Source organism: Pongo abelii, chromosome 9, assembly GCF_028885655.2.
Source record: "Pongo abelii isolate AG06213 chromosome 9, NHGRI_mPonAbe1-v2.0_pri, whole genome shotgun sequence".
Classification (NCBI taxonomy): domain Eukaryota; kingdom Metazoa; phylum Chordata; class Mammalia; order Primates; family Hominidae; genus Pongo; species Pongo abelii.
Window position 1 is genome coordinate 111,025,936 of NC_071994.2, and position 72,089 is coordinate 111,098,024.

At 43.3% G+C, this 72,089-nt stretch overlaps 1 protein-coding gene across 1 annotated transcript; it reads left to right on the forward strand.

Annotated features, from left to right (window-relative positions):
- Positions 1-15,932: 15,932 nt before the first annotated feature.
- Positions 15,933-56,941, forward strand: RAB39A (RAB39A, member RAS oncogene family). The gene is made up of 2 exons (XM_002822431.5): positions 15,933-16,297; positions 50,589-56,941. The coding sequence occupies exons 1-2, from the start codon at positions 16,071-16,073 to the stop codon at positions 51,013-51,015; spliced, it is 654 nt and encodes a 217-aa protein (XP_002822477.1). The 5' UTR covers positions 15,933-16,070; the 3' UTR covers positions 51,016-56,941.
- Positions 56,942-72,089: the final 15,148 nt, after the last annotated feature.

Sequence of the window (72,089 nt, forward strand, 5' to 3'; positions counted from 1 at the left end):
ATGTTGGCCAGGTTGGTCTTGAACTCCTGACCTCAAGTAATCTGTCCACCTCAGCCTCCCAAAGTGCTGGGATTACAGGTGTGAGTCACCGCACCAGGCCACTAACTATTTTTTTTGGTTTCCATTAACCATCTCCACCTCCCCACCATCGCTGCCCCCTTACTACACTTCCAGCCTCTGGTAACCATCCTTCTATTCTCTATCTCCATGACTTCAATTGTTTTGATTTTTAGATCCCACAAATAAGTGAGAACATGTGATATTTGCCTTTCTGTGTCAAGGCTTCAATTTATAATCACTCATGTAATTTTAAAAATCCAACAGTACTTTTTGCTTTGGCTATAGTTTGATTCAGGGGATGAAATGATGTCACAATAACCCAGTTTTTTTCCTGGGTTTAAGAGCATTGGGCTGGGCACGGTGGCTCACGCCTGTAATCCAAGCACTTTGGGAGGCCGAGACGGGCGGATCACGAGGTCAGGAGATCGAGACCATCCTGGCTAACATGGTGAAACCGTGTCTCTACTAAAAATAAAAAAAATTAGCTGGGTGTGGTGGCAGGCGCCTGTAGAACCAGCTACTCGGGAGGCTGAGGCAGGAGAATGGCGTGAACCCGGGAGGCGGAGCTTGCAGTGAGCCGAGATCGTGCCACTGCACTCCAGCCTAGGTGACGGAGAGAGACTCTGTCTCAAAAAAAAAAAAAAAAAAAAAGCACTGCTTCCTCTAGGTTGTTTCCATTCTCAGGCAGGCTTTCTTCCCGCCATGTCGAGGAGGTTGCATTCATTAGCCTCACAACCCTAGATCCAACCACAAGAGAGATTCCCCTTTTTAAGAGTTTTTATAAAAGTCCTGAGATTCACTAAGAATCACTAAGAGGATGTGCATGTCATCCCCTCCTTCCCTGTTTTGCCTGAATGTGGATATGATGGCTGATGTTTAAGCAGCAGTTTTGAGGTAAAAGCCACTTGTAGAACACGGCAGAGCAGCAATATAGACAGAGTCTAGCAATATAGACAGCTGCTCTATTAGTCCTGGCAGGCTCAACTTTATACATCTTTTTACATGAAAGAGAAAAAAATTTTCCACCTTGTTTAAGCCACTGTTATTTTTGTTTTTTTCTGTCACTCACAGCCTAATCTAATCCTGATGAATACCAAGTTCATGTATCAAGATAGACGATGGCATCTTAGGAGCCACATACTGTGTAATAATGTAAGAGCAAACTTTAACAAGTAGAAGATGAAAGCAAGTTTAATGGTGACCAAACCATCTTTTACACCATCTTAATCAATTTTATTCTTTAAGCAATATGTGTGTACGTACAAGGGATGGGAGGGTTGAAATATTTTGAGCTAGGAGTTAATGATTAGATTATTTATGTGTTAGAAAGATTCTTCATGTGCTTTGATGGATATTTTGGAAGTGGGCAAGACCAGGGAACTGAGTTTGCAACAATTCTAGCAAGAGACGATAAAGATCAAAATCAGGGCAACAGTACTGGAGAAGGCAAAAAGGAGACAGATTTGAAAGATATATACGAGGTAGAATTGGCCAAAATGTGGCCAGTCTGAATGACTTCTGAAGTGACAGAGGCAGATAGATCCTATTATAAGAATACAACAGCTGATATTAGAAGTAGCATTCCAGAGAGATTTTTTTTAAATGCAGATATCTATGCTGTAGAATTTTTTTTTCACTATTTTCATATATAGTTCTCACAAAAGTTCTGAGATTCACATGCATGTTATGTCTGAATGAATGGGCATAGTTTATTGGAGTGTACATATATTTAAATCACTATTACATGTCAGTTATCATTTGGATCAGTTCTTCCTCTTGTAGCAAGCAAGATAGCTTCAATCTACTGCCTCAGGCATGCAACTGAACTGTAACTTTATCTTTCTACAACTCAACTTTGTCTTTACCTAGAGCCTCCATTCCACTTGATGACATAAGTGGTTATAGTTATTTAAGACATTTAGCTATTTAAGATATTTTTTCCAGTCATTATAGATTTAAACTCTGTCAATTCAAGATATTTTTTCCCTCTTTCCAAATTCAGGTCATTTAAACACCTGGATGTTTATATGAGCTCATTGTGTAGCTGCACCAGACCAATCTAGTTCAGCCACTTTTTTTTTTTTTTTTTTTTTTGAGACAGCGTTTCGCTCTCGTTGCCCAGGCTGGAGTGCAATGGCACAATCTTGGCTCACTGCGGCCTCTGACTCCCAGGTTCAAGCAATTCTCCTGCTTCAGCCTCCCGAGTAGCTGGGATTACAGGCACCCGCCATCATCTTCTGCTAATTTTTTGTATTTTTAGTAGAGACAGGGTTTCATCATGTTGGCCAGTCTAGTCTCAAACTCCTGGTCTCAGGTGATCCACCCACCTTGGCCTCCCAAAGTGCTGGGATTACAGGCATAAGCCACTGTGCCCTGCCCTTTTTATTATTATTATTATTATTTTTTTTTGAGACAGAGTCTCACTCTGTCACCCAGGCTGGAATGCAGTGGCAGGATCTCGGCTCACAGCAACCTCTGCCTCCTGGGTTCAAGTGATTCTCCCACCTCAGACCCCCAAGTAGGTGGGACCTCAGGAGCCCACACCACAGCTGGCTAATTTTTTGTATTTTTAGTAGAGACAGGGTTTCTCTATGTTGCCCAGGCTGGTCTCCAACTCCTGGGCTCGAGGAATCTGCCTGCCTCGACCTCCCAAAGTTCTGGGATTACAGGTGTGAGCCACCCTGCCAGGCCTGGTTCAAAGTTGTGATTGTTTTTCAGTTGCCATGGACCCTCACGTCACTATAACCTGAGCATGCCCAGATGAACAAAGCATGCAACCACATGGAGAACCTAAGTGCTCAGACCAAGGAGCAGGGACTGAATTAAGAACTGGAAACCACATGGCAGGATCCAATCAGATCAAGCCCTGGTGTCACCCTATGGCAGGATCTAGTCCGTTCATGCCTCCCAGCATCACCTTATTGCCAGATTCAGTCAGATCCCATGTCCTTACCTTATGCCTGTAAAACCTGTCCCAGCCCCCAGCCTGGAGAGGCACTGCTTTGGGAGCTATCCCCAGTGTTTTCCTTACTTATTGCAAGTAAGAAAATCCCCTTGCTAAATCCTCCTTGGTTGTGGTCATTGGGCTATCACTCACCAAGCATCCAAACTCACCTATTGTGGGGGTAACAACTGGATTGGAGATAGAGAGTGAAATTGACCATTGGCCCAATTGAGAGATGACAAAGGCCTTCACTAACACAATAGCCATAGGGTCTTTTTTTTTTTTTTCTTTTTTAAAGGGAAGGTCTTATTATGATGCCCAGGTTGGTCTCAAGCTGTCCTCCCTCCTTGGCCTCTCAGAGTGCTGGGATTACAGGCGTGACCCACCATGCCCATCCTGGGTCTTATGTTTTAAGTATAGAGGAGTATATAGAGAAAATACTACCACCTAGCTACCCCTCACTGCAAATACGACAAAATAAAATAATGGCTATACAAGTTAGAAAATTATTATTACATTTTAAAAATGTAAATTGACTTCTGATTCACTCTACCCCTTCTGATTCACTTCTGATAGCCTGTCCTATTCAGAAAACAATTGTGAAGACATAAATGGTGATATTTTAAAGTATTAAGAATGGCATGGCCAGGCAAGGTGGTTCACACCTATAATCCCAGCACTTTGGGAGGCCGAGGTGATACAGGAGGGGGGCAGGGAAGTGCTGGGTAGAGAAAGGCGGGGTCCCTGGCAAGGGCTCCACCCTCGGGCCTGTGCCTACAGACCTAAGTGAGAACAGGTACTCCTGTTTTCATGCTCAGATGTTGAATTTTCCAAGACCACTCTGGCCCACCATGCCCCTCATCCTGTGCCCATAAAAACCCAAGACCATAGCAGGCACACACACAAGGGGCTGGACGTCGAGAGGAGCAGAGGAGCGGAAGAACACACCAACAGACACCAGCAGACACTGACAGGCCATCGACAACAGGACAACGTGGAATTCGGTCGGGGGTGGTCCGAGGAGAGCCCAGCCGCCAGGTGGCGCAACTCCAGGGGAAGACCACCTTCCCACTCCATCCTCCTTCTGGCTCCACATCCATCTCACTGAGAGCTACTTCCCCCACTCAGTAAAACCTTGCACCCGTCCTCCAAGCCCACATGTGATCTGATTTTTCCAGTACACTAGGGCAAGAACCCGGGATACAGAAAGCCCTTGTGATAAGGCAGAGAGTCTAATTGAGCTGCTTAACACGAGCCACCTGCAGAGAGCAAAACTGCACGAGCACACTATAACACACGCCCACTGGGGCTTCAGGAGCTGTAAACACTTAACCCTAGATGCTGCTGTGGGGTCGGAGCCCAAAAACACTCCCCAGTACCTGCATGCGCTACATGCTCCCCCTAGAGGTTTGAGTAGCCGAGCACTGAAGAAGCGAGCCACATCCCTGTTGCATGCCCTGTGAGGGGGATAAGGGAACTCCTCCAGTTTCAGAGGCAGGCGGATCGCTTGAGCCCAGGAGTTCGAGACTAGCCTGGGCAACATGGCGACATCCTGTCTGTATCAAAGGTACAAAAAAATTAGCCAGGCGTGGTGGTGTGTACCTGTGGTACCAGCTACTCAGGAGGCTGAGGTGGGAGAATCATCTGAGCCTGGGGAGGTCGAGGCTGCAGCGAGCCATGATCTCACCACTGCACTCTAGCCTGTGCCACAGAGTGAGAACCCGTCTCAAAAAAAAAAAAAGAACGGCATGAACATATATTCCAACATCATGACATCTAATTTTATGAAATTACATATCAGTTCACTCTATCCATAAACTCTGGAAAATTTTCCTTCTCAAGCCGTCCCATTAGATAGATGAGACTAGCTTATCAGTTCAAATCGCAACTTTGGTTCCAGTTTAATCAGCCCCGGATTGTGAGAATAGAGGGATTAAGGATAGTGAGGATATTAATCACTCCATATGGACCCTCAATAGTTTAGCTCATGATTCTCAGGTAGAGCCACTAGGAAAATATCCAGTTCTGACATCAAATATATTATCAAAAGTAACCCTTGGTAGAAAAAAAAGTTATAAAACATTCAGTTCATAAACGGTGTACAAAATTGTAGCTGATAACACCCATTCTTCACTCTCCATAAATCAGACATTTTTATATTTATTTTATTTTATTTTATTTTTTGGGTGCAGGGACAGAGTCTTTCTCTGTGACCCAGGCTGCAGTGCAGTGGCACAATCTCGGCTCACTGCAAACTCTGCCTTCTGGATTCAAGTGAGTTTTGTGCCTCAGCCTCCCAAGTAGCTGGGACTACAGGTGCACACAACCAGGCCCAGCTAATTTTTGTATTTTTAGCAGAGGTGCAGTTTTGTCATGTTGGCCAGGCTGGTCTTGAACTTCTGGCTTCAAATGATCCACCTGCTTCAGCCTCCTAAAGTGCTGGGATTACAGGCCTAAGCCACCGCACCCCAACCTAAATTTTTTTTCTTTAATTGTCATCCAAAATCTTCAATCTTCATGTCCGAAATAAAATATTATTATCTTTTTTATTTAAAGGTCAGTTATCCTGATTTTGTCTTCTAGAAGGAAACTTATGGATACTTTAAATTTATTTTCAACAAATATTTATTGAATGTCTACTATATTCCAGGTGGATACATTTGTGAATAAAACAAACCAAAATAAAAATTAGACTCATGGAGCTCACAGTATCTTGGCGGAGGCAGACAGTGAACAAAATTAATAAGTAAAATACATATTACATGATGATAAGTGCTAAGGAGAAAAATAAAGCATAGAAGGGCATGAAGGTGCAATTTTTTTTTTTTTTTTGAGACGGAGTTTCGCTCTTGTTTCCCAGGCTGGAATGCAGTGACGCCATCTTGGCTCACTGCAACCTCCACTTCCCAGGTTCAAGCGATTCTCCTGCCTCAGCCTCTGAATTAGCGGGGACTACAGGTGTGTGCCACCACACCCAGCTAATTTTGTATTTTTAGTATAGACAGGGTTTCACTATGTTGGCCAGGCTGGTCTTGAAATCCTGACCTTAGATGATCCACCCACCTGGACCTCCCAAAGTTCTGGGATTACAGGCGTGAACCACCACGCCCAGCCATGAAGGTGCAATTTTACATGGAATAGGAAGGGAGGGCTTCATGGAGATATTTGAGTGCAGGGTGAATCAGGTAAGGGAGCAAGCCATGTAAAGATGAAGGGGAGGAGCTGCTCCAGAGGGAAAAGCAAGTGCAAAGGCTCGGAAGTGGCAGTCTTCCTAGATGCTTGAGGACCATCAAGGAAGCCAGTATGGTTATTGAGGAGACACGAAAGGGAAGGTAGAAGATGAGACTCAAGAGGTAATGAGTGTCAGCAATCAGAGAGCACATGGAGAATTTCTGAGCATTTTAAGGGAATCTCAGAACCAGAAGATGCATTCGAGATCATCTAGCTCACTGGGTTTTGACATTTGTTTATTTTGATCCAAAATAAATCTATTTTATTTCTTGACATGGCACACACGTGTATATACATACACACACATTCACACATACACACATACTAATGAAACAAAAATTTTATGAAACAGGCCAAGCACGGTGACTTATGCCCGTAAACCCAGCACTTTGAGAGGCTGAGTCAGGAGAATTGCTTGAAGCCAGGAGTTGAGACAAGACTGCACGACAAAGGGAGACCCTTTCTCTACAAAAAATAATAATAATAAGCCAGGCTCAGCAGCGTGCATCTATAGTCCCAGCTACTTGGGAGGTTGAGGTGGGAAGAGCACTTGAACCCAGGAGTTCAAGGCTGCAGTGAGCTGTGATCCTGCCACCGCACTCCTGCCTGGGCAACAGAGAAAGGCTCTGTCTCAAACAAACAAACAAACAAAATCTATGAAACATATTTATCATGATGTATGATGCACCCTGACGTTTTGTTTTGAATTCTGGTGGTTACTCACCAAATTGATTTTACAATTCCCCTTTCTTATTTTGTTTGTTTGTTTGTTTGTTTGATTTTATGGGCTTTCTTTCTTTTTTTTTTTGCAGAATTTTGCTCTTGTTGCCCAGGCTGGAGTGCAATGGCACAATCCTGGCTTACCACAACCTCTGCCTCCCGGGTTCAAGCGATTCTCCTGCCTCAGCCTCCCAAGTAGCTGGGATTACAGGCGCACACCGCCATGGCTGGCTAATTTTGTATTTTGGGGGCTTTCTTTAGCCTTCAGAAAGCATAACAGAAATAAACAACTCTCATTTTGAAAAACACTCAACCCTTTCAGTTGTAGCTCAATCTTTTTAGTTTCCAGATAAGGAAACAGAGACCCAGAGAGAGTAAGTGATTTGTCAAAATTTTCCCAAAGGTAGTGGCAATGCTGGGACAAGAACCCAGGTCTCCCGACTCCTGGTCAAGGGCTTTGTACAACAAAAAGAAGCCAGATCCTCCTCTCCAGCACTTTTCATGTTTCACTTTAGTTTTCTGAGTTTTTATTTGTTGGGTCGGTTTTTTTTTTGTCTTTTTTTTTTTTTTTTTTTTTTTTTTGAGACAGAGTCTCACTCTGTCTCTCAGGCTGGAGCGTAGTGGCGCGATCTCGGCTCACTGCAACCTCCGCCTCCTGGGTTCAAGCAATTCTCCTGCCTCAGCCTCTGGAGTAGCTGGGACTACAGGCGTGTGCCACCACACCTGGCTAATTTTTTTGTATTTTTAGTAGAGACAGGGTTTCACCGTGTTAGCCAGGATGGTCTTGATCTCCTGACCTCATGATCTGCCTGCCTTGGCCACCCAAAGTGCTGGGATTATAGGCGTGAGCCACCTGCCTGGCTTGGGTTTTTGTTTGTTTTTGGTTTTTTGTCTATTTCATTTTTGTTTTTGTCTTTGAGACAGGATATTGTTTGTTACCCAGGATGGAGTGCAGTTGTACAATCACAGCTCACTACAATCTCAATCTCTCAGGCTCAAGTGATCATCTGCCTCAGCCTCCTGAGTAGTAGGGACTATGGGCTTGCACTACCATGCCTGGCTAATTTTTTTTTAAGTTTTTTGTTTGTTTGTTTTTTTGAGACAGAGTCTTGCTCTGTCACTCAGGCTGGAGTGCAGTGGAATAATCTTGGCTCACTGCAACCTCTGCCTCCTGGGTTCAAACAATTCTCCTGCCTCAGCCTTCCAAGTGGCTGGGATTACAGGTGCCTATCACCACACCCAGCTAATTTTTGTATTTTTAGTAGAGAAGGAGTTTCACTATGTTGGCCAGGCTGGTCTTGAACTCCTGATCTCAAGTGATCCACCCACCTTGGCCTCCCAAGTGCTGAGATCATAGGCGTGAGCCACCACACCCAGCCTTTTTTAGGTTTTTATGGTCTCCCTATGTTGCCTAGGCTGGTCTCAAACTCCTGTGCTCAAGGAATCCTCCTGCCTTGGCCCATCAGAATGTTGGGATTACGAGCATGGGCCACCACACCCAGCCATTTTCACTTTCTTCTTAAAAAAACATATTAAAGCAGAATTGCCTGACTAATGGCTTAACTAGCTTTCTTAAATGTGCCCTACTTGCCTTATATTTTAAGCTTAAACTTTTATAAACACAAATATAACATAATATTTTTAATTAAAATATTAAATTATTTATACCCAGCATGCATAATACAAATATACTTAAAATTAAATTCTTCCATGGATTATTCAAAGGCACATTTTCATAATCAAAACATTAATCAAATGAGTCATCATAAAGCTCATGAGGTTGTGTGCAGATGGCACATATAAACGTTCAAGGTCATACACAACTATGGTTAACATAGTTCATTTCAACTCAATGGGCATTTAAATAACATCTACTGGCCAGGCGTGGTGGCTCATGCCTATAATCCCAACACTTTGGGAGGCCAAGGTGGGAGGATCACTTGAGGCCAGGCATTTGAGACTAGCCTGGGCAACATAGGAGACCCTATCCCTACAAAAAAAATTTTTTAATTAGCTAGGCATGGTGGTGCGCACCTATGGTCCCAGCTACTCAGGAGGCTGAGACGTAAGGATTGCTTGAACCCAAGAATTTGAGGCTGGACTGAGCCATGATTGTGCCACTGTGCTCCAGCCTGGGAGACAAAGTGAGATCCTGTCTCAAAAAAATAAAAAATTTAAAAAAAAGAACATCTGCTATTTGCTAATTGTGCATGTTGGGAAAATAACTATCAATTAATAAGTCCTTCTGGCCTTCAGGTACTTACAATCTAGTAGGAGAGATAGCCAAGCCAATAGCCATAATTCAATATGAGAAGATATATGAGATATATATGAGAAGATATATATCTGATATCTGAGATATCAGAGAAGTACAGAATACTCGTTCCTTAACTACTATAGGAACACAGATGAGGGTTAAGTTAATTTTCCTTAGGGGTAGAGATGGTTCAGAAAGACTAAAAAGAGGAGAAAATATTTGTTCTGGGCCTTAAAAGATGAGTAGAAATTTGCTGACCAGATGAATAGTGAAACAGGTGTAAGGAGAGGAGGGAATAGTACGAATAAAAAGAAAAAGTATAGCATGAAAAGCATGTCACGTAGAAGAATCATCTGACTAGACTGTGGGTGCCCTCTTGTGATGGGTCAGACGTGACATGATTAGGTATTTAGACTTTATTCTAGAGCAAATGAAGAATCATCAAAGATGTTTAATAAAGTAACTCTGGAAGCAAAGTAGAAACTAAACGTGAGGCTGTTATGGGTTGAATTGAGTCCCCTAAAAAAGATATGTTGAAGTCCTAGCCCCCAGTACCTCAGAATGTGACCTTATTTGGGGCCGGGCACAGTGGCTCACGCCTGTAATCCCAGCACATTTGGAGGCCGAGGCGGGCAGATCACTTGAGGTCAGAAGTTTGATACCAGCCTGGCCAACATGGCAAAAACCCATCTCTACAAAAATACAAAAATTGGCTGGGGATGGTGGTGCATGCCTGTAATTCCAGCTACTGGGGAGGCTGAGACAGGAGAATCAATTGGACCCGGGAGGCGGAGGTTGCAGTGAGCTGAGATCATGCCACTGCACTCCAACCTGGGTGCCTGGGTGACAGAGTGAGACCCTGTCTCAAAAAGAAAAGAGAATGTGACCTTATTTGGAAACAGTCTTCACAGATGAAGTCAAGTAGTTAAGATAAGGTTATTAGGGTGGGCCATAATCCAATATAATTGATGTCCTTATAAAAAGGGGACATTTGGACACAGACACAGACATGCTCAGAGGGAAGACTGCATGAAGAGACTGGGAAAATGCCATTTGGAGGTAGAGGATTGAGTGATACATCTACAAGCCAAGTGTTGCCAAGATTGCCAGCAAACCACCAGAAGCCAGGCAAGGGGCATGGAACAGATATCCTCCTTCACAGCCCTCACAAAGAACCAACCCCGCTGACACCTGGATTTTGGACATCTAGCCTCCCAAACTGTGAGACAATAAATGTCTGCTATTTTAAGCTGCTCCATTTGTGGCTTTGTTATATACTTTGTTATGGGAGCCCTAGGAACTAATACAGAGGCTACTAAACAGTGCAGTCTAAAGCGATGAGAGATTGAACAAAAACACTGACAGTGGGGAGTTGAGAAAAAGTCACAAATACGAAAAATATCACTGAGGTAAAAGCAGCAATGTTTAGTGATTGGCTGAATACGGCAAAGGAGAAAAAGGAGTCCAAGATGGATGAAGCTCTTATTCTACCTTAATCCACCAATGTGGTGTCAAAACTATCTTGGTGTCCTCATTAGATTGTTCTTGAGGCCAGGGACCTTATAAAAATTCCCATGCTTTCTCCCCTGGCTAAATTTAAAACTTTCTTTGGACTGGAGTCCTCAGTTTTCATTCTATTGGCTTATAACTTCCTTCTCCTTCCTCTTCCCCTCGTCCTCCTCCTCTTCTTCCTCCTCCTCCTCCGTTGCCCACGCTGGAGTGCAGTGGTGCGATCTCTGCCGGGTTCAAGCGATTCTCCTGTCTCAGCCTCCTGAGTAGCTTGGATTACAGGCACATGCTACCACACCTGGCTCATTTCTGTATTTTTAGTAGAGACAGTGATTCACCATGTTGGCCAGGCTGGTCTCAAACTCCTGACCTCAAGTGATCTGCCCACCTCCCAAAGTGCTGGGATTACGCATGTGAACCATGGCACCCAGACTCTTCTTCTTCTTCTTCTTCTTCTTCCTCTTCCTCTTCCTCTTCCTCTCCTTCTCCTTCTCCTTCTCCTTCCTCTTCCTTTTCCTCTTCCTCTTCCTCCTCCTCCTCCTCTTCCTCTTCTTCTTCTTCTTCTCCTTCTTCTTCTTCCTCTTCTTCTTCTTTTCTTCTTCTTCTTCTTTTTTAATAGAGATTGAGGTCTCACTATGTTGCCTAGGCTGGTCTCAAACTCCTGGGCTCAAGTGATCTTCCTGCCTCAGCCTCTGAAAGTTCTAAGATTACAGGCATGAGCCACCACACCTGGCCATTATAGCTATATTCCGCTCCTTCTACCCAGTCCCTTTAAGAGGTTTCAGCTGACCTGCCAGCTTTCCTTTCCATTTTATTAGTTTTGCCTTGGATGCTATCTACGAAATTATCTTTAGCTCTACGCACATCCACCTTTAATCCATTCCGTCTCTCTGCTGTACACAACAAAAACCCCCACCCTCCAGCTCAGATTCAGCACAAGCCCTCACTTGTCTAGGGAGCTAGCATAGATACTAAAAGCCATTAACCAACCTATAAAATATAGCAAAAGAAGACATGGCAAGAAAGCTACTAAGTTCATTTTCTGACATTCTAGAAAATATATTTTTGATCCAAAGAGAAGCCATTGATCCACCCTTTCTCTAGGACTGCAAATATTCCATATATCCCATCAAAACAGATTGACCTACAGCACATGCCTGTCCCACTGTATCTCTTTGGTACAAACACCTGTTCCAAACTGAGACAACTAGGTTGTCCTTACAGAGAAGTGAAAATAAGTGTCTGTGTATGTCTAGATACCTAACAGGAAACTGCAGCAGCTAGTCTTCCACATGGATTAAGCAGCAGAGAAAGTGGGCCTGCAGAAAGTCAAGAATTAGCAGATGTCAGAAGGAAGTGGAGATGAAAGAGACAGAGAGACATTCTCCCTTGCAGCTTTCTCTTTTTTTTTTTTTTTTTTTTTTGAGATAGAGTCTTGCTCTGTCACTCAGGCTGGAGTGCAGTGGCACAATCTCCGCTCACTGCAACCTCCGTCACCCGGGTTCAAGCAATTCTCCTGTCTCAGCCTCCCAAGTAGCTGGGACTACAGGCACATGCCACTGCACCTAGCTTATTTTTGTATTTTTAGTAGAGGCAGGGATTCACCATATTGGTCAGGCTGGTCTCGAACTCCTGACCTCAGGTGATCCACCTGTCTTGGACTCCCAAAGTGCTGGGATTAGAGATGTGAGCCACTGCGCCCGGCAGCAGCTTTCTCTTTCCCGGTTCAAATACCTTTCTGATGCCAACATCACTCCTGCCTGTGGATTCTGGAAAAACACTCTGTATCTTTAGAATAAGTGCTCTCATCTTTTAATATCACCCTAACTGAAGTTTTTTTCAAAGAATCCTAACCCACACAGATACGTAGAGTCTGAAATGCATATCCAACATCTAAGAGAAGTAGTTGGAAATGGGGGTCCTGAATACAGAGCAGAGATTGGGGGAAGACATTTGATATGGGTAAGGGGGTAACGGAAGTCACTGGAGTACATGAGGTTGCCAGAAAAAGCCCAAAGTGAAGGTAAAAGTGGGGAGAGGAAGAAGAGATGAAGGAAGGATCTATTAAGATCTTCAGTGTTGAAGAAATGAATCCTAGAAAGAGGAGTCACTGAAGAAGTTAAAAAGAACAGAAAATTAGGAGAGAATGCTTTTGTGGAAACCAAGGAATAAGGGTGTTCAGGTTGTGCTTACAGAAAATTCAGTCACGGCCAGGTGCAGTGGCTCATGCCTGTAATCCCAGCACTTTGGGAGGCCAAGGGGGGCGGATCACTTGAGGTCAGGAGTTCGAGATCAGTCTAGCCAACATGGTGAAACCTCGTCTCTACTAAAAATACAAAGATTAGCTGGCTGTGGTGGCATGTGCCTGTAATCCCAGCTGCTCAGGAGGCTGAGACAGGAGAATCGCTTGAACCCAGGAGGCGGAGGCTGCAGTGAGCCGAGATCACGACAGAGTGAGACTCCATCTCAAAAAAAAAGGAGAATGACAACTAAAGCTAGATGACAGTGCAGTGGGGTGGTGGTGAGGATGGTGGCAGTGGGGGCTTGGATTTAATAATTAGGAAGTCCCTGACAGCCTTATCAAAAGCAGTGGTATATTAGGCACAGAGAGTATGTTAGGGGATATAAGCCTCCTTGAAGACTAACTGGTAGACGAGAAATGATAATAGATCATCATTTCTGATATTTGAAAAGGAGAATGATGCAGGAGTCAACAATCTGAAGGGGAGGAATAATGAAGAGGTGTTTTGCTCAGTTTTAGAATTGTAGATAATTGAGCATGTTTATAGGCTGAGGAGCAGAAGCCACCGGACAAGGGGAGATTCAAGGTATAAAAGATATGAAATAAAAGTCAACTGTTGGGAAAAGCCCCAAAAAGATAAGTGAAAGGGGATTAAACACAGCAACACCAATTCCTCCAAAACAGGAAAGGAAATAGGGATGAATACCGATATCAGAATTCGGGATGTGCACAAGAAAAAAGTGGAATTGTTGAAAATTTTGTTTTGGTAAACACACACTTTTTTTTTTTTTTTTTTGAGATGGACTTTCGCTCTTGTTGCCCAGGCTGGAGTGCAATGGCACAATCTCGGCTCACTGCAGCCTCCACTTCCCGGGTTCAAGCGATTATACTGCCTCAGCCTCCCAAGTACCTGGGGTTACAGGCATGTGCCACCATGCTTGGCTAATTTTTGTAACTTTTTTTTTTTTGAGACGAAGAGTCTTGCTTTGTCATCTAGGCTGGAGTGCAGTGGCACCATCTCGGCTCACTGCAACCTCTGCCCCCCACGTTCAAGTGATTCTCCTGCCTCAGCCTCCTGAGTAGCTGGGATTACAGGCGCCTGCCACTGCGCCTGGCTAATTTTTGTATTTTTAGTAGAGAGGAGGTTTCACCATCTTGGCCAGGCTGGTCTTGAACTCCTGACCTCGTGATCCACACACCTCGGCCTCCCAAAGCGCTGGGATTACAGGCATGAACCACTGCACCCAGCCATTTTTGTAGTTTTAATAAAGACGAAGTTTCGCCATGTTGGCCAGGCTGGTCTCGAACTCCTGACCTCAGGCGATCTGCCCGCCTCGTCCTCCCAAAGTGCTGGGATTACAGGCGTGAGCCACTGCGCCCGACCTAAACACACACTTTTATTTATTTATTTATTTTCTTTGAGATGGAGTTTGCTCTTGTTGCCCAGGCTGGAGTGCAATGGCATGATCTCAGCTCATCGCAACCTCTGCCTCCCGGGTTCAAGCAATTCTCCTGCCTCAGCCTCCCGAGTAGCTGAGATTACAGGCATGCACCACTACGCCCGGCTAATTTTGTATTTTTAGTAGAGACGGGGTTTCTCCATGTTGAGGCTGGTCTCGAACTCCTGACCTCAGGTGATCCGCCCGCCTCAGCCTCCCAAAGTGCTGGGATTACAGGCGTGAGCCACCGCGTCCGGCCTAACACACACTTTTAAACTGTTTAACTTTTTAAAGATAAACCTTGACGTCACTATTACTCAATTTGAGGAAAGGCACAAGAAAGTAGTAAGATCTCACCAGAATTTAAGTTCTGCTTTGTTTACTTACATCATTAATCAGACATGAGCTAAGAGACTACCTGTTCGCTTTTTTCTGACTTAAACAATGGAGATCAAGGAGAGCTGAAAATTTCATGAGCTTCTCAACATTTCCCCGGCTTTTTTTTTCTTGCCACTCTCCCCAGGGTTGGAGGGCCCCAGAGGGTATGGGGATGATACTTGGCGTTTCTCACTCTTCTGTGGTACCCATAGCAGTGAAGAACAGACAGCGGGTGCACGCAGCAACAGCCAGAGCCCTTGCTAGAAGCACCCAGAACTGGCTGTGCAAATTTATTTCAATCCTGCCCAAAACTCCTTCACCTTAAAATGCCTTGGAGGTGGCTCTCATCAAACAAGAAAGCAGGGTGTGGTGGCTCACACTTGTAATCCCAGCACTGGGAGGCTGAGCCTGGAGGATCACTTGAGATCAGGAGTTCGAGACCAGCCTGGGCAACACAGCAAGACCTCATCTCTACAAAAAGTTAGAAAATTAGTGGGATGTGGTGGCCCCCGCCTGTAGTCCCAGCTACTCAGGAGGCTGAGGTGGATGGATCGCTTGAACCCAGGAGTTTGAGACCAGCCTAAGCAACATAGCGAGACCACACCTCTAAAAAAAAAATTTTTTTTTAACCCAGAAGAAAATTAGCCAGGTGTGGTGGCGCACACCCATGGTCCCCGCGGCTTGGGAGGCTGAGGTGGGCAGATCGCTTGAGGCTGCAATGAGCCAAGATCTCACCACTGCAATCCAGCCTGGGGGACAAAAAATAAATAAAAAATAAAAAAAAAAAGGAAGCAAAACAATGAGGCAAGTTGTGGCCTCAGGGACTTCCAAAATCAGAGCCCTAATCTGACCAACCCGCCCTGACGCCTGTAAGAAAACGACTCTCACTTTTCATTGGCTGACCCTCCCGGAGTTGAGACCTTGCTTCATTTTCCTTGGTTGTTGCTGCTGTCACGTCTTCTCGCCACGCCCACTTTCCTGCCGGCGCCCAGTGAGCATTGAGGGAGAGTGATTTGCAGCCGGTCAGGGGCGGGAGTTCGCGGCAGCAAACCTGCTTCCCCCTCCCACGCGCCACCGCCCCCGCCCCGCCCCCGTCCCGAGGCCCCGCCCCTAGCCGGGCCTGGCCCCGCCTCTCTCTCCCGAGAGGGCGGGCACCAGGCGGCGGCCGCAGCCGCAGGAATATGCTGGAAGGCGGCGGGCGGGCGCCCGCGAGGTGCTGAAAGGACAGTTCCCGCCGCCGAACTTAGCCCGCGGGTGGGGCGGCCCGGGAGCCAGCGGGGCACGTGAGCGATGGAGACCATCTGGATCTACCAGTTCCGCCTCATCGTGATCGGGGACTCCACCGTGGGCAAGTCCTGCCTCCTGCACCGCTTCACCCAGGGCCGCTTCCCCGGGCTGCGCTCCCCCGCCTGCGACCCCACCGTCGGCGTGGACTTCTTCTCCCGCCTGCTGGAGATCGAGCCGGGCAAGAGGATCAAGCTACAGCTCTGGGACACGGCGGGACAGGAGCGGTTCAGGTAGGGACCCAGGGGACATTGGGCACCGCGCCGCCCCCTCAGCCCGCCCGGACGCCCCTTCCCCAGGCACCCGCCCCGCCGGCCCTGGTCGGGAGAGGCTCTGGCCCTTCCCTCTCGAAAGTGCAAACACTCCATTCTCGCTTCCCCTTTGCCCCTCCTCTTCCAGGGACGACTTCCTCCTCCGCAATTTCTCACTTCTTTCTTTGGCGCCCATTTCCTGCGCCCCCTTTCCATCTTTCCTTTCCCGCCTGAACCGGGGTCGTCCTCGCCGCCCCCTCTTCCTCAACTCTTTCAGCCCCTGTGGGTATTTTTATCCCCTCCGGCTCCCCGGCTGCCTTCTTCCCAAACTCGGCTTCCCTGGCTGCGCACAGCATGACCCGACCACCCTCCTCCAAGCAGGCGCCCCTTTTCCTGCCCTAACCCAGCGGCTCCCACGCTGTGTGGCCGGGGAAAACCGCGAGGGAGGATTCCCAGATTCGTGATGGATCCTTTAGCTTCACAGCAAGGAGCGCTCCAACCCAGGTTCCTGCATGAGCTCACTGGGCATGGTTCACAGAGAGGTGGATGCGGTAATGGTTTGGGCACCTCACAGCACTGAATGTGGTCATCAGAAGTACTGGGTCATGACCCGTGGGAATGGGTCTTGTAGGTTAACTAGATGCAACATCAGGGACACTGGCACAGCTGAGGGTGTGTGTGTGTGTGTGTGTGTGTGTGTGTGTGTGTGTGTGAAGGGTTGAGTTGTCTTTAGAAGTTTGTCATGTTTGGTGGGAAAAAGACATATATTGAGATTTGCCAGGAACTTTTATTTTGCTTATGATCAGTACTTCACGTTCCAGGGTGATAATATTTCTAAAGACAGAAGGAGGGATCCAAATGAATAGTCTCCTCCTAAATATCCGCTGGGGACATGAAAGGGTTTCACAACGGCGACTTGTGTAAATAAAAAGTAAATGAAATTATATGCATTTCCTGAATATTTGAGATGGAAGCAGGTTTAAAGCAAATTTTAAATGTCTAGGATTCAAAGGCACTTCGTTATAGAGGAAGATGGTGAAACTGATATATTGTACTGTTTTGTTTCTTAAAGACTGCATTATCCATTGGAACTCATTTAAGGAGGCATTTTGCGTTAGTCAGCAAGTACTCTGCTTGTCAAATGCAGTGTTCCATGAGGGGACTTCCCAAACATGGCTTCCCCTCGCCCCCAGCCAGCATCACTGCGAATGAGATCAGCCTACATCTGTGAGAATGGTCCAACATTCAAAGTTTTGGCTTCCGTTCCTAGCAATGATGCTGATTCATAGAGATAATGAGTGAACTGCTTAGCTTGCTTATACCTTAGTTTTCCTGTGTGTGAAGTGGAAAGATGGTAAGGCCAGCCCTTCAGAGAGGTGTTAAAAGATTATTGATTGGATTTGTACAACACTTAGAATTCCATGAAAAATGTTTTTCCTTTTCAAGAAGCCTCCTTTTATTAAAATAATTTTTCAAACGTTTGATTCCTCATCTGTAAAATGAAAGTCGTTGTGATCTCTAACATTCCTTCCAGTTTTACCATTCTAAGTTGATTGCAAATTCCTTCACATGTGATCTCAATCAGAGGTAAACTTTGCGATATATCAAGCTCAGAAAAAAAGCATTTGCTGTTAGCTCTTGACCCCCCTCTGAAGTGAATACAATAAAAACCTTTGTGTCTTAAACTTCTAACAGCTACTTCGAGTTGCAACTACAAGACACATGGGTAATAAAATCTTATTGTGTTTAATTAATTCCTTAAAAGTAGCTCAACTTGGCTGGGCAGGGTGGCTCACGCCTGTAATTCCTGCACTTTGGGATACTGAGGCAGGTGGATCACGAGGTCAAGAGTTCAAGACCAGCCTGGCCAATAAGGTGAAACCCCGTCTCTACCAAAAATACAAAAATTAGCTGGGCATGGTGGTGCGTGCCCGTAGTCCCAGCTACTCAGGAGGCTGAGGCAGGAGAATCGCTTGAACCTGGGAGGCGGAGTTTGCAGTGAGCTGAGATCACGCCACTGCACTCCAGCCTGGGCGACAGAGCCAGACTCGGTCTCAAAAAAAAAAAAAAAAAAAAAAAGTAGCTCAACTTATTGACAAGAAATTAAATGAAAATTAATTTGCTAGACTTTAAGGACCTTTCTGCTAAATAGATGATATAGATGATTGTTTTTTAACTTGTTTTTTTTTTTTTTTTTTGAGACGGAGTTTCGCTCTTGTTGCCCAGGCTGGAGTGCAATGGCGCGATCTCGGCTCATTGCAAACTCTGCCTCACAGGTTCCAGCAATTCTGCAGCCTCAGCCTCCCAAGTAGCTGGGATTACAGGCAGGCACCACTACACCTGGCTAATTTTGTATTTTTAGTAGAGACGGGGGTTTCCCCATGTTGGTCAGGCTGGTCTTGAATTCCTGACCTCAGGTGATCCACCTGCCTCAGCCTCCCAAAGTGCTGAGATTACAGGCGCTTGAGCCACTGCGCCTGGCCTAGATGATTGTTTTTTAATGCCTTGAAGAAGAATGTAAATAATAATTCATTTTATATACATTATTAAAACCAAACAGTAACTCTTGCATTATAATGCAAGGACATTTAGGGAATGTTTACTGACAGTGAGTCATAATTTATTTTGTTTGGCTCTTTACCAAAGTTCTGTTTGTAAATACATACATATTTCAGTAGCTACCTCCAAATACGTGCTTTTCTCTCATTTACCAGAATGTTTTACCTTAAGATTGCATTTAAAACAATTACTATTAAATCATTCTGTATCTTTCATCAAGAAATTACAGATTCTAATTTTGAATAATAGATATCGTTGCATATTTTATTTTATAGAAAGGTACTGTAGGTCATGAAAATGTATTCCTGTCATTAGTCATAATCATATCATGAAGAATTTGTGGGAAATGTCATGTTTGAAGGTTTATTGGAGATTGGATATAAACTGACAAAAAGGAACCTACTTAGCTCATGAGGTAGCTTGAAAGCATAATAAATGTATTACTGAACAATAGGATAGTGAGTTGATAATTATGATCATGATTAGCCTTCGTTTTCTTTCTTTCCTTCTCTTTTTTTTTTGAGGCAGGGTCTGTCACTCAGGCTGGAATGCAGTGGCACAATGTTGGCTGACTGCAACCTCCACCTCCCAGGCTCAAGCAATTCTCCTGCCTCAGCCTCTCAAGTGGCTGAGACTACAGGCGCACACCACCACACCTAGCTAATTTTTTATCTTTTTTTGTAAAGACAGGGTATGGCCATGTTGCCCAGGTTGGTCTGAAACTCCTGGGCTGAAGCAATCCACCCACCTCGGCCTCCCAAAATACTGGGATTTCAAGGCTGAACCACCGTGCCTGGCCAGCCTTAGTTTTCAATGTTCAGACTAACATGCTAATAGAGGCTAACTACTTGCCTGAAATATAAAGGGACAAAATCCAAGTGAAAAAGGTTTAGAAAAATAATGTATATGTGAGCATAACTGTAGATTTGTATATTAAGGAAATTTAGAATTACAGTGCCTTCATTAAAGATGAAAGTTTATTTCTCTCTTGTGTATAGAGTGGTCCAAGTTGGTGGAGTGGTTCTGCACCAGACCATCATTCAGGTTCCTTCTCCCTTAATTTTCTGCCATGCCTAGGATGTTACCATCATCTACGTGAGCAAAGCTGGGTAATAAGCACACTGTGTGTCAGTTCAGGGGAAGGAGAAAGAGCAGCTCTATACCAAGCAAAGTTTCTTTTAAGCAAGTGAGGCCAACGTGGTATAGATTCTTTCGGCTCTCAATTCATTGGGGAGATCTTAGTTACAAGGAGACACTTAGACTGGGCCATTATGTGCCTATAGGATGTAGGAAAGACGCCTTTGGCACTGTAGGTGTTGGGGGACGCTAGTAATCACTTTTTTATAATTTTTTGTTTTGTTTTGTTTTTTGAGACAATCTCGCTCTCTCATCCAGGCTGGGTGCAGTGGCCAGATCTCAGCTCACTGCAACCTATGCCTCCCAGGTTCAAGCAATTATTATGCCTCAGCCTCCCAAGTAGCTGGGACTACAGGTGTGTGCCGCCATGCCCAGCTAATTTTTGTATTTTTAGTAGAAATGGGGTTTCACCATGGTGGCTGGGCTGGTCTCGAGCTCCTGGGCACGTGTAATCTGCCTACCTCAGCCTCCTAAAGTGCTGGGATTAGTTTAGCAGTAAAGGAAACAAGAATATTGTTTAATACAGTGTTAATAAGGATAACTATATTGGAAGAGCTAGGTGTATGGAGAGCATTAAATGTAAGAATAGAAATTTTGAACTTTTCCCATAAAAAGCATTTAAAGTTATATGAATATAATATGAGATAAATACATAGCAATGTTAGCTATAGAATAGGAAACCTCTAGGCTTTGAGCCAGGTTTGGCCTTTTATCTGACGTTGCCTGGCCTTTGGGGTGTTAATGTCCTCCTCGTGCAGTGCTCTCAAGGAGTGCTCTGCAGAACACTCGTTCCTGTGATTCTTTATATATATATATTTTTTTCTTTCTTTCTTTTTTTTTTTTGAGTCAGAGTCTCACTCTGTCACCTGGGGCTGGAGTGCAGTGGAACGATCGGCTCACTGCAACCCCTACCTCCCAGGTTCAAGCGATTCTCCTCCCTCAGCCTCCCAAGTAGCTAGGACCACAGGCATGCGCCACAGCACCTGGCCAATTTTTATATTTTTAATAGAGGTGGGGGTTTCATCAAGCTGGTCTCGAACTCCTGATCTCAAGTGATCTGCCCACCTCAGCCTCCCAAAGTGCTGGGATTACAGGCATGAGCTACTGTGCCTCACCTGTGATTCTTTTTTTTTTTTTTTTTTTTGAGATGGAGTCTTGCTCTTGTGCAATGGCGCAATCTCGGCTCACTGCAACTCTGCCTTCCAGGTTCAAGCGATTCTCCTGCCTCAGCCTCCTGAGTAGCTGTGATTACAGGCGCCCCACGCTCAACTAATTTTTTTTTTTTTTTTTTTTTGAGACGGAGTCTCCCTCTCACCCAGGCTGGAGTGCAGTGGCGCGATCTCAGCTCACTGCAAGCTCCGCCTCCCAGGTTCACGCCATTCTCCTGCCTCGGCCTCCCGAGTAGCTGGGACTACAGGCACCCGCTACCATGCCCGGCTCATTTTTTTGTATTTTTAGTAGAGACAGGGTTTCACCATGTTAGCCAGGATGGTCTCAATCTCCTGACCTCGTGATCCGCCCACCTCGGCCTCCCAAAGTGCTGGGATTACAGGCATGAGCCACCGCGACCGGCCTAATTTTTGTACTTTTAGTAGAGACGAGGTTTCGCCATATCGGCCAGGCTGGTCTCGAACTCCTGACCTCAAGTGATCCACCGGCCTCAGCCTCCCAAAATGCTGGGATTACAAGTGTAAGCCACCATGCCCGGCCTGTGATTCTTTTTGAAAGATGCATTCTGTGATCAAGTAAGTTTGGAAATCCCTGTATTCCATATGGCACTCTCTTAAAAATTCATATCAAAGGCTGGAAGAAGTATTGCAGCAAAGAAACCTGTTTAACTTTGATTAACCTAGTATTTCCCAATTTATTTTAGGGGCTACTTTTAAAATATGAAAATCTAGGCTGGATGCGGTGACTCACGTCTGTAATCCTAACACTTTGGGAAGCTGAGGCAGGAGGATTACTTGAGGCCAGGAGTTCAAGACCAGCCTAGACAACATATCAAGACCCTGTCTCTAACAAAAAAAAAATTTTTTTAATTAGCTGGGCATGGTGACGTGGACCTGCATCCCCAGCTGCTCAGGAGGCTGAAGCAGGAAGGTGGTTTGAGCCCAGGAGGTCAAGGCTTCAGTGAGCTATGATCATGCCACTGCACTCCAGCCTGGGTGACAGAGCTAGACCCTGTCTCTAAAAAGAAGAAAAAGAAAATCTATGGTAACTGGTGCTCTAAGGAGTATAATTTGGGAATAGCTCCCTTGATAAGTTGCCTTAGCGTATTCTTTGAGCAGAACCACTAAATACTTGAGGTTTGTAGCAATGGAAGACCTGCAGACAAACTTAACCAATTAATTAACTTAGTTAAGGGCTGTAAGCAGTAAGTGCTATAAGAGACAGCCTCAGGCCGGGCGCAGTGGCTCACGCCTGGAATCCCAGCACTTTGGGAGGCCGAGCCGAGTTCGAGACCAGCCTGGCCAACATGGTGAAACCCCATCTCTACTAAAAACACAAAAATTAGCCAGGCGTGGTGGCAAGCGCCTGTAATCCCAGCTACTCGGGAGGCTGAGGCAGGAGAATCGCTTGAACCCGGGAGGCGGAGGTTGCACTGAGCCGAGATTACGCCGTTGCACTCCAGCCTAGGGGACAAGAGCGAGACTTTGTCTCAAAAAAAAAAAAAAAAAAAAAAATAGAGACAGCCTCCCTCCTCTCCCTTCCCCACAAAATCTGGGAGCGGCCCCTAACTATTACCACTAAATCTACCCGGCCTTTGCCTGCCTCTCCATGTTTTTTTCCCCTAGCTCCTCTTCTGCTATGTATCTTTCTCCTTGCCGGGTGTCTTACTGTTACAGGAAAGAGGTCCCGATCCAGACCGCAAGAGAGGGTTCTTGGATCTCACACAAGAAAGAATTCAGGGCAAGTCTGCAGTGCAAAATAAAAGCAAGTTTATTAAGAAAGTAAAGTGGTGAAAGAACAGCTACTACATAGACAGAGTAGGACGTGCCTGAAAGTAGGAGGAGGAATGGATCCGCCCTAGGTACAATGCTTGTAAGTATATGAGGAGATGAGCTCTCTGCCACAGGGGTTTGTGATAAAGGATTAATTTTCTTCTTTTTTTTTTTGGAGACAGAGTCTGGCTCTGTCGCCTAGGCTGCAGTGCAGTGGTACAATCTTGGCTCACTGCAAGCTCCACTTCCCAGGTTCACACCATTCTCCTGCCTCAGCCTCCCGAGTAGCTGGGACTACAGGCGCCCGCCAACACGCCCGGCTAATTTTTTGTATTTTCAGTAGGGACGGGGTTTCACTGTGATAGCCAGGCCTGTCTCCAACTCCTGACCTCAGGTGATCCGCCCGCCTCGGCCTCCCAAAGTGCTGGGATTACAGGTGTGAGCCACTGCACCCGGCCGATAAAGGATTAATTTTCTTAATTACCATATTTTGCAAGAATCGATATTATTATCTTTAAAACAAAATTAGGAATGCCTTTGTTCTCCAGATATTGGAATATCTGGACACTCCCAAGTCTGGGTCTGTTTAGTAAACATTATTAATTTGTTCCCTTAGCCATAAACATCTAGAGGCTAGGAATGCCTAACTTTCTGGGAATGCAGCCCAGCAAGTCCTGGCCACTTTTTTTTTTTTTTTTTTTGAGACAGTTTTGCTCTGTCACCCAGGCTGGAGGGCAGTGGTGTCATGCTGGCTTACTGCAACCTCTGCCTCCTGGATTCAAGCAATTCTCCAGCCTCCCAAGTAGCTGGGATTACAAGTGTGTGCCACCATGCTCAGCTAGTTTTTGTATTTTTAGTAGAGACGGGGTTTCAGCATGTTGGCCAGGCTGGTCTCGAATTCCTGACCTCAAGTGATCCGCCCACCTCGGCCTCCCAAAGTGCTGGGATTACAGGCGTGAGCCACTGCACCTGGCCACGGTGTCATTTTCCTAGCCCTGGCTCAAAATGGAGTCACTCTGGTTTGAATGCCTCTGACATTAGTCCCCCTTTAGCTTATTTTTATTTTTTCTTTACCCTTTTCCTCTGTCTATCCATACAGATAAGTTTACTTTCATCCTCTTTTCTTCCCCCTCATTTTTATTTTGATGTGTCTCTTACTCTTCCATTTCCTTTTAGCTTATCTTCCCTTATCCCACTGGCTTATCTTCTTTTCTCCCACTGGCTCCCGCATGTGTCTGTTTTCTCTTCTGCCTCTTCAAAACATCCATATAAAGTTAATGTTTCAAAGTGATTTAATTTATGTACTCTGTTCTTAATTTTAAAAGCAAGCAATATTAACATTTTAAATTTCTTCTTAAGAGACTTTTTAAAATCTCTAAACTAAATTAGTTGTTTTTGGTTTTGTTTCTTTTTAAAAAGGCCCTCATTTGATTCTCAGCTGCCTCACTGTGGTTCATGGCCTTCAACAGAAAACGATTTTTTGTTCCTTCAGTAGAAAACGATTGCTACCAGTCTGGCAAACATGGTGAAACCCCATCTCTACTAAAAATACAAAAAAAATTAGCTGTGCATGGTGGCGCACACCTATAATCCCAGCTACTTGGGAGGCTGAGGCAGGAAAATCCCTTGAACCCAGAAGGTGGAGGTTGCAAGGTTGCAGTGAGCCGAGATAGCACCCCTGCTCTCCAGCCTGGGTGACAGAGCAAGACTCCACCTCAAACAAAAAAAATGAAGAAAACAATTGGTGGGTCCATAACTGCATAGGTAACAGAGCAGAGATTACCATAATCACTGCAGTCTACTGTAGTTCCAAGTTATTGTAATAGAAAGGTAAGCTATAGTTGTATTATCAGGTAATATAATGTCTTAGTTAAAAGTGTGTTGTAAGTAGTAGAAATCTAGCCAAATTCATTTATTTATTTATTTTTTAGAGACAGAGTTTTGCTGTGTGGCCCAGGTTGAAGTGCAGTGGCACAATCATAGCTCACTGCAGCCCAAACTCTTGGGCTCCAGTGATCCTCTTACCTTAGCCTCCTGAGTAGCTAGGACTACAAGAACATGCTATGGCACCCAGCTAATTAAAAAAAAAAAAAAAAATTTGTAGAGACAGGGTCTCACTATATTGCCCAGGCTGGTTTTGAACTTCTTGCTTCAAGTGATCCTCTCTCCTTGGCCTCCCAAAGTGTTGGGATTACAGCCATGAGCCACTGCACCAGGCCCAAATTAGTTTAATAGGGAATAAATTATAAATGATACAGATTTCATGAAAGCAAAAGCTCACTGAACATCCAGGTGTTTGGAAGTACGTAATTATTACTATTTTTTTTTTGAGATGGAGTCTTGCTCTGTCACCCAGGCTGGAGTGCAGTGGCACAATCTCGGCTCACTGCAAGCTCCACCTCCTGGGTTCAAGTGATTCTCCTGCCTCAGCCTCCCAAGTAGCTGGGATTACAGGTACCTGCCACCATGCCCAGCTAGGAAGTATGAAAAATTTTAAAACAAGAGTTTGTGGACTTCCCCTCTAGTCTATTTCCATTCTCCAACTCTGTTGGCTCCTAGCTCTCAGTCTCTGAGCTTCTTATTCAAACTCTTGAAAGAAAAAATATCTCATTGACTACTTAACTATCCAGTGAATCAGCTCCCCTGCAGTCAGGTTATTGAGTTACACAGACATATAATACAAATGTATTATAACATAAATATACTAAGTAGGTATTATGGGTCAGATAATGTAAATGTATCTGTAAAGGTCCACTTTTTTGGAAAGAGAAATTCACAGACAAGGGAAATGAGCAGTCACTCCCAAAGTGTCTATTTTATGGTGTTTGAGAGTAAAATGGTATATAAGAATGAGATGGCCAGGCGCAGTGGCTCACGCTTGTAATCCCAGCACTTTGGGAGGCCGAGCCGGGTGGATCACCTGAGGTCAGGAGTTCGAGACCAGCCTGGCCAACATGGTGAAACCCACTCTCTACTAAAAATACAAAAATTAGCCGGGTATGGTGCACACCTGTAATCCCAGCTACTCGAGAGGCGGAGGCAGGAGAATTGCTTGAACCCAGGAAGGGGAGGTTGCAGTGAGCCGAGATTACACCACTGCACTCCAGTCTGGGCAATAAAGCAAGACTCCGTCTCAAAAAAAAAAAAAGAATGAGACAGCATCATTTCTAACAAGTGCACCAGAGTGCCAAAAGATGATCTGTGTAGCCAGACATTTTTAGGCACAGTGGCTCATGCCTGTAATCCCAACACTTTGAGAGGCCAAAGCGAGTGGATCTCTTGAGCCGAGGAGTTCGAGACCAGTCTGGGCAACATAGTGAGACCTCGTCTATTAAAAAAAAAAAAAAAAATTAGGTGGGCATGGTGGTGTGTCCCTGTAGTCCCAGCTACTTGGAGACTGAGGTAAGACTATCACTTGAGTCCCAAAGGTCGAGGCTGCAGTAAGCCATGACTGCGCCACTACACTCCAGCCTGGGCAACAGAGAGAGGCCCTGTCTCAAAAAAAAAAAGAAAAGAAAAAGATTATTTTCAGTGTCTACTCAGAGCATTCAGAACATTTTGTGTGGTTGTATAATCAGTATAGTCTAGAAGCTAGCTAGACATTTGAAAACCTGTGATTATTTTTCTTTCTTTTCTTCTCCAATAAATTAATTGATTTAGCAGTATATAGCCACAACCTCAGTGTCGCATTAGTCTGTGTAGGTGATTAATACACCCTGAAGTAAACTAAATATTGTACGCCAAATGTCTGAAGGCTCTGGGCCAGCCACAGGCAAAATTGTAAAATAGGTAAAGCTCACTCTTGGGGCATGTGGGACCTTCACATCTTTCTTTATGTTTTTGGATAGTAAAACCTTGATTTATCCTCCCCTTTTATTCTCCCTACATCTCAATCAAAAAGCCATTTCTTAACGTTCTTTCCTCCATCCCCCAACATACTGCAGCCTCTGCCTCCCGGGCTCAACCGCTTCTCCCACCTCAGCCTCCCAAGTAGCTGGGACCACAGGTATACACCACCACACTTGGCTATTTTTTTTTTTTTTTTGTATTTCTGGTAGAGATGGGGTCTCGCTATGTTGCCCAGGCTGATCTCAAACACCTGAGCTCAAGCAATCCGCCCACCTCGGCCTCCCAAAGTGCTGGGATTACAGGCATGAGCCACCAAGCCCAGCCCCATTCCTTAATGTTCTATCTTAGCTTAAGAGAGAGAAGTGGCTGGACATGGGTGGTTCACGCCTGTAATCCCAGCACTTTGGGAGGCCGAGGTAGGCCGATTGCCTGTGGTCAGGAGTTCAAGACCAGTCTGGCCAAGATGGTGAAACCCTGTCCCTACTAAAAATAGAAAAAAATTAGCCAGGCATGGTGGCATCCACCTGTAATCCCAGCTACTTGGGAGGCTAATGCAGGGGAATCACTTGAACCCGGGAGGTGGAGGTTGCAGTAAGCCAAGATGGTGCCACTGCACTCCAGCCTGGGCGGCAGAGTGAGACTCTGTCTCAAAAAAAAAAAAAGAAAGAGAAGTAGTTGAACAACCAAGACACACAAAATGATTAATAGTTGAAAATAACGTGGCTGGGCGTGGTGGCTCACGCCTGTAATCCCAGCACTTTGGGAGGCCAAGGTGGGCGGATCACAAGGTCAGGAGATTGAGACCATCCCGGCTAACACGGTGAAACGCCGTCTCTACTAAAAATACAAAAAAAAAAAAAAAATTAGCCGGGCATGGTGGCAGGCGCCTGTAGTCCCAGCTGGAGGCTGAGGCAGGAGAATGGCGTGAACCCGGGAGGCAAAGCTTGCAGTGAGCCGAGATTGTGCCACTGCACTCCAGCCTGGGCGATAGAGCCAGACTCCGTCTCAAAAAAACAAAAAAAAAAAAGAAAAGAAAATAACGTAACGAGAGACCTGCCTGGAGTATTTATATTTTAAAGAGAAGGAACACCAAAAGAGATAGCACCTCACCTTGAAATGTTATTTCATCTTGAAATAACATTTCCCTGTTGCAGAAGTATTGATATGTGGCTGATGGGTGTTGGAATTTTCTCTCATCATGCCACAGCAGTGACCACCTATTCTGACTCACTGGCTTCATGTTGAGCTTTCAAACAACACAAGGGCTAGAAAAAGTTAGAGATATGGCTGTGAGTCCACGGATCACCGCAGTGAAGTTGTGTGAAGAAAAGTGCTTTACTCAGTCCGAGAGATGAAATTTCCAGGCATTGTCAGTCAATTTGGCCAGCATGCAATGATTTTTTGATAATTTACCTTCCATAGCAATGTGACTTAAAAGTTTGAAGAGGAATTTCTTGGAATTGTCTGAAAATATTTATTTTAATATATAAAGAACCAGTTATTTGTGTCCTGACTGATTTGGAGGGAATTTCCTTTCTTCTGGCCTGCTCTGTCAAGCAGTGGCAAAGAAAGGTAACCCCTTAAGTGATACTGAGGTACACACACAGACACACACCAGGGAATATCATCAAATATAATTTAAGCAATATTATTATTATTATTATTATTAATTGATTTTTTTAGATGAGTCACACTCCGTCACCTAGGTTCTAGTACAGTGGCACGATCTCGGCTTTCTGCAACCTCTGTCTCCCGGTTCAAGCAATCCTACCACCTCAGCCTCCCGAGTAGCTGGGACTACAGGCGCATGCCACCACGCCTGGCTAATTTTTGTATTTTTAATAGAGATGGGGTTTCGCTATGTTGGCCTGGCTGGTCTTAAACTCCTGACCTCAAATGATCCGTCCACCTCAGCCTCCCAAAGTACTGGGATTACAGGCGTGAGCCACCGTGCCCCGCCTATTTTAATTATTTCTAAAGCAAAATTCCTACAAGCTTATACTTCATGATTTTAATAAATCTGCCTCTAAATGTCAGTAACTGTTAATCAATTCTGATAATATATGATTCAGGGAAGTTTGCTTTAAAAATGACCACCTCGGCCGGGTGTGGTGGCTCATGCCTATAATCCCAGCACTTTGGGAGGCCAAGGTGGTTGGATCATGAGGTCAGGAGATTGAGACCATCCTGGCCAACGTGGTGAAGCCCCATCTCTACTAAAATACAAAAAATTAGCTGGGTGTGGTGGCATGCACCTGTAGTCCCAGCTACTCGGGAGGCTGAGGAAGGAGAATCACTTGAACCTGGGAGGCAGAGGTTGCAGTGAGCCGAGATTGTGCCACTGCCTTCCAGCCAGGCGACAGAGCAAGACTCCATCTCAGAAAAAAAAAAAAAAAAATCCACTTCATACAATCTACCTGGCCTGTTATAAGTTAGGTAGATACTAGGAAGTTCCTAGCTATAAGAGAAGACATTATGAAGAAAGATTATACGTTCTCAAATTATAGGCATTGCATATCATTTTTCTTTACAGTAGCATTTTCAACATGATATTAATAGATGTAATTTGAGAAAAGGGTTTCATGATCAAATAGTTTTGAAAATGCTGGGTCATTGCAGGACTTCTCAGATGACTTTTAATATACTAATACACATTGTGAACCCCCAAGGCAGATATGGTGTTTCCCAACCCAGAGTCCTATTACACAGTGTTTTGCAGTACTAGTGTTCTACAAAACATACTTTAGGAACTGATACTTTAAAGAAAAAGTGTAGGCAATTCCTTAAATTTTAGGAATATATTTGAGGACCTCTTGCAGTTTATTCTCTCATATGATTCTCTATGTCTTGCTGATGCTTCTGGATGATTTCCTCAACTGTCCCTTTTTAAATACTTGATTACTATATTTTAGGTAAAGATCTAATAGCTCTTGACAGTCCCTAATTTTTGTCCCCTCATTCAAAATTCAAAGATTTATCTTCTTGCCTGACCTCTAGTCACTTGTCATATTTTTACACAGATCATATAAACTATTAGCACTTGTTTTAAGCACAAAGCCTTCCGATGAGAATCACTAGTAAATCTGGATGAAAGATAAAGGAGCAAATGGACAAATGATCATAATTTTAGATTTCTTAGATATAAAAAGGCTGTAAAAAGGCTATGGGATTACGAAAGCAAAATTTAATGAAGCTAATAGGAGGGGAAATTTAAGACAGATTTGGATCAGTAGCAGTGACTCACGCCTGTCATCCCAGCACTTTGGGAGGCTGAGGCTAAGGCTGAGGCGGGTGGAACACTTGTGGTCAGGAGTTGGAGACCAGCCTGGCCAACATGGTGAAACCTTGTCTCTACTGAAAATACAAAAAGTAGCTCAGTGTGATGGCAGACACCTGTAATCCCAGCTACTGAGGAGGCTGAGGCAGGAGAATCACTTGAACCTGGGAGGGGGAGGTTGCAGTGAGCCAAGATCGTGCCACTGCTCTGCAGCCTGGGCAACAGAGAGAGATTCCATCTCAAAAAAAAAAAAAAAAAAGGACTGACATTTGATAGAACAGATGGGTAGATGCTAAAAAGATAATCAAAAATGGAATAGAAAGTATAATTATTGTATAGCAGAGAACTTTTGGAAGAGAGGAAAAAGAGTAAGAGGTAAATTGAAAACAAAGTCCAAGTGAAGAAGGAAGGACACATGAGAAAACTACAGAGGTCAACCACACTGTGGTCAACATTTTGGCCATTTTGATAGGTAAGTTAACTACAGCCATCGGACTGGGAAGGAGCAGAGAGACAATCTAAAACAACAGTCTCTTGGTTTATTTGTTTTTTGAGATGGGGTCTTGCTCTGTCACTCAGGCTGAAGTGCAGTGGTGTGATCATAACTCACTGCAGCCTGGAACTCCTGGGCTAATTTTTGTTTGTTTGTTTAGAGATGGTATCTTGCTTTGTTGTTTAGGCTGGAACTCTTGGCTTCAAGTGATCCTCGTGCCTCAGCCTTCCAAAGTGCTGTGATTACAAGCATGAGCCACCAACACTCACCCTCATTTCTTATATAATATAATTAATGCCCATAGAGGCTGTTACTTGCCCAAGGCCTTATAGTTTATTAGTGGTTTGCACAAGAACCCAGTTCTCTGAACGTTTTCAGTGCTCTTTCAGCTATGCCCATCCTCTTGGGATCGTTGAAACAAGTTTTAATGGCATGTTGTATGGGGGGTGTGTGTGTGTATGTGTGTGTGTGTGTGTGTATGTCTCCAGAGGGCAAGCTAGAATTTTGTATGATTTCTGTCCTGAAAAGTATTTTGGTTTGCATACAACTCAACTTCCCATCCCTGTAGACCCAAGTTAATTATTATGTTCACCCAAACCATTATTTTATTGCTATATTCTGAAAACAAAAGGAGAAATAGCTTTACACAATAGTAGTAATACAGGTAACTGTCAGCAAACACCTGTGGCATCAGTAACAAATAACCCTCCCCTCTGTGCAATACTCAGTGACTACACTGCTACACTTAGTAACAGTAATGAACTTTAACACTGAAGTGGAGAAACTTCTGTGAAATGGTTAGCCTTGTTAGATAAGAAGTGTTGGGTATTGCGCAAAGCTGGGCACATACTGAATGTGATGTCCTAAAGCTTCATAAGTACTGTGAAATAGCTTTCCAGTCCTTAAATGCTGTCCCATTTTTTTTGTTTTCTGGAGAAGATGAAATTAATCAGGACAAGGATTTACTTGTGGAAATCCATGCATTTATTTACCTTAAATATATGCCAGGCACTAAAGATAAAATAAATAAGTTATAGTCTCACATTCAAGGTCCATACAATCTCTGTACTGGGTAAAATCCAGGCTACACTGCTGTAATAGACTGCTAAGATATGGCAACTTAAATAATGTAGAGCTTTATTTCTCTCTTATAATAGTAGTCCAGAGGCTGGGTGCGGTGGCTCATGCCTGTAATCCCAGCCCTTTGGGAGGCTGAGGCGGGTGGATTACTTGAGGTCAGGAGTTCAAGACCAGCCTGGCCAACATGGTGAAACCCCATCACTACTAAAAATACAAAAATTAGCTGGATAGTGGCAGTTGCCTGTAGTCCCAGCTACTCAGGAGGCTGAGGCAGGAGAATTGCTTGAACTCAGGAGGCAGAGGTTGCAGTGAGCTGAGATCGTGCTACTGCACTCCATCCTGGGTGACAGAGTGAGACTCCATCTCAAAAAAAAAAAAAAAAAATGTAGTCCAGAATGAGCAGTCCTGGGTAATCAGGGGGCTCTGCCTCAACATCGGTTTCTAGGGTTCTCCAGTCATTTTCATTTCTTAGCAAGCAGGAAGGAAAAAGAGGAAGCGTAGGCAATTGACTTCTTCACGTAGATGAATGTCAGACTGTACACGATCCTTCTTATATCCCATTGATCCAAATTTAGTGTCATGGCCACAACTAGCTGCAAGAGAAGCTGGGGAATATAGTCTCTCGATGGGTTGCTATGTGTCAGCTAAAACTCCTGGAGTTCTGTTAATAGATACTGGAGGCTAGTCAGTGGTCTTTCTCACAGACTTATAGCAAAGAAAGAAAATAATCTTGGCTCAAGGCAACCTCCACCTCCCGGATTCTCCTGTCTCAGCCTCCCAAGAAGGTGGGATTACAGGCGCATGCCACCACGCCCGGCTAATTTTTGTATTTTTGGTAGAGACAGGGTTTCACCGTGTTAGCCAGGCTGGTCTCGAACTCCTGACCTCGTGATCTACCCGCCTCAGCCTCCCAACATGCTGGGATTACAGGCGTGAGCCACTGCGCCAGGCCAGAAAGAAAATAATCAAACAATTGCAGAAAGAGCTGGTAAGTACTTAAATAAGTTTCAGTGACAGAACAGGAGGAGGAATTGTCATCTGTGCCTAGGGTGATGACCATTTTCAGGGGATGTATCCCAAAGGAGGTGATGCTTGATTCTGGGACGTGCTGGATATATCAGTAGTAAGAAGACAGTAGGAAACATTAACAATAGAAAAAGAAGCCAGCCAGGCCAGGCACGGTGGCTCACACCTGTAATCCCAGCACTTTGCGAGGCTGAGGTGGGTGGATCATGAGGTAAGGAGTTCAAGACCAGTCTTGCCAAGATGGTGAAACGCCGTCTCTACTAAAGATACAAAAATTAGCCAGGCATGGTGGCAGGCACCTATAATCCCAGCTACTGGGGAGGCTGAGGCAGGAGAATCGCTTGAACCCCAGGGGGCGGAGGTTGCAGTGAGCCAAGATTGTGCCACTACATTCCAGCCTGGGTGACAGAGTGAGACTCCGTCTCAAAAAAAAAAAAAAAAGAAGCCGGCCAGCCATGGTGGCTCATGCCTGTAATCCCAGCGCTCTGGGAGGCTAAGGTCGGCAGATCGCCTGAGCTCATGAGTTCAAGACCAGCCTGGCAACATGGCAAAACCCTGTCTCTACAAAAAAAAAAAAAAAAAAAAAAAAAAAGAAGTGGTTTCTTGTGAAGATAGCAGATTGAACATCTGTGTCTATTTTAGCTTTTTTTTTCCCCTGAAACCTTACTACAATGACAATAGCATTTTTTCCACCCATAAATCCCTGAACAAGGAAAACAGGTAGGAGCCAAGAGCAACAAAATTTTGGAAGCAGGAAAGCAAATGGGGAATGGTAAACTAATTCGCAGATTCAAGAAAACTGATTGCTGAGCTAATGGTAAAAAAAATATCTAAAACCCAACCCAATGTATACTGTTGAATCCCCCCCTCCAAAGACTTGGGAAATGGTGGCACCAGTTACTTCTGGAAGTGGGAGTACTAAAATAAGGATCATTGAGTGTGAGTCTGTTTAAGAAGGATGGGATTCTGCCATTCCTTCCCCCATTCCATATATCAAACAATTTTCTCTCCCCCGCCAACCACATTGGCAAAAAACTGGAAACTTATTCTTTGAAAAGAATCAAAAATAGGGTCTTTGGCTGGAAGCACCAGGCATTTTGAGGTTGGGGTTCCTTATTGAAAGTAAGGGCTTTAAGTGAATGTTGTCATGTTGGATGCTAAAACTGTCTAGCCCCCTTTCTCCACTCAGCTCCTCAGAGTGCTGGCAGTCAAGCCTTCACCCTTCAAGAAATACACTGGTAAAATTATTTCTGGGGATTCTGACCAAGCCAAGAGGAAAGAATTAAATATACCAACATTTGAGTTTGCTGAATTAAATGGTCCAGCATGATCATCTTACAGTGAGGCATTTAGTCTTCACGAAAGATTACAAGAAATATTAGGAAATTTGTCATGTGAAACCTAGGGACCAAAACAAACAAACAAACAAACAGGAAACAGCAACTGGAGAAACAGAAACTTAATAAGGGAAAAAGAGAATGTTAAAAAACAAAAACAAAACCTGTCCTTAATTCTCTCTGAGAGATAAGGAAAACATTGCAACCGTAAAGGAACAGGACACTACATATATATATATACACACACACATATATATATATATATATACACACACACATATATATACACACATATGTATATATATACATACACATATATATGTATATATATACACACATATATGTATATATATATATATATATATTTTTTTTTTTTTTTTTTTTTGAGACAGAGTCTCGCTCTGTTGTCCAGGCTGGAGTGCAGTGGCGCCGTCTCGGCTCACTGCAAGCTCCGCCTCCTGGGTTCACGCCATTCTCCTGCCTCAGCCTCCCGAGTAGCTGGGACTACAGGCGCCTGCCACCACGCCCAGCTAATTTTTTGTATTTTTTTAGTAGAGATGGGGTTTCACCATGTTAGCCAGGATGGTCTCGATCTCCTGACCTCATGATCCGCCCACCTCGGCCTCCCAAAGTGCTGGGATTACAGGCGTGAGCCACCGCACCTGGCCGATACTATATTTTTTTAAAAAAAGAATATTCTGGCTGGGCAAGGTGGCTCACACCTTTAATCCTAGCACTTTGGGAGGCTGAGGCAGGCAGATCACTTGAGGTCTGGAGTTTGAGACCAGCCTGGCCAACATGGTTAAACACATCTCTACCAAAAATACAAAAATTAGCCAGACGTGCTCGTTTGAACCCAGGAGGCGGAGGTTGCTGTGTGCACTCTGGCCTGGGAGACTTTGCAAAACACAATAGCAAAACTAAAACACTCAATATAAAGTTGAAAAAAGAAATCTCAAAAGGTAGGACAAAAAGACAGTGACTTAGAAAATAGAAAAAGATGATTTTTTTTTTTGAGACAGAGTCTCACTCTGTCACCCAGGCTGGAGTGCAGTGGCGTGATCTTGGCTCACTGCAAGCTCCGCCTCCCAGGTTCACACCATTCTCCTGCCTCAGCCTCCCGAGTAGCTGGGACTACAGGCCTCCGCCACCACACCCGGCTAATTTTGTTTTTCTGTATTTTTAGTAGAGACGGAGTTTCACCGTGTTAGCCAGGATGGTCTTGATCTCCTGACCTCGTGATTCACCCACCTCGGCCTCCCAATGTGCTGGGATTACAGGTGTGAGCCACCGCGCCCAGCCAAGATGATTTTTTTTTTTTTTTGAGACAGAGTTTTGCTCTGTCGCCCAGGCAGACAGAGTGCAGTGGCGCGATCTTGGCTCACTGCAAGTTCCGCTTCCCAGGTTCACACCATTCTCCTGCCTCAGCCTCCCGAGTAGCTGGGACTATAGGCGCCTGCCATGGCGCCCGGCTAATTTTTTGTATATTTAGTAGTGGCGGGGTTTCACCGTGTTAGCCAGGATAGTCTCGATCTCCTGACCTCTTGATCCACCCACCTCAGCCTCCCAAAGTGCTGGGATTACAGGCGTGAGCCACCGTGCCCAGCCTGATTTTTTTTTAAACAATAAAGGACTCTAGTCCAAAAAGTTCAATATACAAATATTAGGCATTCCAGAAAGATAGAAGAGAAAAAACAGAGGAGAGAAATAATTAGTAAAGCAATTCAAGAAAGTTTTCTAAAATTTAGGGACTAGAGTTTTCATATTAGAATGGCCCACCACAATAGATGAAAGTAGAAACACCAAGGCAGTCATTATGAAATTTCGGAGCACTGGAACCACAGAGAAGTTCCTACAAACTTCCAGAGTGAAAAAACAGGACACATTATAAAAAAGATCAATCAGGAATCAGATTGGCTTGAGACTTTCCAGAAACAACAGTGGAAACTGAAAGGCAGTGGAGAAATGACTTCAAATTTCTGAGAAAGGAACAGCATCAACCGGCAAAAAAAAAAAAAAAAAAAAAAAAAGAATAAAAATCTGAGCGAATTCTCTGTCTTGCCATGTTATCACTCAACTGTGAGAGCAGATTAAATCAATATGCAAAATTTCAAAATATTACCTCATGTAGCTTTTTTTAAGGGAGCTACTTGAAGATGTCATGTACACACACACACACAAGTAAACCAGGGTGAAGAGGACATAGGGTACAAGGAACAGCTCTACCTCTGAAAAAGGCAAGGGAACCTCCCAGGAAGATGGTGAAGGGAGATCTTAGGATCACGTGTGTGCTGAAGGGAGATCTTAGGATCACGTGTGTACTGAAGGGAGATCTTAGGATCACGTGTGTGCTGAAGGGAGATCTTAGGATCACGTGTGTGCTGAAGGGAGATCTTAGGATCACGTGTGTGCTGCAGATACCAAGGACAGCCATGCCAGATTGGAGCAGGGCAGGTTGTAGGAGAGACCTCAGGAAGATGAAATTGACAGAAAGCTAATGGAAATAAACTTCTTACAATAAGGCAACTGGCAGAGAGTTTGAGATTGAATTATTGAGAAGTACATGGAAAATTTAGCAAAAAGGAGAAAACGAGAAAAAGACGATGTGGTAGGGATATTTAGTGTTCATATCTAATGCTTCTTTTTTTTTGGACACACGGGAGGATTATATTTCCCTTCCCTATTGTGCTTAGGTAGAGTCATGTGAGTAGTTCTGGCCAGGGGATTTGAGCAGAAGTTGCATGTGGTGATTTTAAAGCACAGCCTTCACCCCGCACCCCTCCCCCGACCGCCCCCAGCCGAGAGGGATTCTGTCTGTCGCCCATCCCCCAGGCTGGAGTGCAGTGATGTGATCTCAGCTCACTGCAGCCTCAACCTTTCTGGGCTCAGGTGATTCTCCCACCTCAGCCTCCCAAGTAGCTGGGACTACAGGTAGCTAGGACTACATGTTAGCCAGGATGGTCTCGATCTCTTGACCTCGTGATCCGCCTGCCTCAGCCTCCCAAAGTGCTGGGATTACAGGCGTGAGCCACCGCACCCAGCTAAAGTTTGCGTTTTTATAAGTTATCTGTACACTTACCACACATCCTCACTTTTCCCGTTCCCCCAACTTGTCAATATCATTCACCTTAATTTTAGTAAGGTCATTTCTTAGCACTTAGGTTACTCTGACCATGTAGATACTTTTCATTGTTGAGCCCTGGAGTACACTGTGACTTTCTTTTCCTTTCCTGCACAACTTTTCCTTCCAGTTAATTATCTTGCATATTAGTCAAGATGGGCCAGGTTATGCTACAGTAACAAACAACCCAACTCTCAATAGGAAGAACATTAAAGAATTTGGGGCCAGGCCAATGGCTCACACCTGTAATCCTAGCACTTTGGGAGGCCGAGGCAGGGCAATTGCTTGAGCCCAGGAGTTTGAGACTAGCCTGGGCAACATGGAGAAACCCCATCTCTACAAAAAAATACAAAAATTAGCTGGGTGTGGTGGCACGTGCCTGTAATCCCAGCTACTCAGGAGGCTGAGGCAGGAGAATTGCTTGAACCTGGGAGGTGGAGGTTGCAGTGGGCTGAGATTGCGCCACTGTACTCCAGCCTGGTGACAGAGTGAGACTCCATCTAAAAAAAAAAAAAAATAGAGAAAAGAACAAAAAGAATGATGTTTAAATGACTTGAAAATAAAAGCTGAATAATTTCAGAAATAAAATGAAATGAGAAAAGGATTCACATCAGTTACAAACTCCAGGATGTGGAAAGATACATGAAATCATATGAAACAAAGCCACGTAGAAAAAGCCATATGAGAAAAGGATTCACTTCAGTTACAAACTCCAGGATGTGGAAAGATACATGAAATCATATGAAACAAAGCCACGTAGAAAAAGCCATATGGAAGCAAGCAGCAGTCACAGACGTGGTGGGAGAATTATAACCCAAGAAAACATGTCCTTTCATTGTGTTAGATCACATAATCCACTGTGTTATATGGAATGGAAAATAATCTTGAGAAGCTGGTCATTGTCTCACTATTGTTCTGCAAAAGGATACCAGAAAGCACTGGAATAAGTGCCGAAGTCTTTTATACACTTTCTGATACCATATCAAATAAAAAATAAGCATCCTTTCATTATCACCTTGAAAACAATTAGTGAAGCTAGAAACATTTCTCATTAATTTCCAAATAAATTATTTCCATTTTCACACATAACTTGTTCTGCCTTCCAGAGTCCACTGCAAAGTACGATTTGAATTACTACCCATTTAAATGCAGTAGTTCTTTAGAAAATGTGGATGATTTTGGCCGGGCGTGGTGGCTCACACCTGTAATCCCAGCACCTTGGGAGGCCGAGGCAGGCGGATTACAAGGTCAGGAGATCGAGACCATCCTGGCTAACACGGTGAAACCCTGTCTCTACTAAAAATACAAAAAAAAGAAAAAATTAGCCGGGCATGGTGGCCGGCGCCTGTAGTCCCAGCTACTCGGGAGGCTGAGGTAGGAGAATGGCATGAACCCAGGAGGCAGACCTTGCAGTGAGCTGAGATGGTGCCACTGCACTCCAGCCTGGGTGACAGAGCCGTCTCAAAAAAAAAAAAAAAGAAAATGTGGATGATTTCACCTATATGTGTATAGAGTGTGCAATTTTCAGCCCATTTCTCCCCTTTTGACTTTACAAATCCCTACTATAAGTATTGAAAAGAGATAAGCTTTTTTTATATTTCTCTTTTATTCCCCCATTTCCTCAGCATTTGAATGCTGCCTGGGCACAAGCTAATGAGGTATGAACATATTCAGTTGTTTATTTGTTAATTTACAAATACTGGTAGGACTCATGCATGCCCAGTTCAGTTTTAAACACTAGGGATACAAAGTTTAAAAAGAAAAAAAGGCTGGGTGCGGTGGCTCATGCCTGTAATCCCAGCACTTTCGGAGGCCAGGGCAGGCAGACCACTTGAGCTCAGGAGTTCAAGACCAGCCTGGGCAACATGGCGAAACTTCGTCTCTACAAAAAATACAAAACTTAGCTAGGCAAGGCGGCAGGCGCCTGTAATCCCAGCTACTGGGATGCTGAGGTGGGAGGATTAGTTGAGCCTGGGAGACAAAGGTTGCAGTGAGCCAAGATCATACCACTGCACTCCAGCCTGGGCGACAGAGCGAGACCCTGTCTCAAAAAAAAAAAAGACAAAATCCTTGCTCTCATAGAACTTATCTTCTAATCAGGTTATAACACAATAAACTGTAAAAATTATATAGGATGTCAGAATGTATTAACTGCTACAGAGGAAAATAGAGTGTAAATACTAAACAGAGAGTCCTAGGGATGGTAAGAAAGCATCACTATCATAAAATGATTATCTGTTATGAAAGAAAAATAAAAGGTAAGCATAGGGGAATTGATTCACGTATTCAAAGAGGAAATATGACCCATTACATTTCGTCAGGATATATATGGCCTCTACAACCACAGACTTGATTTTTGATGGAAAGACCCTGGAATTACACAAAGAAAAAGAATCTTAAGATTGTTTGTGTGAAGAAAGAATATTCTAAGTTACAAGTGCCAAGTTTCAGGATCTTAGGTGAGGGCAGGGACTGTTAGAGTCAATAATAATCAAAGGAGTAGGGAGGCTTGTGTTTTAGCCTCTTGAAAACAGTGCTGAGGGCCACAAGGCAAGTGAAGCAAATAAAATAAAGCATCAACACAATGACTGTTCCCAGAAGGGCAGTAGGAATGTAATGTCATGCTGAAAAACAGGCACCCACAAGGCTAATGCATTCATAGGCTACTTGATGCCAAGAGACTTTGGCATCGAAGTACTTTTGTCCTCTAAGTGCCTATTTTACAATTGGCAAAGCCACAAGAAGGGCATTTCCAGGGTGGGAACATCTGGTTCATTTTACCTAAGGAAGTCAGCAAGTGCTTACTATTTTGTTGCTTTTTTAAGAGGCCTGTGCATATCCAACAAAGTTCATGATAATAACACATAAGATCTATATAATCTTGCCATTTTCAGATTTTTTTTTTTTTTTCGGAGACACGGTCTCAATCTGTCACCAAGGCTGAAGTTCAGTGGCGCAGTCATAGTTGACTGCAGCCTTGGACTCCTGAATTCAAGCAATCCTCCCACCTGGGACTCCAAAAGCACTGGGATTATAGGTGTGAGCCACTGTGCCCGGCGTCTACTATAAATAATCTTGAGCAGTCCAGGGCCTATGGAGTTTTGTCCTTCATTTAACAACAGCATCTTATCTTCAGTGCCTTTTAGGAACTAGACAACTGTTTAATCTGAGATATCATTTACATTTTTTAGAACCTCAGTAATCATGTCGTTTGTGTAAAATTCCAAACTCCTCAATAGATCATCCACACTTGATTGCATTAATCATATATTAAGTAATTCTTTGTAAATGTATGCAAACTCCAGTGCTGTCAAATAATCCCTTGTCTATATATTATTTTAGGAAAAATAATTAAAGAGAGGAAAATCAAACAGTTAATAATGTTTAGATAAACAAGGCAACCATTTAGTCTCATTATGCTAAAGCAAATATGCATAAGAATGAACCTTGTGGATGAATAAAGTATGGCATATACATACAATGGAATATTATTCCATTGAGTAGAAGGAAATTCTGTCATAGGCTACAACATGGATGTACCTTGAGGACACTGCACTAAGTAAAATAAGCCAGTCAGGCCAGGCATGGTGGCTCATGCCTATAAACCCAGCACTTTGGGAAGCCGAGGTGGGCAGATCACCTGAGGTCAAGAGTTTGAGACCAGCCTGGCCAACATGTGAAACTCTATCTCTACAAAAAATATAGAAATTAGCTGGGTGTGGTGGCACATACCTGTAATCCCAGCTGCTTGGGAGGCTGAGGCAGGAGGATCACTTGAACCCAGGAGGTGGAGGTTGCAGTAAGCCAAGACCGTGCCATTGTGTTCCAGCCTGAGCAACAAGAGCGAAACTCTGTCTCAAAAATAAAAATAAAAAAGGCCAGGTGCTATGACTCACACCTGTAATCTCAGCACTTTGGGAGGCCGAGGCGGGCGGATCATGAGGTCAAGAGATGGAGACCATTCTGGCCAATATGGTGAAACCCCGTCTCTACTAAAAATACAAAAAAAATTAGCTGGGCTTGGTGGCGCATGCCTGTAGTCCCAGCTACTCAGGAGGCTGAGGCAAGAGAATCACTTGAACCTGGGAGGTGGATGTTGCAGTGAGCCGAGATCACGCCATTGCACTCCAGCCTGGCGACAGAACGAGACTCCGTCTCAAAAAAATAAATAAAAATGAAAAATAAAACAAGCCAGTCAGAGAAGGACAAATACTGTATGATTCCACCTATGCATGAGGTATTTAAAAACTCACAGAAGCAGAAAGTGGAATGATGGTTCTTGGAGGCTGTAGGCTGGGGAAATGGGGAGTTGCTGTTCACAGGGATAGGATTTTGTCATGTAAGATGAGAAATTTCTAAAGATCTACTGTACACCTTGGCACTTAAAATCAATGCTGTACACTTCACTGTACACTTAAAAATTGTAATGAGGGTAGATCTCATGCTATGTGTCCTTCACTGCAGTTTATTTTAAAAACTGAACTTTAGTCTTGTAAAACTATGTTGAAAGATATAAGAGATTTGTGAGCTTGTTTTGTACCATTTTTTTCTTACAAAGTCTATGTTGACTCTATCGGTCAGGTCCTTGGTTGCCTGCAACAAAGCCAGCTTGAGAACCTTATTCAAAAAAGAGAGTTAGTAGAAGCATGGTTGAGGTGCAGAGACTTGATGGGAAGGTGGAGGCCAGGCTTGGAATGAATGAAAAGATCCCGGGAGTCTGGGCAGTAAGAACTGCAGGAAGCCAGTGTGGTCCCCACAATACTGTTGCCCCCTTTCTGCCTGCTCACCCCTTGCCATAAGAAGCTCCAAATCACTAGTCGGCAGCTTCAGCTGCTAATTCAGTAGAAGCATCACGGGGTTTTCTAGTGAAAGCGTTTCTCCCTTGAATACTAAAACCTTTATATCAGCAAAGTTCAGAGTCACAGGGATTAGACGCAACAAAAAATTTTAGTGACTCATTAAGTGGAATTGTGAGAGGCACCATCACCCTATTTTCACCCTTTGCTTCCCATACCACAGCTTCTGTTTATGGGGAAAAAATACCACCTACTATCTTGCTCACTAATTTAGAACGTAGACATCCTGAAGGATTATGCTAAAATCTTACAAGGTGTCATCTCCTGGAAATGGGCATACCTACCTCTTAATAACCCATTTCACAGTTTTATAAGGCCAGACGCCTCTAGATGATAGTGGTGTGATATGATCAATGAATCCCATGGCATCATTCCATTTCCCTATCTCCACCACTGTTAAGTGAATTAGTTGATCTGTGGCAATGTGTAGGATACCATGACTATGTATAAGGCATTCTGCATGTTCATGAATGGTGGTACTAGCATGGCCTAAATCCAGATTAAATATATTACAATGACGACATATCTGTGTCCCCTCAATGATGGTCTCCCAGAGTAAGGTACCATATTCAGGATGTCGGTAGCTACTGGAAAACTGGGTAGTAAGCAATAACAGTTCAGGCCAACCTAGGTAAGATTAAGTCTATTGAGCCCAGGTACAGCTTCCATCTCCCTACCATGAGTTCAAAGTGGGATAAAAATACTGACTCATAATTACAGGACAGGACATTCTGTTCCATTGATTATTAAAATTTTTTCATGGAGGGGTCTTTTGGTGGCCATTCGCATAAGATACAAGAATGCACATACTCTAGACTCATCAACAGACCTCTTCCTCAAAGCTCCTAATAACCAGCCCCCTGATCTTGTTTTTTACCCAGCACGCCAAACCCTTCTCGTCTGCTCATGACTTGGTGTGGATCTTTACCTACGTCTCTCCATCTCTTCCTCTGGAAAAAGTAAACAGTGAGATGTAGCACTAGAGGTTCCACAAATGGAACTTTTCCGCTGACTTTCAATTTCTCCATTGAGTGTGGCTTCCTGATGCTAGCATATTGTTTAGAGCCATTTGTAAGACAGACTTGAATTTTTTTCCTCTATAATTATAGGGAAATCCAGATAAGGCCATGAGTTGAGAGGGTGCTGTAAGAATAGGTGTGCTGGGTCTGTGAACTTTGTTATTCCAGGTCCATTCAGGTCCCGCCCCATATTCCTTCCTATATATGCGACCTCTCCTTGGTGATGAAGCTCCAGCCTGGTGAATCAGAACACCCAGCTTATGATGGACATTCAGATTGCACAATCATTTGGTGTTCCACCATCAGGCATTCAGTCTCTATCAAAGCCAAGTTATAAGCCAAGAATTATTTTTCAAAAGTATAATAGTATTTGACAAAGAAAGCATGCTTTTTTTTTTTTTTTGAGACAGAGTCTCGTTCTGTCGCCCAGGCTGGAGTGCAGTGGCCCGATCTCCTCTCACTGCAAGCTCCGCCTCCTGGGTTCACGCCATTCTCCTGCCTTAGCCTCCCAAGTAGCTGGGACTACAGGCACTCACCACCATGCCTGGCTAATTTTTTTGTATTTTTAGTAGAGACGGGGTTTCACCATGTTAGCCAGGATGGTCTCGATCTCCCGACCTTGTGATCCACCCACCTCAGTCTCCCAAAGTGCTGGGATTACAGGCGTGAGCCACTGCACGCGGCCAAAAGCATGCTTTTATTCCAAAATTCCACTTCTGTAATTGGCCAGTGGAGGCTTCCTGGGCCTGATGGAGCATTCCAGGCTGCTAGAGGTACTTCAGGCAGGCACTATTAGATCTGATGGACCATGGGCCAAGTGGGCTTGCACTGTAGCTTGGACCAGCCGAAGGGACTTCTCTTGCTTTCAGCTCTATCAAAGCTAGCAGGCTTTTGGGTTTTCCACTTAATGGATCAGAGAAGCACATTATACTGATAGTGTTTCCTCCAAAATTAAAAAAGGTTCATGCCTGTAATCCTAGCACTTTGGGAGGCTGAGGCAGGTGGATCACCTGAGGTTGGGAGGTCGAGACTAGCCTGACCAACATGGAGAAATCCCATCTCTACTAAAAATACAAAATTAGCCATGTGTGGTGGTGCATGCCTGTAATCCCTGCTACTCAGGAGGCTGAGGCAGGAGAATTGCTTGAACCTGGGAGGCGGAGGTTGTGGTGAGCCGAGATCACACCATTGCACTCCAGCCTAGGCAACAAAAGTGAAACTCCATCTCAGAAAAAAATAATAAAAAATTTAAAAAATAAAAAAGGTTCCCCAAGTATTATGCATTTTTTTTTCTTGGTAGGGGGTATAAAATATGGTAACTTTTCTTCTTTGGAGAGGTTTCATCAACATACCCCTGATTAAAGGACTCCCTTCCCCCAAGAAACTTCACAGAGATTGCTGGCTACTGTATTTTCATTGGATATATCTTTAGGATGTATGTATTTCTGAATATATAATTTATCCACCCCCTTCAACACTGATAATGCTCATAGCAACTCAATGACCTCAGTGTGAGAACATAAGACCACACTAGTAATAGATATAATGTTGGGCACCTTTCTTTTTTTGCACTGCTAGTATCTGTTTCCCTCAAACTTCCTCACTCTCTCTGATGTTTCTCCTGTTTTCACAACAGCTATGTAAGTGGCTTAGACCAAATCAACCATTCATTAATTCACTAAGGTGCACTGAATGCCCACTATGTGCTAGGTACTTGAAAACCATTGATATTCAACAGTGAGCAGTATTGACATGGCACCTGCATGCCTCTGATAATCAGCAAGCCAGTAGCATGGATCCAGAAAGAGGAAAGGAGGGAAAAGGATGCTATACAAGAGTACTGACCTTGAACACACAATGATCCTGCCCACAGCCTAAGAAACAGACTCTAGCCAAACAGAGCAGCCATTTGTCCTTCTCTGGAGTGATTAGTAAGAGGGTTGAAGTGTGCCTCCAGTTCTCTTTTATGGGGAGAGGAAGGTTGAATGGAACTTCCATTTCTTCCTATAGTAGAAGCATAAATGTGAGGAAAAAAGGAAGAGTTTCTCCTGATATTAGCAGTATTCCTTGGCAGTGTTAAGTGCCCACTTGGGATTGGTTATAATTAATTCATAGTGACACCAGCCTGCCTGGTTGAGTGATTTTCCCCGGAAACATACAGCTGCATGCTGGACTGATCCAGAGATAGAAGTTTCCCAGATGAATATGACAGAGGGATAGGGGCTTGGAAATTGAGATATTTCCAAGAGAACAATTATAATGATGTCTCATTGAACTCAAGATATGGAAAAAGGCAAAGATAGGAGAGTATTAATGGATAGAAAGTGATAGAGCTTCGGGGTCTGTTGTGGGGTGGGGGGAGGGGGGAGGGATAGCATTGGGAGATATACCTAATGCTAGATGACGAGTTGGTGGGTGCAGTGCACCAGCATGGCACATGTATACATATGTAACTTACCTGCACGTTGCGCACATGTACCATAGAGCCTAAAGTATAATAATAATGATAATAATAATAATAATAAAAAGAAAAAATAAAATAAAATAAAATAAAATAAAAAAGAAAGTGATAGAGTTGGTCAGTGGATTACAAATCTTGATGAAATTAAAGAATCACCACAGTAAAAAAGAATAGACAAGCTGGCAGGCTGTGAGGTTTTGATATATTTAGTGGACTGTGTAAATTTCCAGTTTTGGAGGTAATTAATATTTCTGATGAAAAGGAAATGGATAAGAAAGGAAGAATAGAGAGAAAGGTTTATTAGAGATGAGGAAGTCAAGCAATTTGAGAAGGCAGCTCATCCAAATGGATGTTGAAATCAGTAAGCAGAATGACAGGAATTGAAACAGAAAGAAAAACAAAGTGCTAAAATCTTTAGTACATGGAGAATGACCAAGCAGTTGGCAGATGACAGAGCCAGATGGCATAAGCCTCAAAGGAGCAGGGGATTTTTTTTACAACAGGGGTTGGGAAAGAATAATTATCAGGAAGTTGCACTGGGGAAACAGAAGCCATCTCCTCCTGATCCTAGAGAATGGGCAACGTGAGTGTGCTGCAGGGGAAGCAGTGTTCTCAGGGACCAGCAGTTTTCAATTAAGGCAAGGAAAGGAGACTGCTCCTCTGGCAATGGGATAAGATTTGCTGATAGTGTAGCCTTCAAAGTATGAAAAAACCAGCAGCTTTCTTTTATAATTAAAACCAGATCTTCCACTTGAGAGGGACAAGGGACTGCTAGGAGCTTATAACCCCGATCCCTCTCCTCCAAAATTCACCTTCCCTATCATCACATTACCCTCACACTGTATTTAGGGGTTTTGTATCTGCTTTATCATTCTTGCCAGAGAATAGTCTCACCTCTTCATTCCTTCGTAACACACGAGACCAGATTAGAATCCATGCCATTTATTTCTCTCTTCCTTCCTTGCTTCTGTTCTTCTTTTCTTCCCTCCATTCCCTGACCCCACAATTTTTTTCCTTCCCTTAAATCATCCATTAATTCAGGGAGTTTTTTAAAAAATTTTTCTTTTCTTTTCTTTTTTTTTATTTTTTTTGAGACAGAGTCTCTGTCGCCCAGGCTGGAATGCAGTGGTGCGATCTCAGCTCACTGCAACTTCTGCCTCCTGGGTTCAAGCGATTCTCCTGCCTCAGCCTCCCAAGTAGCTTGGACTACAGGCATGCACCACCATGCCTGGCTATTTTATGTATTTTTGGTAGAGACGGGGTTTCATTATGTTGACCAGATTGGTCTCAAATTCCTGACCTCAGGTGTTCTGCCCACCTCGGCCTCCCAAATTTCTGGGATTACAGGTGAGAGCCACTGCACCCCACCCATTCAGGGAGACTTTCAAAGCCTAGAGGGAAATAGACATAAAGTGTCATACTACAAGAGATTGTTGCTTAAAAATAATTGTTATTCCTCATCAACTCTTGAGTTCCTTACAGGGAGGCCTCCCTACCTAGCGCTTTTTGAATCTGTTCCCTACCTTCTCATAATTCCTTCAAGAACTTCTAGAGACCTAAGTGTCTCAACTTATGGGAGGAAGGTCAAGAGAAAGATAGCTGCTCCCTCAACACTTCTGTAAGACCTGCCTTTCAATTCAAGTTTTCCATCTGAAGCCCTGCTTCTTCCCCCAGAAGATTGATAGCAACAGTGCCCAATTGTTTTAGGAAAAGCACTACCTGCAGGACAACTATATCTGAGTCTGAAGCCCCACAGACCCACACACAGAAGCTAGAAATCAGGTTATTACATAGAAGTGACAGACGTTATATTGAGTCCTTTTATTCCCGACTAATTATTAATAAGGGTTGTTTTATAATGTGTATTACATATACTTTGCTATAATTTTATTCTGTAGGATGATTTGCCAACTGTATTCTAAGTGTGTTTTCAAAATTAAATACAATCAGTTAATAGGGTTGCTTATTTTAAAAAGAAAATTTTAAAAAAAGTTTTTTGAAAAGATAGTATTTCCTGGCTGGGCACGGTGGCTCACACCTGTAATCCTAGTGCTCTGGGAGGCCACGGTGGGTGGATCACCTGAGGTCAGGAGCTCGAGACCAGCCTGGCCAACATGGCAAAAACTCATCTCTACTAAAAATAAAAAAATTAGCTGGGCATGGTGATGGGCACCTGCAATCCCAGCTACTCGGGAGGCTGAGGCAGGAGAATTGCTTGAACCTAGGAGGCGGAGGTTGCAGTGAGCCAAGATTGTGCCATTGCTTTCCAGCCTGGGCAACAGAACAAAAACTCTGTCTCAAAAAAAAAGAAAAGAAAAGAAAACATAGTATTTCCTACAGGGAAAAACATGCCTCTGTGTAATACATAAGCATTTCAGCATTGAGTTTTCAGCCACAAAAGACATTTTTAAAATATTCTAGTAATGGTAAATTAAATGGATAGGAGGGATAAAAGTGATGCAGGCTTGATGCTGAGTAAATTCAAGCTTTCAGTCTAAGAACATAGCCTTAATTAGATTTCTCTTAAGACACTGCACATCTGCCTAAATTCACACATATAAAGATGAGTGACAAAACAATAACAAATTAGTTATCCCTCAAAGTTAAAATATAGCAACTGCATTATTCATAGCCTGCCAAAGATGGTGGGAGATTTTTCTTATTGTCAATTTCTTTTCTTTTTTTATTTTTAGAATCTAAGCACTGGGTTGGTGAAAAACTCAATTTCTCTATAATACTATAGTCCTTGACAAAAGTTTTTCAAAAATAGCCACTTGGGAATCTCTCTACTAGGAATTCTGAGGAGAAACAGGGAAGCAGGAGAAATAGAAAGAAAGAGGAGGTAAAATGGTTTGCACTGCCACAACAAAGCTATTTATGGCATCAGGTCACTGAACTGAGCTGTGATTTCAGCAATGAGGACAAGTAGGAAAGTATGACGGTAACAAATAACCCACTGGCCATTCACAAAGATCTTGGTGCCTTAGGCAGGTAGTCAGATGAGTTTGCTCTAAGACCATTGACAAACTGGAAACTGAGACGCATGGGATCTCTGGTTTATACAACATTTAGCACTTTTCCTTTCCAATAAGGTTAATTAATCCAATATTGGCTGCGGTGGCTCACGCCTGTAATCCTAGCACTTTGGGAGGCTGAGGCAGGTGGATCACGAGGTCAAGAGATCGAGAGCATCTTGGCCAACATGGTGAAACCCTGTCTCCACCAAAAATACAAAAATTAGCTGGGGGTGGTGGCACGTGCCTGTAGTCCCAGCTACTCAGGAGGCCAAGGCAGGAGAATTGCTTGAACCCGGGAGGCAGAGGTTTCAGTCAGCCGAGATCGCACCACTGCACTCCAGCCTGGGCGACAGAGCAAGACTCCATCTCAAAAAAAAAAATCCAGTATAACAAACATATTATGACATCTGTCATTTGCCGTGCAATATGATTGACATAACAGCAAATCCAGTCAGCATATCGAGAAAATTAAGATAATCATAATGGCAGAATGCCAGTGGTTCAGAGGAACTATAAGAAGAGTACCTAAGAAAGAGGTGAGTGGCAGGGAAGGCTGCTCAGATGGTATGATTATTGAGCTGACTGTTGAAGCAGAAATAGGAGTTTCTTAGACAGAAAAGGGGTAGAAGACCTTCCAAATAGATAAAACAACATGTGGAGGGGCAAGACACATAAAACAGTATAGCCTTGCCACCTTGCCTCATGATTCGGCCAGGAAACAGATGGCACAATTGTAGGTTAACCGAAAAGAGTTTAATGAAGTGACTATTTCCAGAGATACAGTCAGCATCAAGGATACTAATAAAGGATGGTGAAGCATTCAGAGCTAGCAACAGTGGGAAGCCATTGACCACCTGGCTGGAAGAGGAGAGGACAGAGAATGGTATTACCAGAACGTGGTGACAGCTGTAGCCATGGGAGAGGGTCTACCCTACAGAAACCCTGACTAGAAGCAGAGAAATACCACCACTGCTAAACCACAGCCCGGCAGAAGCAAAGAGAGGGATAAATACGCTGACTTCTCTTTCCTTCTGTCTCCAGCCGGCGCCTCCCATTGGCTGAACCCCCCTGCAAGCCAGAGGGCAAGGGAGTTTGGGAAAGCTTTCTGTGAAGGACAGCTTCCTCAGGCCTAGAGAAAGATGGAGACTAGATCTGGAGAGACATACAGAGAATCGTTAGCACACCTCAGATTCATATCCCAGGTCCATACAGTCTCCTGTTTCTTGAATAGGTGTAACACAAGACTGTACCTGTAACTAATACTGTGACAAGTCTGCTGTCTTCGTGAGTTTGGGCTGTTATAAGAAATTACCACAGAATGGGGATTTAAACAACAGAAATTTAGTTCTTACAATTTTGGAAGCTGGAAGTGAATGATCAGGGAGATAGTGGTGCCAGCATGGTCAGGTTCCAGTGAGGGCCCTCTTCTGGGTTGCAGACAGCCATCTTGTATCCTCACATGGTAGAAAGAGGACTAGAGTGCTCTCTGGGGTATCTTTTTTTAAGGGCACTGATCCCATTCACGAGGGTTCCACCGTCATGACCTAAATTACATCCCAAAGGCCCCTCCTCCTAATCCTGATACCACCACATTAGGGTTAGCATTTCAACATAAGAATTTGGGAGGGACACAGTCATTCAATCCATACTACAGCCCTTGTTTCTTTTTCCTAAATTGATAGAGAGAAGAGTTCATTAAATTTTATGATGAGTGAGATTCTTAAGATCTAGTTTGTTGTGCAACCTGTGCCCTTCACTCAGTCTTTCAATATGCTTATTTTTAACTACAGTGATGTAATAATCTATCAGATTTTTAAAAGCAAAAACAAATAATCAGACAGCATATGATGACATGGCATATAAGTGCTTATTTGTCTAACTAAAAATAACTACTACTTTCGTGTTCTGTCAGTGTATGAAACTTGCATATTAGTCCCGCAGAATATTTTTGTTCACTTGAGATACCTCATATTTTATTTATAAATTCTAGTTAAATCATATTAAGATATCTTCAAATGTTATTATGGTGCTAGATTGTTGGAAGGAGAAGAAAAAGAACAAGTTGTCCTTATACAACCTTTTTTCTCTTTGTTTTTCAGATCAATAACCCGATCTTATTACCGCAACTCAGTTGGTGGATTTTTAGTATTTGACATTACTAACAGACGATCTTTTGAACATGTGAAAGATTGGCTAGAAGAAGCAAAAATGCATGTGCAGCCATTTCGGATTGTATTTCTGCTCGTGGGACATAAATGTGATTTAGCTTCACGACGTCAAGTTACAAGGGAAGAAGCTGAAAAACTGTCAGCAGACTGTGGAATGAAGTATATAGAAACCTCAGCAAAGGATGCTACAAATGTTGAAGAATCCTTCACAATCTTGACAAGAGACATATATGAACTTATTAAAAAGGGAGAAATTTGTATTCAGGATGGCTGGGAAGGGGTTAAAAGTGGTTTTGTTCCAAATACTGTGCATTCTTCTGAGGAAGCAGTAAAGCCCAGGAAAGAATGCTTCTGCTGACTTCAGACATGCCAAAGAACTAACAGGAACAGATTGGGTGTCATTTCAGGATAAATACCAACATTAACAACAGAATGATGCAATAAAAGCATTTAAAAAGGTTACAAACCCACACCAATACTATTTTGTAAGTTATTTGATTCAGAGCACGATGCTTACTTGTTACACTACTAGATTGGGTATTTTGCTAAATCACCAAGCAAAGCAGACAACCTTTTTCTTGAAATTACCTCCATTCTTACTTTGTTAGCATACACTGACCTTAGTGTCCAGATATGTCAATATTACTCATTTTTCTTGACAGTTCAAATGGATTTTTGTGCATAGTCAATTGAAAAGATTTTATCAGGAATTACATTCTCTTGAGTTAATTAATATTGAATAGCAAAATGCATTTAAATATGCACTGTTCACCTGCAGAGTAAACAATCTCAGAAGTATCGACTAGGATGTAAATAGCAGTTTCTTACATAAGAAACTTATATAAGGTACCAGGTTTTTTCCCCATTCTCTGGAAATGTTTGTCCTCCCTTAATTTTGCTTCAACACAAGAAAATAAGTTTTATGTTCATTTTTGTTCCCTAATTTATTGCTTCTAAAAATGCATTATGTTTTACAAAGATATCTAAGGATCCAAGCAAACTGCTTTAAGCAAATATTTGTAAAATTAAAAATGGAGGACTGCTCACCAAATGTTTGAAATTTTGCTTTTTTTTTTTTTTTGAGACAGGGTCTTGTTTTGTCACCCAGGCTGGAGTGCAGTGGGGCAGTCTTGGCTCCCTGCAACCTCTGCTTCCTGGGTTCAGGTGATTGTCAGTACCTTACCTCAGCCTCCTGAGTAGCTGGAACTGCAGATGTGCGCCACCATGCCCGGCTAATTTTTGTATTATAAGTAGACATGGGGTTTCATAATGTTCCCCAGGCTGGTCTCCAACTCCTGGCCTCAAGCAATTCGCCCCCCTCGGCCTCCAAAGTGCTGGGATTATAGGCATGAGCTGCCGTGCCTGGACTATCAGCAGCAAATGTTTTGCTGTTACAGTGTACTGTTCATATTTAGACAAGAAAAACAAAATTTATTTATGTATTGACATTTTCAAAGAAAGTAAATGCAATTTTCTTTGAACTATTGTCAAAATTATTAATATAGGTAAACATGGAATGTTTTTAATAATAGCATTTTTGTCCAAGTAAATTTCCAAATTTCCTAATTTCCAATATGAAAAGAATGCAGAAAAGATTTTTCTGGGCAAGGAAAATTGGTTAGATGTTTGATATATTTAGCCTTCAAATTGCATTTTACAATCTCATCAGTACAAGTTAAGATAGAATAATCAATTAAGACAGTAAAATGACTTTTGAGTTTCCTAATTTTTAACTTATTGATTAAACTCTCCTGGAAGGGGTATTTTGATCATAGTGTCACATGTTTTATAATGTACATTTCTATTCTGTTCTGTAAACTACTCTTAATCACAAAAGAGTACCAAGTGAAGTTTTTTGGAATCATAAGATTTTTACTCTTAACCTTTAGTTGCTTCATTTGTTTGAAAACCGAAGTGGCATAGTAGAAAGAATATTTAATAAGAAATCAGAAAACTTGGTTACCAATATCTAACCATGAGTAAGGCACTTGACCTCTCTAAGCACCATTTTTCTTATCTGTAAAATTAGGCTAATAACCCCATTTATTAGTGTGTTTCATGGAAAATTATTTTGAGAATCTAGTGAATGATGCAATAAATGCTTTGTAAATAGAGTAAGCATTTTGAGATTGATATGCTGCTCATGGGCATACTATTATATTTACAATGGGTGAGAATTTTGTTTTCTCATGATTTTTCCTTTCATTCCTATGCAGAGGGAGTAGAAAAAGATGTGTGTCTTCATGGACCCGTAGGAATTCTTGATTAGTGCATATCCTCTGCTTATTTTTTTTGGCAGGGGTGGGGGGCGAGGGGGGCGAGGTCTTGTTCTGTTGACCAGGGTGGAGTGCAGTGGCATGATCGAAGCTCACTGCACCCTGGACCTCCCAGTCTCAAGCGAGCCTCCCACTTTAGCCTCCTGCTAGCTGGGACCACAGGTGCACACCACCACGCCTGGCTAATTTTTTATTTTCTGTAGAGAAGGGGTCTCCCTATGTTGCCCAGGGTATGGGTCTCATACGCCAGGACACAAGTCTCATATGCCAGGACACAAGTCTCATATGCCAGGGCACAAGTGATCCTTCTGCCTCGGCGTCCTAAAGTGCTGGAATTACAGGCATGAGCCCCTGCGCCCGCTTCCTCTGCTTTTTTTACCCTGAGCTATTGTTCCTGCAAAGTGGAAATAATAGAGAGGGACGTTCCTGCAGACTTAACCCAATCAAAAGTCACGTTTGTGCTTTTTGTGCATCTTTGAAGTAGATGTTTAATTGTATTTTCAAATACTTGTACATTTTCTGGGTTCATGTATTTTTAATTGTGCTTATGGAGAGATTATAAATTATAACTATATAAGGTATGACTATTTATATTGTCAGCATTTTCTTGATATCCTTAGGTTAATTTCACATGAGTTCAAACTGTAATTAACCAAATGAGAAAATACTTGTCCCCCAAAATGTGAAGTAGTCCATTTTACTGTTACAGTTTTCAATATTATATGACAATTTCCCGTCAGTCCAAAATGGCATAAACCCAAACACTGAAAATTTAGCAGTTGAAAGTACAGCCACCTGTGCCTACTTCTAAAGTTAAATAGCTAAAACATAAAATGTGATTTAAATTTCAGTGGACACCCTTTATAATACTAATGTCGGGAGAGACTAATTTTTGGGCTGAAGGATATCATGTGTTCCAAAATTTAAACCAGTGCTAAAGAACTAGAAGAAACAAACAGGAAGGCAGGGCCCAAAATTCAAGGCATGAACAGAAGGAAGCCTAGAACTCGTCTCCTAGCACCTTGTTGACCACGCTGTGCTTGGTGTGTGTGTATTGGGTGGAGGGAGGGGAAGGGAGGGAGAGGATGTCAAGAAAAGGGGAAATGTGTTCTAACTGAATCCACAAAATACTAAAATAGGGTTAAATAATTTTTATGTTATAGAGGAGCTATTTATGGTAAAACAATAGTAAAGTGAGCAACGATTACTGCAAAAATCTGAGTGCTTGTACAGGATTGCCAAACATCTGTCAAACCTTAGCCAGTTATCTTTATCCATTTATGTATGTATATAATAGCTGACCTATTTTCTTACACATCGTTATAGAGAATATGGATAACGATGCCAAAATAGTAAAGATATTTGCTCCAGGCAAAATGCTTTTACCAAGTTTCTTAGAAATCAAATATCCTTGATTTTATATTAGTTACTTTATTTAAAATTTAATTTAAATTTAAAAATGTAAAACTAGTAAATGATGTAGCTAATTACTAGTTTAAGTAAATGTGTTTTTTGTTTGTTTGTTTGTTTTTTTGAGACGGAGTCTGGTTCTGTCTCCCAGGCTGGAAGGCAGTGGTACAAACTCAGCTCACTGCAACCTCCACCTCCCGGGTTCGAACAATTCTCCTGCCTCAGCTTCCTGAGCAGCTAGGATTACAGGCATGCACCACCACATCCAGCTGATTACTATTATTATTATTATTATTTTTGTTTTGAGACGGAGTTTCTCTCTTGTTGCCCAGGCTGGAGTGCAATAGCGCGATCTTGGCTCACCGCAAGCTTCGCCTACTGGGTTCAAGCAATTCTCCTGCCTCAGCCTACCGAGTAGCTGGGATTACAGGCATGAGCCACCATGCCCGACTAATTTTGTTTTTTTTGTTTTTTTTAAGTAGAGATGGGGTTTCTCCATGTTGGTCAGGCTGGTCTCAAACTCCGGACCTCAGGTGATCCACCCACCTCAGCCTCCCAAAGTGCTGGGATTACAGGCGTGAGCCACCGCACCCGGCCTAATTTTTGTATTTTGAGTAGAGACGGGGTTTCACCATGTTGGCCAGGCTGGTCTCCGACTCCTGACCTCAAGTGATCCACCTGCCTCAGCGCCTCCCAAAGTGCTGGGATTATAGACGTGAGCCACCGGTGCCTGGCTGTAAATGTGTTTTTTTTTAAAAGAAATGATAACAGTCCAATTCTTATCGTAAACTTGTCCCTGATGGAAACTGCTCATCTTGAGCTGCATTCAGGCTCCCAGTTCATGTAGTGATGTGATAGTAAGTATAAGCCAAAATGTTTAATCAGAATGTTTTTTTAATGTGGCTTTTATATGCATAATAGTGGCAAACAAGATTCCCTGAGCCTGGAAACTTGAGAGTTTATTCTAGATTTCCAAAAGTCTCAAGCATTCCATACTTTTTGTGTGTGGCAACCAAAACAGTCTTTTATATTATTGTTAAGATAACTTTACCAGAACAAAGTCTTTTTATCCAACTTTACATCATTAAAAAATGAATCTATGGATTAATAAAATCATTTTAAGAGTATTTTTGTCAGATTTTATACTGCCCTTGGTTCAGTTAAGAACAAAGCTTTCAAAGCAGCTTTAAAGAGTGCACTGTATTTGAGTAATTTACTGGCCGGGTGCGGTGGATCACGCCTATAATCCCAGCACTTTGGGAGGCTGAGGTGGGCGGATCACGAGGTCAGGAGATCGAGACCATCCTGGCTAACACGGTGAAACCCCGTCTCTACCAAAAATACAGAAAAAATAAAAAAATTAGCCGGGCGTGGTGGCGGGCGCCTGTAGTCCCAGCTACTCGGGAGGCTGAGGCAGGAGAATGGGGTGAACCCGGTAGGCGGAGCTTGCAGTGAGCCGAGATCACGGCCACTGCACTCCAGCCTGGGCGACAGAGCAAGACTCCGTCTCAAAAAAAAGAAAAAAGAAAAAAAAAAGAATAATTTCTTTAGGTCTCACACAGTGAGAAGAACTCGCAAGACTAAAGACCCATTCATAAACTAACTTATTTGTTTCTCAGTAACTACCTAGAAAGATTTCACTTGGAAATGCAAAGGAAACATGTAATCTTTAAGAAAAAACAGAAAGATCCTCTTTCAGCATGGGGAGCTGAAAAAAGAAAAAACCGTAAGAGTATAAAAGTTTTACTTTTTGTTTGTTTGTTTTTTAGAGACAGGGTCTTGTTCTGTCGCCTAGGCTGGAGTGCAGTGGCACAGTGATAGGTCGTAGGAGCCTCAAACTCCTGGCCTCAAGCGATCCTCCCACCCCAGCCTCCCAGAGTGCTGGGATTACAGGCATAAGTCACCACGCCCAGCCTATAAAGGCTTTAATCTTAGATTCTATGTATTTTAAAATGGTAGGATACAATCCCAACCAGAAGCTAACTCTTGGAAATTTCACAGCTGATAAATAGCCATCTCTGCTTCAGAATCTTTCTCAACTGAATGTTTTCACCAGATCTTCCTGAGCTACTGATCTTCACTTGATCTTAAAATAACAAACTGATCTCCTGAACCTTAATGAACTGCTGCATGACCTGGTGTTTCTATACTGCTAATGACTGATGCAAGTAGACACATGAGTGATGAGCTGTGACAATCTATATCAATCATTACACAATCTAGTTCACTTACTGCACATAATCATGGTAGAAAATAAATGAAAACAAAATTTTAAGGTATAAAAAAATTAGTGTACCTCTATTATTTCTGGGTAAATTTTTTGTCTTTTCAAAAAATAGTGCCTAAAACGTTGTCTTATCTATGTGACATTCAGTGGCTACTAATTGATGGTTATTGTGTTGAATTACTCCTATTAAATGTGGGTTCCACATACTTGGTTTCAATTTATACATTCCATGGAAGAATCAACATGTTTTATTATCATCATCTCTTGGCATTTTTTTTCAGGATGACAGACAATGGAAGTAGGATAAGTGTAAACTTTTTGAAGTATGTTATTAATGTTATTTGATTTTAAATAATGAATAAAAGAATGAGAATGAGAACTATGACTGTCATAGAATTATGGTATCCATCTTTTCTTTTTTCTTTTTTTTTTTTTTTTTTTTGAGCGGTAGCAAGGTTTATTGTGAAGAGCAAAAGAACAAAGCTTCCACAGCGTGGAAGGGGACCCCAGCAGGTTGCTTCACGGTATCCATCTTTAACAAGCCATCTTTGGTGGTGCTTTTAAAATAGAAACAACTATTTAACTGCAATTTTGTGTGTACGTATTCACAAATGAAGGGCAAAAAAGAATCAATTCGAGATCCACAATACTTTACATATTACATCATACCATGGTGGAATGTGGGGTGGAACCCCATAATCAGACATTAATATTTGTACAGCAAATATATGAATATTCACACCGTAAGAGGTAAGATCTGTAAATAACCTGTCATCAGTTCAGGTCAGATTTTTGTTGCCAAATGAGTTGTAAAAAGAATCTTTGATTTTTCAGAGCTTTTTGGATTTCAGAATTGCAGAAAAGGGTCATGTACTATGTAGTATGCCTTGTACTATGCTTTAACAGATGTTTCAAAATTTGTAACTTTTCTCTACTTGGCTCATCTTTGTCGTGCTTCAGCCTTGCACGTAGTGGGAGCTTATGAAATTTTGAATTGAGCTGTTAAATCACACAGAATATATTTATACCTTCTGCATAAGCAGTTAACTATGTAAAATGTTTATAACAATGCTTGGCACATAATTATGTTATTATAATTATTATTTTTGAGACAGAGTTTTGCACTTGTTGCCCAGGCTGGAGTGCAGTGGTGAGATCTCGGCTCACTGCAACCTCCGCCTGCTGGGTTCAAGTGATTCTCCTGCCTCAGCCTCCTGAGTAGCTGGGATTACAGGTGCCCGCCACCACATCCAGCTAATTTTTTGTATTTTTAGTAGAGACAGGGTTTCACCATGTTGGCCAGGCTGATGTTGAGCTCCTGACCTAAGGTGATCCACCCGCGTCGGCCTCCCAAAGTGCTGGGATTACAGGCGTGAGCCGCTCCTCCCGGCCCTGTTTTATTTTTAGTATCATTCTTACTATAATCATTAAGTTGTCAAGAAGCCAACCTTAATCCTTATTGTTGGCTAGAAACTGTTCATAATGGCTCTCTGGCTAGTTCATTTTAAGTGGTTATGACTCCTTGAAATGGCCTAATTCTTAGAGAATACTTCAGTAGTGCCCTAAAGGACATAGAGCTCCTGGGGATTGCTGGTCACCAACAACAGCATCTGACCAGATGGACAAGGGCTTGAAGGAGTGTCCCAACAACAGCACTGCAAATTCAACAGCAGGAAGAGTTAGTACATGTGCCCAGTGTGGTAAGGACTGTGGGTCAGAGGACTAGGCTTTTAGTTTGCTTAAAATGATTATCATTAGTATAATTTTCTAAAAGATTTTTTTTTTTTTGTAACAGCCTTGACATATAACTTACATGCCATACAATTAAATCATTTAAAATGTACAATTCAGTGTGTGTTTGTCCACTTTTGCATTGCTTTAAAGAAATACTAGGCTGGGCACAGTGGCTTATGCCTGTAATCCCAACACTTTGGGAGGTTGAGGCAAAAGGATCACTTGAGGCCAGGAGTTCAAGACCAGTGAGGGCAGCATAATGAGATCCCATCTCTACAAATATTTTTTTTTAAAGTAGCTGGGCATAGTGGCACACATCTCTGGTCCCAGCTCCTTGGGAGGCTGGAACCCACCAGGCCTGACCTCTAACATTTGGATTACACTTCAATGTGAGATTTGGAGGGGACAAAACATCCAAACCATATCACAGTGGTTTTTAGTAAATTCAGTTGTGCAACCATCAAATAATCTATTTTAAAACATTTTCGTGACCTCAAAAAGAAATCCCTGTGCCTTTAGCTATCATCCCAACAGTCTTCATCCCCCCACTGTACCCTACCCAGCACCAGAGTCCTAAACAACCATTAATCTATATACTTGCCTATACTGGATATTTCACATAGATGTCAGGTAGGAGGTGGGACTCAACTTGGAAGCGGGGCTCGAATACTGGACCAAATTGAAGACTAGCTCAAACAGGGACTGGGTAGAAGCAGCTTTCCATAAGACACACCCACCAGTGTGCCATGTCAGTTTACCATTGCTGTGGCAACACCTGGAAGTTACTGCCCGTTTCCATGGCAATAACCGGGGAGTTACCTCCCTTTTCCTAGAAATTTCTGTATAATCTGCCCCTTAATTTGCATGTAATTAAAAGTGAGTATAAATATGACTGCAGACCTGCCTATGAGCTGCTTCTCTGGGCACGTTTGCCTATGAGGTAGCCCTGCTCTGCAAGGAGCAGTAGCTTTGCTGCTGCAGCCCACCACTGCTTCAATACAAGTTACTGTCTAACACCTCGCCCTTGAATTCTTTCCTGAGTGAAGCCAAGAAACTGCGTGGACTAAGCCCCAATTTGGGGGCTTGCTGGTCCTACATCAGATGGAGTCATATAGTGTGTGGCCTTTTGTGACCAGCTGCTTTCAATTAGCATAATGTTTTCAAAGTAGGAGCACCTGACTGGGCGGGATGGCTCATACCTGTAATCCCAACACTTTGGGAGGCCGAGGCGGGTGGATCATCTGAGGTCAGGAGTTCGAGACCAGCCTGGCCAACATGGCAAACTCTCTTCTCTACTAAAAACACAAAATTAGCTGGGCATGGTGGCGCATGCCTGTAATCCCAGCTACTTGGGAGGCTGAGGCAGGAGAATCGCTTGAACCTGGGAGGCGGAAGTTGTAGTGAGCCGAGATCACGCCATTGCACTACAGCCTGGGCGACAGAGCAAGACTCCATTTCAAAATGAATAAATAAATAAGTCAAAGTAGTAGCATCATTTTAATAAAAATTTTCCCATTATGTAATAAATACTAGTTCATTGTACAACATTTGGAAAATACAGAAACATAGAAAGATAGAGAGAAATCATCAGTAGACCAGGTCCAGCTAATTATTTTTTGTAGAGATAGAGTCTCCCTATCTATGTTGCCCAGGATGGTCTGGAACTCATGGGCTCAAGCAATCTTCCCAGTTCGGCCTGCCAAAGTGCTGTGAATACAGACATGAGCCATCATGCCTGGCCCGGAAAATCATGTATTTACTTCCAATAATAGACATTAAGATTGTTTCCAGAGCCAGGCATGGTTGCTCATGTCTATAATGCCAGCACTTTGGGATGCCAAGGGAGGGGGATTGCTTGAGACCAGGAGTTCCGGCAATATAGTGAGACCCCGTCTCTAAAAAAAAAAAAAAAAAATTAGCAAGGCACGGTGGCACACACCTGTGGTCCCAGATGCTTGGAAGGCTGAGGTGGGAGGATCACTTGAGTCTGGGAGGTTGAGGCTGCAGTGAGCCGATATTGCACCACTGCACTCCAGCCTGGGTCACAATGAGAAACTGTCTTAAAAAAAAAATTATAAGAACATTTGTTTCCCTCAGATCCTCATTAATACTTAATAATGGCAAAACCTGATATATTGACAAATGATGGGCAAAAAAAATCCCATTTAATTTACATTTTTCTATTCTTCTAAGTACATTAGCTTTCATAAAATGTATTGATAATTTGTATTTCTTTGATGAATCACCTAATTGTATCCTTTTCCAATTTTCTATTGGATTGTTAGAATTTTTCTTATGGATTTTTTAGGAATATTCACTATACTATGGACAGAAATACTTTGCTTTGTATGTTGAAAGTATTCTCGTCCAGCCTGTTAAGACTTGTTTATGTTATCTTTTGTTGTGAAGTTTTCATTCTCAGGCATCTCAAGTCTATTTTTTTCCCTTGTGTCTTCAAGGACTGTGTCTTCATTAGGACCTTCTTCCCCAGCCCCAAATTATAAAATACTGTCCTATATCTTGTTTTTTATATTTATACTTTTATATGGCAGAATTTTTTTTAATTTTTAAATTTTTATATATATTTTTTGAAACAGCGTCTTGCTCTGTCATCCAGGCTGGAGTATAGTAGCACGATCTTGGCTCGCCACAGCCAACCTGGGCTCAAGCAATTCTCCCACCTTAGCCTACTGAGTAGCTGGGACTACAGGCACATGCCACCATACTCAGATAATTTTCCTTAATTTTTTGAAGAGACAGGGTTTTGCCATGTTGGCCAGGCTGGTCTGGAACTCCTGGGCTCAAGCGACCCACCCGCCTTGGCCTCCCAAAGTGCTGGGATTACAGGAATGAGCTACTGTGCTTGACCCAGAACTTATTTATATATGGTATAATATAGAGGGTTTTTTCCTTTTTTTTTTTTTTTTTTTTGAGTCGGAGTCTCACTCTGTCGCCCAGGCTGGAGTGAAGTGGCATAATCTCAACTCACTGCAACCTCTGCCCCACTAGGTTCAAGCAATTCTCCTGCCTCAGCCTCCTGAGTAGCTACGACTACAGGCGCACACCACCACACCCAACTAATTTTTGTATTTTTAGTGGAGACGGGGTTTCACCACGTTGGCCAGGGTGGTCTCTAACGCCCGACCTCAGGTGATCCACCTGCCTCTCAGCCTCCCAAAGTGCTGGGATTACAAGCGTGAGCCACTGTGCCCAGCTGGGATTTTTTTCTGAGTAAGTAATTCGTAATTCCAATGTCATTTATTCCTCTCTCCAAACATTTGAATTGCCATTTTTATATATACTTTCTCTATATTTACATATCTATATTTTAGCTCTATCTGTATCTATATAGAATCTCTTTCCAGACTATTCAGATCCACTGATTATTGGTTTAATGATGAGCTAATACCACACTTTCATTTACTAAAACTTTAAAATATGGTTTGATGATGACTATCCCAGTTGCTATAAGCTCCCCCATGCCCACCAGCAACCAGACTATGGTCCCTAAATACTATTTCCCACTAAAAAGAACCAAGGTTTTTTGGTGAAATGGCTGATTCCTAGTCTGAGGCAGGAAATGTATAAAATGAGTCTGGGCATCTTGTCACACCAGAAAATAAGGAAGCTACAAAAGAATATTAAGAACTTGCCAAAGCACTTAGAAGCAAACCTGAAGAGGCCAAAGCTGAGACAATACAAAGATCAAAATGAATAATAGTGGAGTAAAAGAACATTAAGTACTTATAAGTCTATGAGTTCAAAATGACACTAAAAAATAATAATTGTGTAGTGAAAGGAGCCACTTACACTTTTATTCCATGATCCCTAGACCCATGGGGAAACTTTAGCATATAATGGTCTCTGATTCAAAGACTATACAGTACTGCATCCTAAGAGACAGAACCCTGTCCTTTCAGATTTGTATCTACTAAATGGCGGTATAACTGAGTCTTCAGTAAGCCATTTTACCTTTCAATTAGGTCAACTGCTTCTGGGAGATGAGATATGTGGTAAGACCAAATAATTCTATAGGCATGACCCCACTGCTGCAGTTTCTTTACCACGAAATGAGTTCCTTGATCAGACACAATGTTAGGGATGATGGCATTACCTCGATAAGGCATTCTGCAAGTTCAAGGATGGTACTGCTGCCAAAACAATTGCAAAGAGCAAAGGTAAAACCAACCACATCCAGAATATGTATCTATTTCACTAAGAACAGATCTCCGCCCCTCCCATGATGGAAAAAGTCCAATGTAATTAATCTGCAATGGATGGCTGGTTGATTCTTGTGTGGAGGATTCCTAAGACCATGCCGAGGTTCAATGATTCACCAGGAGGATTCACAGGATGCAGCATATAGTTGCACTCACAGTTGTGACTTGTTACCGCCAAGGATACAAAGGAAATCACCCAAGGGAAAAGGTGCATGGGATGAAGTCTTGGGAAAAGGCACATGCTTCCAATGATCCTCTCTGGGTAGAGTCACACAGGATGTACTCAATCTCACCATCAGCTGTTGTGACAATATGTGTGAAATGTTGTCTACCAGAGAGGTTTGTTAAGAGACTCAGTGCCCAGGGTTTTTACTGAGGGCTGGTCACACAGGCAGCTTCTTCCTGGAACATGTCAAAATTCCAGACTTCCTGAAGGAAAGTAGGAACTCAGCATAAACTATATGGTTTATATGGACAGTTTAGGCATGATATACCATTTTTATCCGTCCTGGGAATGGTGGGAACCCTCCTGAAACCCAAGTTCCTAGATGCCAGCCAAGGGCCAAGCTTGTAAGCAGACCTTTCAAAGTATAGCAGTCAGGCCTGCTATGTTAACTCTTTTCTGCCTGGTCCCCCTGGGGAATAATAACAAGTCAGGGGCCCCATGTTGGTATCTTTTATTGGACATTCAGTGGGGGCAATAGCTAGGTCACACTTGGCAAGTTGGGGCCCATGCTGTTGAGTTCAAGCACAAAGCAAGGCAAAGGAAGTTAAATTTGGTGCCAGAAGCCATCAGATGACAACTCTCAAAGCTGCTGCAATCTACTTCTTCATTTATGTTTGGGAGCAACCCTCCAGGATTCCAGTGGACCCCTCCTTACAGGGAAACTTAAGAAGAAGAGGAAGGTTAGTGGAACAAAATACAAGGAGCTTCTTCGGCAACTAGTCTCAAGGCCACAACTGACACTCATCATCTTCTCCTCTACAATCCATCCTGGATTCCCCTCACCCTCATCTAGCATCTCTGCTGGTTACAACAATTTGCCTGGTCATGTGATGCAGACCCTCATCCCTGATGTCGAAAGCACCTTAATCCCCAGGACCAGTGACTGTGTTAGCTCACACAGCACAAAGACTTTGTAGCCAGGCGCAGTGGCTCAGGCCTATAATCCTAGCACTTTGGAAGGTCCAGTAGGGTGGGTCGCTTGAGCTCAGGAGTTCAAGACCAGCCTGGGCAACATGGCAAAACCTCATCTCTACAAAAATTACAAAAAATTAGCCAGATGTGGTGGCTCATGCCTGTAGTCCCAGCTACTTGGGAAGCTGAGATAGGAGGAGAACTTGAGCCTGGGAAGTTGAGGCTGCAGTGAGCCCTGATCACACCACTGTACTCCAGCCTGGGTGACAGAGTGAGATCCTGAGTCAAAAAATAAAAATAAAATATAAAACATAAAATATAAAATAAAAAGACTTCGCAGAGGCTGGGCATGGTGGATCACACCTGTAATCCTAGTACTTTGGGAGGCCAAAGTGGGTGGATCACCTGAGGTCAGAATTTCGACAGCAATCCATTCTGGATTCCCCTCACCCTCATCTGACATCTCTGCTGGTTACAACGATTTGCCTGGTCATGTGACACAGACCCTCATCCCTGATGTCGAAAGCACCTTAATCCCCAGGATTAAGTGACTGTGTTAGTTTACATGGCACAAAGACTCTGTAGCTAGGTGCAGTGGCTCAGGCCTATAATCCTAGCACTTTGGAAGGCCCAGTAGGGTGGGTTGCTTGAGCTCAGGAGTTCAAGACCAGCCTGGGCAGACCAGGCTGGTGAAACCCCATCTCTACTAAAAATACAAAAACTTAGCCAGGTGTGGTGACTCATGCCTGTAGTCCCAGCTGCTTGGGAGGCTGAGGTAGGAGAACTTAAGCCTGGGAGGCAGAGGTTGCAGTGAGCCTAGATCATACCACTGTACTCCAGCCTGGGTGAAAGAGCGAGACTCCAGCTCAAAAAAAAAAAAAAAAAGACAGAGAGAGACTTTGCAGAGTCCCCAGGCAAATATGTGATTGAGTTAAGGATTTCAAGACAGGAAGATTATTCTGGAATATCCAGGTAGGTCCAGGGGAATAACAAGGGAAAGAGGGAAGCAGGAGAGTCAGAGTCAGAGAAGCTATGATGATGGAAGAAGAGGAGTGATGCCATTGTTGGAACAGGGCTGTGCGCCAAGGGATGCAGGTGCCCTCTAGGAGCTGGAAAAGGCAAGGAACAAATTCTCCTTTAGAGCTTCCAGAATAATGCAACCTGCTGACATTTTTTTTTTTTTCTTTGTAATGAAACAGGGTCTTAGGCCAGGTGCAGTTGCTTATGCCTGTAATCCCAGCATTTAGGAAGGCCCAGTCAGACAGGTTACTTGAGCCCAGGAGTTCAAGACCAGCTTGGGCAACATGGTGAAACCACATCTCTACAAAAAATATAAAAAATTAGCTGGGCATGGTAGCATGCATCTGTGGTCTCAGCTATTCAAGAGGCTGAGGTGAGAGGATCGCTTGAGCCTGGGAGGTCAAGGTGGTTGCAGTGAGCTATCATCACACTACTGCCTTCCAGCCTGGATGACAGAGTGAGACCCTGTCTTAAAAAAGAAAAGAAAAAAAAAAGAGAGAGGGAGAGAGAGAGAGACTGGACCTAGCTCTCTCACCCAGGCTGGAGTGCAGTGGCACAATCATAGCCCTCTGTAACTTCAAGCAATCCTTCCACCTCCTGACATCTTGATTTAAGCCCATAAGACCCATTTTTGGACTTCTGGCCTCGAGACCTGCAAGATAACAAATTTGTGTTGTTTTAAGCCACTGAGTTTGTGGCAAATTTTTACGTCAGTAATGGGAAACTAATAGAATATGCCCTTCTCAGCCTGAGGTTACTGCACTTCTCCATTTACAATCAAACTGGACAAGGGAGTCCCACAAGGCACTCAAGTGATGCACATATTTTTCCCTGCCTCACTGCATAACAGCATTTTTACCCTCTCTGATAAAATTCAATTACCCTTGCCAGAATGAAGACTCCCTTTCTTGTCTGCTGGTTCCTTGCCATACAATACAAAGTGCCAAGTGCAGGCATAGCTTATAATTACCAGGACTCTTACTGTGGCCTCTGGCAAAACTGTTCCCCTTTGGAGATCGGGACCTCTTAACCTGCAGAGTCCAGGATTGCAGAGATAGAGAAACACAATTCTGAAGTCTCAAGTAGCTCACTGTGAGTGATGGTGAGGCCACTTCTGCTTTCACCCCTTAGTTCCTGGATCCATGTATTCTTCCTGTTGGGGACACAGTGCTATATACATAGGTCTTCTATTCAAGGTAAACTTTGCATCATGGAGGATAGTGCCCATCCTTGTAAAGTATCTTCACCAAGCAGGCACATCAGCTCTGCCTTTAACAGGCCATTCTAATGCTCCATCAGGTCAGCAGTTTATGGGTGGTGCAGTATATGATATAATCAGGGATCTCATGGTCATGGCCCACCCCTGCACATTCTTTGACATAAAGTGGGTCCCTGGTCTGGTGTGATGATATACTCGTGCTTTGCTGAGTCAACGCAAGCAAGAAAGGCAGAATCATACCTAGCATATGTGTCTATTCCTGCCAGAATTAACAATTGACCTTTCAATGTAGTCTACTTGCCACCAAGTTGCCAGTTAGTCGCTTTGAGGGATGGTACTTTATCAATGACTCCGTGTTGGTCTCTGCTGCAAGCAGATTGGACATACAATGGCGGACATTCAACTTGGATAAGTGGGGGCCCATACTGTTGGGTCTATGTACAGCCTTCCTCCCTGCCATCATGACTACTTTGCTCACATACCCTTTATGCCAGAGCTGAATGGGCAATGACAGAGGCTGGCTGATGCCAACTGGGAGAGTAATTTTGTCTTCTTGGTTGTTTAGTGCCTCTTCTGAGGCACATGCTCTCATCAGTGCTAACATTGATATGAAGACCTTCGTACTCAGTACCTGCTTCTATATATTCACTCTCTGCCTCTATCCTTGACTTCTTTGCCCTCAGTCATCATCCCCTCATGCCCTGATCAGAGAGCCATGTCTTTCCCACTGCCCAGGAGTCTGTCTATTCTACTTCAAGCCATTTCTCTTTCCACACAAACTGAGTGACCAAGGTATCAAAAAAAAAAAAACAGATCCAGATATTAGTTAAAGTGGTAAAAACAGATTTTACTCAGTAACTATTACAATAGGGGGAAAGGGACTTTGGTATAGAACTGGACTCAATTTGGCCAGGCTCAGTGACTCATGCCTGTAATCCTAGCACTTTGGGAGGCCAAGGTTGGAGGATCACTTGAGCTCAGGAGTTTGAGACCAGACTGGGCAACTGTGATGTTTAATACTGAGTGTCAACTTCATTGGATTGAAGGATACAAAGTATTGATCCTGGATGTGTCCATGAGGGTGTTGCCAAAAGAGATTAACATTTGAGTCAGTGGGCTGGGGAAGGCAGATCTACCCTTAATCTGGTGAGCACAATCTAATCAGCTGCGAGCAAATATAAAGCAGGCAGATAAATGTGAAAAGGAGAGATTGCCCTAGCCTCCCAGCCTACATCTTTCTCCAGTGCTGGATGCTTCCTGCCCTCGAACATTTGACTCCAAGTTCTTCAGTTCTAGGACTTGGGTTGGCTCTCCCTGCTCCTCAGCTTGCGGACAGCCTGTTGTGGGACCTTATAACCATGTAAGTTAACACTTAATAAACTCTCCTCTCTATATATATATATTAGGCTATATCTGCATATCCTATTAGGTCTGTCCCTCTAGAGAACCCTGACTAATACAGATTTTGGTACCAGAAGTGGTTTTAGAGGAACAGAATGTTAAGGATGAAGTTCTTTCATTGTTTTGGAGGGGTTTCTGGAGTTGGCTGCTTAATATGACTAGACCCAAATATGCTAAGGACTCTACTTCTAATAGTATGAAAAACACTGATAGCCCTTGGTGTGAACTGTTTAGGGAGCTATGCCAAATAAATGCATTTTACACTCCTGGTTCACTGCTCGTGAGAGGCAAGGAGTTAATACATTTGACCATATGTGGAGAACCAAGAACATAATGAAGCTGACTGGTTGCTCCTAAGTTCAGTGGACAAAGTGATGAAAGAAAATGATGAACTCAGGGATCCTGTCTCCCAGCTTCTGAAGCAGACACTGAGCCTCAAATCTACTAAGATTGCCCTGAGTGAGAGTCTTATCTCCTGTAGAGAAAGAGCTGAAATTGTGGAAAAACAGACACAAGCTCTTATCATGCAAGTGGCTGACCTGCAATGAAAGATGCGTGCACAGCCTCACCAGGTATCTACTGTTAAAGTGAGGTTATTGATTGGAAGATAATGGAACCTTGAAACTTGGAATGGGGATGTGTGAGAGGACCATGGTGAAGCTGGGGACACTGAGTTTGTAAACTCTGATGAAACTTTTTTGCCAGAAGGAACAGCTTCCCCATCCCCAGCAGTGGCAACATCCCCTCCCCAACCCATGCTGCCATCAGTCTTTCCACCCTTGTCTGAGGAGATAAACCCTGTGCTGCCTGAAGCAACTGTGATGCCCTCCCCTGAGGCAGTTGCCAGGCAAAATAATGTTGATTCTCCTCAGGAGTCACCCCCAACACCCCTGCTTGTTTCTAGACTTATAACTAGACTAAAGTCACAGTGGGCACCTAGAGGTGAGGTTGAGAGTGTGACCCATGAGGAGGTGTGCTACATTCGAAAAGAATTTTTGAGTTTTCTAACTTATATAAACAGAAATGTGGAGAACAGGCATGGGAATGGATATTAAGGACATGGGATTATGGTAGAAGGAACATAGAGTTGGATCAGGCTGAATTTATTGTTTTGGGCCCAGTAAGTAGGGACTCTGCTTTTAATGTTGCAGCTCGGGGAGTTGAAAAAAGTTCTAATAATTTATTTGCTTGGCTAGCTGAAATATGGATTAAAAGATGGCCCACTGTGAGCAATCTGGAAATGCCTGATCTCCCTTGGTTTAGTGTAGAGGAAGGGGTCCAAAGGCTTAGGGAGATTGTGATGGTGGAATGGATTAGTCACTTTAAACCTACTCATCTCAGCTGGGAGGGTCCAGAAGATATACCCTTGACTAGCACCTCGCAAAATATATTTGTGAGGGTGGCACCTGCATCTTTGAAGAGCCCTGTAATTGCTCTTCTCTATATGTCAGATGTAATGGTGAGAACTGCAGTCACTCAGCTACAAAATTTAGATACAATGGGAATAATTGGCTCCCAAGGGGGCAGGGACCGAGTGGCACCACTCAACCATCAAAGGCAAAGTGGGCATGGCTACCATAATGGACAGCAGAGGCAAAGTGGCAATCAGAATAGTCTGACTCGTGTAGAGCTCTGGCATTGGCTAATTAATCATGTTGTTTCTAGAAGTGAAGTTGATAGGAAGCCTACTACATTCTTACTTAATTTATACAAGCAGAAAACTTCTAGGTCGAATGGATGAAAGACTAGTTTGAATTATAAAAACAGAGAATCATGGCCCCTCAGTCAATTCCCAGACTTGAGCCAGTTTACAGACCCAGAACCCCTTGAACGAAGGGGATGCCGGGTCCCCTTGAGGAAGGACCACACTACATTACCAACAATTTATGCAGTGAATTGTTCTCCCATCCTTCCCCAAGGAGACCTCCAGCCTTTTACCAGGATAATTGTGCACTGGGGAAAGGGAAATGATCAGACATTTCAGGGACTACTGGACACTGGCTCTGAGCTGACATTGATTCCAGGGGACCCAAAATGTCATTGTGGTCCTCCAGTTAAAGTAGAGGCTTATGGATGTCAGCTAATTAATAGAGTTTTGGCTCAGGTCCAACTTACAGTGGGCCCAGTGAGTCCCCGGACTCATCCTGTTGTCATTTCCCCAGTGCCAGAATGCATAATTGGCATAGACATACTTAGCAGCTGGCAGAACCCCCACATTGGCTCCCTGACTGGTAGGGTGAGGGCTATTACAGTGGGAAAGGCCGAATGGAAGCCATTAGAGCTGCCTCTACCTAGAAAAACAGTAAATCAAAAACAATATCGCATCCCTGGAAGGATTGTGGAGATTAGCGCCACCATCAAGAACTTGAAAGACGCAGGAGTGGTGATTCCCACCACATCCCCATTCAACTCTCCCATTTGGCCTCTACAGAAGACAGATGGATTTTGGAGAATGACAGTGGATTATCATAAGCTTAACCAAGTGGTGACTCTAATTGCATCTGCTGTACCAGATGTGGTTTCATTGCTTAAGAAAATTAATTCCTGATACCTGGTATGCAGCCATTGATTTGGCAAATCCCTTTTTCTTCATTCCTGTCCATAAGGCCTACCAGAAGCAATTTGCCTTCAGCTGGCAAGGCCGTCAATATACCCTTACCGTCCTACCTCAGGGGTATATCAACTCTCCAGCTTTGTGTCATAATCTTACTCGGAGAGACCTTGATCACTTTTCAGTTCTGCAAAATATTACACTGGTCCATTACATTGATGACATTATGCTGATTGGATGCAGTGAACAAGAAGTAGCAAGCCCACTGGACTTATTTATTTATTTATTTTTTGCAGTTGCAAGATTTAATAGAGTGAAAACAGAGCTCCCATACAAAGGGAAGGGACCCAAAGAGGGTAGCCATTGCTGGCTCGAATGCCTGGGTTTATATCTCGATCATTGTCTCTCCTGCTGTGCTCTCAGGTGATAGATGATTGGCTATTTCTTTACCTACTGTTTTTGCCTAATTAGCATTTTAGTGAGCTCTCTTTACTACCTGATTGGTCAGGTGTGAAATAAGTTGCAAGCCCCGTGTTTAAAGGTGGATGTGGTCACCTTCCCAGCTAGGCTTAGGGATTCTTAGTCAGCCTAGGAAATCCAGCTAGTTCTGTCTCTCAGTTCCTGCTCTCAACAGGAAAACCCAAGTGCTGTTGGGGAGGTTGGCTGACAACCGCTCTAACTGCTTCCTGCTGAATTGGGGCATAGTAGGGGTTGTGCAGTTGAGATTTCCTCGGGAGGGGTGCCTTCGACGTCATCAATGTCGGAGCGTGGGCTAGCAGGCCGGTCCAGGGGTCCGCAGTAGATCTTAGTCATGGACTGCATCTGGGGCTCCATTTGAAGAACAATTTGTAGATTTACAGCTTCAATTCTGGAAGAGACAAACTTAACAAGGAGGTTAAAGATACAGGAATTGAAATGTATAGCCTGCAGTGTAGGGGATTATTTCTTTGGCACATTTTACTGGCCCTGACTATCTGCTTGATAGTTTTTTAAATGCCTGGTCCAGTAAATAATAATTTGGCCATCTGATGGATGCTATCAATGCCTAAGTGTAAGGTTTGGTGAAGGGTTTTAAGTAATTTTCATTGGTTAGCTGCAGGCAAAAGTATTTTTCCTTCGTTGGCTAGCCATCCTGAGGGGAGGTTCTCTATTCTATTTCTCCTGTTGAGTACTGGGGCTTGGTTTCCTGGAGGGGATTACACCATAGTAGGGGTCTTTCTATAAGTGTTTTTAATGGAGGGTCCTGCCTTGTGGCTCTTTTGGCTTCAATATTCGCTTGGCTAATCCCTTTTATTTTCTTTTCCTTTCCTTTCTGATGACCCTGGCAGTGTAAGACTGCCACCTCTTTAGGTTTCTGTACAGCCAATAATAATCTCCTGATGGCTTCCTGATGTTTGATTGGTGTTCACCCGGAAGTTAGGAATTCCCTTTCTCTCCATATTGCTGCATGGGCATGGAGGACTAGGTAAGCATACTTAGAGTCTGTATATATGTACCCTTTTTTCTTTTTCTAATTTTAGTGCCTGAGTGAGGGCTATTTTAGTTTTGCCAGCTGAGCAATAGTTTATATTAGTTTTGCCAGCTGAGCGATAGTTCCTGGAGTGAGGGGATTACTTTCAAGTATTTTATTATTACTGACCAGTGCATATCCCGCTTTTCAAATTCCTTTTTCTACAAAGGAACTTTCATCAGTATACAAGTTGAGGTCGGGATCAGTCAAGAGAATCTCTAAAAGGTCCCCTTGAGTGGCATAGGTTTGAGCAATCACCTGTTGACAGTTATGTTCTATCTTTTTTTTCATTGTCTGGAAGAAATGTGGCTGGGTTAAGTGTTGCACAAGTGCTCAGCCACATCACTGGCCCTTCAAGTAATAGAGCCTGATATTTAAGTAAACGGTTGTCTGACAGCCACGAGTCTCCTTTAGCAGTGAGTATGCTGTTGACATCATGAGATGTCCACACAGTAAGATCTCTTCCCTGTATCATTTTAACTGCTTCAGATACTGAGACTGCTACTGCCACCAATACCTGTAAACAATGAGGCAAACCCTTTGCCACTATATCAATTTCCTTACTCAGGTATGCCACGGGTTGCAAGCTTGTCCCTCGGACCTGTGTAAGGACTCCTAGAGTTATTCCTATTTTTTTCTGTGACGTATAAAGAAAAGTCTTGCCCCGTTGGCAAGCTTAACACTGGGGCTTGGGTTAGGGCCTTCTTTAGGGCATGGAAAGCCGCT

What these genes read in the sequence shown, in the direction of transcription:
- RAB39A (XM_002822431.5), top strand. Translation starts at nt 16,071, where the DNA reads ATGGAGACCATCTGGATCTACCAGTTCCGCCTCATCGTGATCGGGGAC. An exon ending in GCGGGACAGGAGCGGTTCAG is followed by an intron (nt 16,298 to 50,588) that starts GTAGGGACCCAG and finishes TTTGTTTTTCAG; the next exon opens with ATCAATAACCCGATCTTATT.